Source organism: Dipodomys merriami, unplaced genomic scaffold (assembly GCF_024711535.1).
Source record: "Dipodomys merriami isolate MVZ:Mamm:240054 unplaced genomic scaffold, mDipMer1.0.p SCAF_19, whole genome shotgun sequence".
NCBI lineage: Eukaryota > Metazoa > Chordata > Mammalia > Rodentia > Heteromyidae > Dipodomys > Dipodomys merriami.
In genome coordinates this window covers 14,270,187-14,342,275 of record NW_027203270.1, presented here as the reverse complement: position 1 = coordinate 14,342,275, position 72,089 = coordinate 14,270,187, and the positions used below count along the sequence as shown (strand labels likewise).

At 41.3% G+C, this 72,089-nt stretch overlaps 2 protein-coding genes across 4 annotated transcripts in view; one reads left to right on the top strand and one right to left on the bottom strand.

The window, feature by feature from the left end:
• The window catches only part of Cpd (carboxypeptidase D), a 69,593-nt gene extending 56,260 nt beyond the window's left edge, over positions 1–13,333 (bottom strand). Inside the window, exons 1-2 of the mRNA XM_070027405.1 lie at positions 12,558–13,333; positions 6,065–6,312 (exon numbers count right to left, since the gene is read on the bottom strand). Coding sequence (XP_069883506.1) covers positions 6,065–6,312; positions 12,558–13,315 — 1,006 coding nt within the window. The 5' untranslated portion in view covers positions 13,316–13,333. The remainder of the gene's footprint in view (positions 1–6,064; positions 6,313–12,557) is intronic.
• A 20,477-nt stretch (positions 13,334–33,810) lies between these two features.
• On the top strand, positions 33,811–71,852 carry Tmigd1 (transmembrane and immunoglobulin domain containing 1). 3 transcript variants are annotated; one of them, XM_070027404.1, is made up of 7 exons: positions 33,811–33,826; positions 54,274–54,381; positions 57,849–58,127; positions 62,361–62,639; positions 68,400–68,503; positions 70,688–70,728; positions 71,195–71,852. In XM_070027404.1, the coding sequence occupies exons 2-7, from the start codon at positions 54,300–54,302 to the stop codon at positions 71,196–71,198; spliced, it is 789 nt and encodes a 262-aa protein (XP_069883505.1). In that variant the 5' UTR covers positions 33,811–33,826; positions 54,274–54,299; the 3' UTR covers positions 71,199–71,852. The 3 variants fall into 3 exon arrangements, with proteins under 3 accessions (XP_069883505.1, XP_069883502.1, XP_069883504.1); XM_070027401.1 differs by lacking the exon at positions 33,811–33,826 and adding an exon at positions 49,934–49,973; XM_070027403.1 differs by lacking the exon at positions 33,811–33,826 and adding an exon at positions 49,954–49,973 and having other exon boundaries at positions 54,271–54,381.
• Positions 71,853–72,089: the final 237 nt, after the last annotated feature.

The following is a 72,089-nucleotide window of genomic DNA, read 5'->3' as shown; positions in this document are numbered from 1 at the left end:
TGCCTTCCAATGCCTTTCTATCTGCAGGAAAGAAAATATAATGATACTTTGCCTAAGAAAACTTATAAAACTTATACACAACTGTGATTTTTGGCCCATTAATTTCAATTATATATTAACTTGGGTTGCTTGACCTTTCATAAACGTTGCAGAAGGCAGTTCTTAAAAATGAAAAGTCTAGCGGGGCGTCAGTGGCTTATACCTATAATCCTAGCTACTATTCTGGAGGCTGAGATCTGAGGATCACAGTTCAAAGCCAGTCCGGGCAGGAAACTTTGTAAGGCTCTTAACTCCAATAACCCACTCAGAAAGCAAGAAGTGGTGCTGTAGCTCAAAGTGGTACAGTGCTCACCTTGAGCTGAAGAGCTAAGGGATAGTGGTCAGGCCCACAGTTCAAGCCCCACAACCGACAGAAAAAAAAAAAAAAAAAGAAAAAAAAAAGAAAAAGAAAGAAAGAAAAAGAAAAGTCTATGCTAGGTATCAGTGGCTCATGCCTATGACTAGCTACTAGGGAGGCTGATATCTGAGAACTGCAGTTCGAAGCCAGCCTGGGCAAGAAATTCTGTGAGACTCTTCTCTCCTATTAATCACTAGAATAGCCAGAAGTGGAGCTGTGGCTCAAGTGGTAGAACACTAGCCTTGAGTAAAAAAGCTCAGGAATAACTCCCAGACCCTGAGTTCAAGTCTTAGACTGGAACAAAAAACAAAACAAAACAAGTGCTACTGAAACTTATAGTAACCAGTCTGTAGCTGATGAGCAAGGCTATTCACAGGCTTCACCAGGTTAGTTATTCCTTAAATGATCCTACAAATTTGGAAGACATGTTGAGAGAAGAAAGGCCACCTACACAGGCAGGTAAATGTCCTGAGTCAACTCTGGCAGAGAAGGTAGAGGTGGATCATGTGTGATCCTTATAAACAGGAACTCTTTTTTTTTTTTCTTACTGTGTCCCCATGACCTGATACAGAATATGGGATATGGCAGGTACTCACTAAATGTTTGCTAAATGAATAATTAAGTTGCATAAGTTAACCCTCTCTAGAGCCTTGAATTTCTATGAGAACAGAAGGATTGGATTCAATCTATGTCTAGTTTATATTCATTTTCAATTCTAAAAGTCTGTAGTTCTTAGAGCTAGCATTCCTAAACACATCATAAAGAGTATCAGTAAAATCAGTCCAGGACATCCAAGTCTGAATTCAAGCCAAGTCACAAGGTGTCATAATAGCTCACTGCAGTCTGCAGAAAGTAAACAAAATGACTTTGCTCTGTGGAAATAACTAAAATCCTCACAGCTTCCTTGTTAAGAAGAAACCTGTGATATTTTTAAGGTATGAAGAGAAACTAGCTATTACAGAAATAACATAAAACAGTCCTGACTCTCTAGCCTTAAACAAGAAAGTGGTCCTCATAAAAACAATAGAAACAGAAGTAACAAAATGGTTTCTTTATATGTCTGAAGAATCATAAAAATCTAATAACTGGTTTAAATATTTTGTGCCTTAGAGTACTTCTCATTTTCTGTGAAGGCAGGATATTTATTTTGAAAACAATAGATTTCTGGCCACGTGCTGGTGGCTCATGCCTGTAATCCTAGATACTCAGGAAGCTGAGATCTGAGGATCACCATTCAAAGCCAGCCTGGGCGGGAAAGTCTGTGACATTCTTATCTCCAATCAACCACCAGAAGACCAGAAGTGATATTGTAGCTCAAGTGGTAGAGCTCTCACCTTAAGCTGAAGAGCTCAAGGGACAGTGCCCAGGCCCAGAGTTCAAGTCCTACGACTTGATATATATATATATATATATATATATATATATATATATATATATCAGTAGATTTCTATTCTTCATTCAATGATCAATTAGGGATTATTTTCTAACCTTTTAGATTTTTTTTTCCAAAAATGTACCTTATTTGCCAACCTACTATCTAAATAATTTCATCTCAAATTAATGAAGTAACAACTGACTCACAAAACTATCAATTCAGATTGAAATGTAACATTTATATATTAAAGTATGTCCCTTATCTAGTTTATTATTTTTTAAGCAATGGTTTTCAAATTACCTCTGTATGGGGAAATTTGGCGTCTAAATATTCTAAATGAATGCTTGATTAGAGCAAAGAAACAAAGACAGAATCTAGAACAGGATCAGGAAATCTAGGAGTTACTAAATCCTCAAACTTGGAACTCTTTTATATACTTGACATAAGTCAAAAAGTAATTCAAAAGTTTAAATAAAGGCACAAATTGGTAGACATTTCTTAGGACAAGTCACAACAAGATAACATTACATTGCTAAAAATATGGTAAGGAAGACCAAAGGCATTTCGCTACAGAAAGACTCTAAGAGAAAATGTTTGTACTAATGACTTTTCCATAGGTTGACTTGCTTCTTCTGCTTATTGTGTGTGTGTGTGTGTGTGTGTGTGTGTGTGTGTGTGTGTGTGTGTGTGTATGTATATATATAAAATTGTAAAGATACTATACAGAGGGGGGCTGGGAAGTTGGCTCAGTGATAAAGTGCTTGCCTTGCATGCCTGAGGCCCTGGGTTCGATTCCTCAGCACCACATAAGCAAAAAGAAAAAAGCCTGAAGTGGTGCTGTGGCTCAAGTGGTAGAGCGCTAGCCTTGAGCTGAAGAGCTGAGGGACATCGCTCAGGCCCAGAGTTCAGGCCCCGCAACAGGACCCAAAAAAAAAATTAAAAAAAAAAAAAAGATACTATACAGAGGGGTTACAGTTACATGAGTAAGGTAATGAGTATATTTTGTGTTGAGCACTGTTACCCCCTCTGTTTTTCCTCTACCATTCCCTTCCCTCTCCCTCTCCTTCCCCCAGTTTGCAAAATTGTAAAGTTCGTTTTCAACATAGTGTCTTGTACATCTCATTGTTACAATGGGTCAACCTGTATCCTTGTTTTAGCATTTTATTATTTCCCTTCCCCTCCCCAAATTAGAAAAATGATCAGCTTTTATTTTAAGATTTTTTTTTTTAATTTTGAAAGTCCAGCTATATAGCCCAGTTGGCCTCAAACTATGATTCTCTTATCATGGGCTCTTGAATGCTAGAATTACAGGTGTGTGTCACTATGCATTGGAAACATTGGAGTTGATCAAAAATCTCATGCTTGCTAGGCATTTGCATTTTTGACTGGAGCTGGCCTCAGACAGCAATACCTGGTTCATTGGTTGAGATGAGATCTTGCTAACTTTTTGTCAGAGATGGCTTCAAACCTTGATCCTTCTGATTTGTCTCTATTTTTGTGTATATTTCAGTATTGAGTTTTAAATTAAGAGCCCTGCACTTCTGCTCAAGGCTGATGTTCTACCACATGAGCCACACTTCTAATCTGGCACTTTGCTGGTTAATTGGAGGTAAGAGTCTTACAGATTTTATATCCAGGCTGACTTTAAACTATGATCCTTAAATCTCAGCCTGCCTGACCTTCTTTTGTTTTATTCTTTTTTTTTTTTTGGTTGGTCGTGGGGCTTGAACTCTGGGGCTTGGGCGCTAACCCTGTGCTCTTCAGCTTAAGGCAAGTGCTCTACCACTTGAGCCACAGCACCACTTCTGGTTTTCTGGTGGTTTATTGGAGATAAGAGTCTCATGGACTTTTCTGCCCGGGCTGGCTTTGAACGGTGATCCTCAGATGTCAGCCTCCTTAGTAGCTACTATTATAGGCATGAGCCACCAGCGCCGGCTTTTGTTTTATTCTTAACAGTCTAAGTTTGTACTTTAAAAGAGTTATTATTTAAACTGAAAAGTTTAAAAGAACAATAGCTGTTTTCATAACATTTAAAAAGGAAAGATAAGTAATTCAAGATTACTTTAAGAATTCTTTTAAAAATAATATTTTAGCTAGATGCTGGTGGTTCATGTCTGTAATCCTAACTGTTTAGGAGGCTGAGATCTGAGTACTGCAGTTCAAAGTTAGCGCAGGCAAGAATGTCCATAAGACTCTTATCTCCAATTAGAAACACCAAAAAAGCTGAAAGAGCATTAGCCTTGAGCATAAAAATGCAGAGATAGTGCCTAGGCCCTGAGTTCAAGCCCAGGACAAGCACCAAAAAAATAAAAAATAAAATAAAATAATAAATAGTACTTTAGCCAGGCACTAGTGGCTCACACCTGAAAGCATAGCTATTCAGGAGGCTGAGATCTGAGGAACACACACACACACACACACACACACACACACACACACACACACACACACACACACACACACACACACACACACACACACACACACACACACACACACACACACACACACACACACACACACACACACACACACACACACACACACACACACACACACGAAATAGCTAAAATGGTTTAAGAATGCAGCTCAGTAATAAGAGTTCTTGTCTAGCTTTCAAGAACCCCTGAAGTGAGTTTGATCTACTCGGAGGGAGAACGACTAAAACAGCAAATGTTTTCTTAAAAAATATAAATACAAGCCAGGTGCCAGTAGCTCATGTCTGTAATCCTAGCTACTCAGGAGGCTGAGATCTGAGGATTGCAGTTCAAAGCCAGCCTGGGCAGGAAAAGTCCATGGGACTTTTATCTCCAATAAACCACTCAGAAAACTGGAAGTGGCACTGTGGCTCAAGTGGTAGAGTGCTTCCCTTGAGCTGAAAAGCTGAGGGACAGCACCCAGGCCCAGAGTTCAAGTCCTAGACCAACAACAACAACAACAACAATATTATGTGTATATATATATGTATGATTATGTATAATATACATAAATACATATAAAGGATTTATATAAATAATATTTATATATTGTATAGATATATAATACACACCTACACATATGCTGGACACCAATGACTTAATGCCAATAATCCTAGCTACTCAGGAGGCAGAAATCTGGCAGATCATAGTTCAAAGTGAGCCCAGGATGAAAAGTTCACTAGACTCTATATCCAAAATAATCACCAAAAAGCAAAGCATGACTCAACTGGTAAAGCACCAGTCTAATAGGCATGAGACCCTGAGTTCAACCCTAATACTGAAAAAAAATTTTTCCATGATCACTCCACAGACTAAAATATAAAGGGAAATGTGTCTTATATACAAAGGAGATATCTAGTTGGCAATCAACATATTAACCAAGCAGCCCAACCTAGCTACTTGTGTAGATGGCTTTATATCTTCTGATAAGATTGTGATGCAGTCTATGTAATGTTCTTACTAGAAAATTAGACCTGAATCTTAGCATATAAAAGTATCAAGCTGGGCATCGGTGGCTCACTCCTATAATTCTAGCTACTCAAGAAACTGAGACCTGAGGATCATGGTTTGAAGCCAGCCTAGGTAGGAAAGTCAATTATCTCCAATTAATCACAAAAAAAGCCAGAAATGGCACTGTGGCTCAAGTGGCAGAGTACTAGCCTTGAGCAAAAGGAGCCCAGGGACAGTGTCCAGGTCTAGAGTTCAAGCCCAGAATTAGAAATTAAAAATAAAGCATCAAATCCACAATATGGAATGTTTCTTAGGACAACTAGTCTGTACTCTTAACAGAGTCAAATTAGAATGCCTGGATCCTAGATTTGAAGAAAAGGAGTTACAAAGGATGTTTTGAGAAAAGAGGGAAAATGTGAGTTACAGCAGGCAGATAGCTAGCTAGCTATGACGAATGGATGGATGGAAGGATGGATGGATGGATGGATGGATGGATGGATGGATAGATGGATGGATGGATGATGGATGAATGGTAGTATTGAATTACTGTTGATTCCTCAGTTATGATATTAGTATATGGTTATACTGAAGAATGTCCTTGTACTTAGAAATATATGTTAAGGAACTTAAAGGTAAAGTGTCATGAAATCTCTACAGCCTATTTTGGACAATTTGGCAAAACATTTTGTGTATGGTTTAGGAGGGGGTATATATGTGTATGGATGTGAGGAGTATGTGGTACACTAACAATGAGGAAATTTAAATAATGGATACGTAAGTGTTTAATCTTTTTTCATTTTACTGTAGGCTTGAAATTTTCAAAAGATAAGGAGGAAAGTATAGCTAATTTAGTGCTTTGCATACCTTCCACATCATACCAATGTGCACCATTTGTGATCCCATCTTTGAAAGTTTCATCTTCATCTCCTGGGCAATGAGGCTCGCCAGTTTTCATTATGGGGTGGTTTGAAGCATAAGCTTTTGCTAAGTACTTAAAGACTTCATCATCTGAGGTTTTGCTGTAGACTCCAGTGGCCTTATGTTCTGGTGAATCATCAAAAGGATAGCTTGCTACCACGGAGCCACCATGCAGGTTTCCAGAAAGCACAAACCTTTGAAAACACAATCAAATGACATATTTTAATATCAAGTACTTAAAATTGGGTATTAAAAATTCTACACCACCTTTCATAAATGAGATCATTTTTATTTCTTTTTCTTTAGTGCTGGGGTAAAGCCCAGGGTCTGGCACATGGCTAGGCAAGTGCTCTACCACTGAGTTCAAGACTCTATTCCCATACATGAATTCAAATATCTCTCTTACAGACCTAGAAGACAATTCTATCGGCCGTTACAAGTTAACTAATACCAATAGCAACAAAAAAAGAAAACAAGCTCTTGGTTCAATTCCTAATAACGGAAAAAAATCAAGCATCTTAACCACATGGAATTTTAAGAACTTTTTAGCATTAAAGATGTAGCTAAGGCTGGCTCAAGTGGTAAAGTGACTGTCTAATAAGTGCAAGACCCAAGTTCAAATCAAAGTACCATCAAAATGATATTTACCTGACCACGTATGTGCATGCATATGTACTGGGAATCAGACTCAAAGCCTCTTGCATGCTACCCACACTAGCTATCACTGAGCTATACCCCAGATCTATACTTCTATTTTTTTTTGACACTCCTTGCTGTTCCTGAGCTACTGCTCTATAACTTGATCCCCAGCTCCACTTCCAGTTTTTTTGGTGGTTAATTGGAAATAAGAGTCTCATGGATTTTCATGCCTGGGCTGCCTTTGAACTATGATCTTCACTCAGTCTCCTGAGTAGCTAGAATTATAGATGTAGCCATTGTTGCTCAGCTGTTTCTACTTGTAAGTGAATTATTTATAATGTGATCAAATTTGTAAATGTAGATATATGGAAGGATTCCTTTTGTAGTAAAAATTTAAAGATAAAAACATACATTCTATTTATGCATCTTTCCTTTATATAACAGTTCAATGTATTACTGAAAGTAGAGATTAAATACTTTTCTCTTTATATTCTAGTTTTCCTTCCATCTGCCTAGCTTCTGTGGTTGAAAGTAACTCAAAAATTCTAAAGGGGATTGATAAGTAGTATTTCATTCTATATGTTTGAAAGAAAATTAAATCAATCATATGCTTAATTCAAAATGTTATTTTAAGCATCATCATCAGCACCAGCCCAAAGGAGATCAAACAATGAAAATTACTTATAATATAGACTTCATTCATCACAAGGAAGAATTAGCCAATGATGACTGTTGCTGAAAATTAAAACAATTATAGTTAACACCTTTCTGGACACCAGAGAATACCATTTGGTATAGTGGCAATAGTATGTGCTTGAAGCCTGGAAAATATGGGTGAGAACATTCAGTCTCCCAAAACTGTGGCTCAACAGTACCAAGATCAGAAGTTATTGCCTCCAAACTCAATAAACTCCAGTTCCTCTCCCCTCTGTAAAATGGGGATTAATGTTACTGTTTCCCAGCCTTGCTATAAAAACTAAGATAACATATATGAAACACCTTCGGGCACAATGACTACTTTATAGCTCCTTCTCAACAAATGTTCATTTCTCTAGCAGGATGCTAGGGAATCATGGCCATACCCACTGTCATCCTATCCTACACCTGCTGCCCATTCTTAGGCGATAGAACTACATGGATAGAATGACACAGAAATAATCACAACATACCCTTTCTAACTTCCTAACTCTACCCACCTCTCCCCCATAGTTCAGCTATTAACAATTTAGTGTCTGGTTTGTGTTTTAAAATAATTCAAGTACCTTTTGTGTCACTGACTTTGGGAAAGCTTCAAAAAGGCTGATCCAAGTTCAGGTATTCCATTTAGCAATATCTATTTTTTAATATCAACTATGTGCTGTTCACTGTTCTAGGCTCTAAGAATACATTATGAACAATGACAACAGCAACAAAAAAAAAAAGCCCTGAATATTCTAGATGAAGCAGACTTCTTTTCTATTTCTTTAAACTTCAAAATCCAAGATTTTCTACTAAATACTGTTTTTAATTTTGTTCAACATTTCTTATAATGCCTCCCTAGAAATATTAAAATGTCCTGAATAAATATTTTTCAGATTGGTGAATTATTTGCAGTCTACTATTGATTTGGTGGTAGAGTTCATTTAAATCTTTCTTATTTGCTGGGTACTGGTAGCTCATGCATGTAATTCTAACTACTCAAGAAGCTGAGATCCAAGGATCGTGGCTCAAAACCAGCCCAGGCAGGAAAGTTCATGAGACTCTTATCTCCAATTAACCACTAGGAAACTGGAGCTTTGGCTCAAAGTGGTCGAACCACTAGCCTTGAGCAGAAAGGCCTAGAGACAGTGCCCACTCCCTGAGTTCAAGACCCCTGACTGATTAAAAAAACAAAAACAAAAAAACAAAAAACAAAAAAACCTTCCTTAGTATAACTAATATTCCATATTCTTACTCAGGAGACAGGGGGTAGTACTGGGATTTACACTTGTTAGGCAGGTGCTCTACCACCTGAGCCATGCCTCTAGCCCAATATCTTCCTTACTCTATCATGTTTCCTAGAATACTCTGTAGATAACTTTAAAAATTAAGAATGGCGCCGGGCACTGGTGGCTCACGCCTGTAATCCTAGCTACTCAGGAGGCTGAGATCTGAGGATCGCGGTTCAAAGCCAGCCCGGGCAGGAAAGACCATGAGACTCCTATCTCCAATAAACCACCAGAAAACCGGAAGTGGCGCTGTAGCTCAAGTGGTAGAGTGCTCGCCTTGAGCTGAAGAGCTGAGGGACAACGCCCAGGCCCAGAGTTCAAGCCCCACGACCGACAAAAAAAAAAAAAAAAAAAAATTAAGAATGGCTAAAAATTACAAAGATTCAGAAAATTGTAGACATATACTAGATCTCAAAAAAAAAAATCTTACACACCTCCAACACTATAATACTCATCATAAATATACCAAAAGATTGGAAATAGGGGTGTAGGTTAGTGGTAGAGTGCCTGCCAGTTTGACTGGAAAAGTCAGGGGCTATAAATCTTAGAAGCGTACATATTTGAAGTAACAAAAATCTATTTTTTTCTTTTCAATGCTGGGGATGGAACACAGAGTCTGGTGCATACCTAGCAAAAATTCATTTTTAGTACATAGTCTGGTAAGATATTAAGAAATTATTGCCAGGTGCTGGCGGTTTACATCTGCAGCCGTAGCTACTCAAGGAGGCTAAGATCTGAGGATGTTGGAAGCCTCTTAATTGCCAATTTTACTATCAAAACAGCAGAAATAGAACTGTGGCGCAAGTGGTAGAGTACTAATTTTGTGCAAAATAAGCTCAGGGACAGGGTCCAGGCCCTCAGTTCACACACACACACATACACACACACACACACACACACACACACACACGCGCACGCACGCACGCACGCACGCACACACACACACACACACACACACACACTACTGAAGTTGAGTGTAGTGTTACACACCTATAATCTCAGCCCTTAGGAGACAGAGGCAGGAGAATGTTGTGTTTATAGCCAGCCTAAGCCTGGTAGCAAGTTCCAGGCCAACCATGGCTACAAAATGAGACCCTGTGTCAAAATACCCAAAATAAAAAGAACAATTTCTGTTTTTTGTTTGTTTTTTTTGGGGGGGTCCGGTTGTGGGTCTGAACTCTGGGCCTGGGCGCTGTCCCTCAGCTCTTCAGCTCAAGGCTAGTGCTCTACCACTTGAGCCACAACACCACTTCCAGCTTTTTTCTTTTTGCTTATGTGGTGCTGAGGAATTGAACCCAGGGCTTCGGGCATGCAAGGCAAGCGCTCTACCACTAAGCCACCTTCCCAGACCAAAAAGAACAATTTCAATAAGAAATTTACTCGGGGGGGGGGGGGGGGGGGAGGGAGGCTGGGAAGAGATGTGAAGGGTAAACAAAGGAGGAGGCTGCAATGCTTGATAAGAAATATACTCATTATCTTGCCCATGAAATTGTAACCCCTCTGTACAGTATGTTATGATTAAAAAAAATTTACTCAAATGATTTTCTTTACAGAATACACTATAAAATCAGTTTTCTCATTGGACTAAATATTTGGGAGTTTTGTTTTGTTTGTGTTGTTTTGTGTTATTTTGTGGGTTTTAGGATTTGAGCTCAGGGCCTAGGCACATTTCTTCAGCTCTTTTGCTCAAGGCAAGCACTTTACCACTTTGGGCCACAGCTCCACTTCCAGTTTTTTGGTGTTTAATTGGAGAAGAGTCTCACGGATTTTCCTGCCTGAGCTGGCTTTGACCTGTGATCCTCAGATCTCAGCTTCCTGAGTAGATTACAGGCAGGAGCTGCCAGTGCCCGACTTAGCCTTGTTTTTAATATCCCATCCATAATTATTACTTAGACATCAATCTCAAACTGTGTGTGTACTATGCACTTAATTTTATTTACAAAACAGTGTCCTTCGTTATTAATCACTAGAGAATCCATGTTTTAATTTTGAAGATTGAGGGTATGGATGGATGCACTCTTCACCTATATAAATTACCTGCTTTTTTTTTTTTATTAGAATGTACCTGAAAAAGTGCTTGGGTATTATTAGGTTACCCATTACCACAAAACAAAACAACTCTCTAGGCAATACCAACTGACCCACATGAACTTTGAAAATCTTCACAAGTTCCTATCACTGAATTAAGACCAGAGCATAATTCATCATTACTAAGTGATAGTGATATCAGGGAATAAAGCAGACAGTGAATTTTTGATTCCAGATTTAAATTTAAGGCCTCCCTTAAGTGATTTACACCAAAATTTTCTCCTTTTTTAGCCACAGCATAACTAATACTGAAGAGAAAACTTCCTGCAGAGGTTGCGATTGGCATTTTAAACACAAAAGGCAGGTCTGCAGGAGTGGTTCAAGTGGTAGAGCATCTACCTAGAAAACACAAAGCCCTAAGTTCAAACCCGAGTACACAGCCCCCCACCCCACCCCCACCCTGCAGCAAAAAAGAAAAACCAAACACAAGTTATGGAAACCATGTGGTTGATAGATCAGTTCAGAAAAGTCCTAAAGAGTAGTAAAATGGAAGGTAGAAGACAAAAACAATCTAGAAGTGTCACAATGGCCCATGGATTTTGTAGATCTTATATTTATGAATAAAATCTGATGGAAGAAATGATTCCATGTTCCTTAAAGAAACTTCTTTGTTCATTATTACCTTTATCTTCCCTGCTACTCAAAAAATCTTGAAGATGTTAAGATAACTACTGTTGCCAGGCGCCTGTGGCTCACACCTGTAATCCTAGCTACTCAGTAGGCAGAGATCTAAGGACCGAGGTTCAAAGCCAGCCCTGGTAAGAAAGTCCGTGAAACTCTTATCTCCAATAAACCACCAGAAAACTGGAAGTGGCGCTGTAGCCCAAGTGGTAGAGCACTAGCCTTGAGCTGAAGAGCTGAGGGGCAGCACTCAGGCCCAGAGTTCAAGCCCCAGGACCACCACCAACAAAAAGATCCTCATGCTTCTATTTTTTTTTTTCAATTTTTAGATCTCACACAATGCTTAATAACACTCTGGGTGTGGTTTATTTGTGGCAGTCACTTACTCTGCCCAAGCCTAATAATAAGATGCACAATTGATACCAGAAATGAAGTGACTCTCACGTCTGGGCAAGTTCTTGAGTTAAGTCCATATGCACCGTAACAGAGTCAAAGGCAAAGGCTGGAAGAGAACCAGTTCCTGTCAAACATCAAGAGGAACACGCTGGTGGGGTGTGTCATTGGCCATTTCTGGTTTGTAATCTTTCCCCCGTCTTTTAAGAACAGTTACAAGGAATTGGACTACCAAGTCAAGTGCTAGCTACTCTCCTCACCATATAAATTAGGTAACCAGTCTGAACCTCAATTTCCCCTATGCAAAACCAAGATGTGAATGTGATCCGTTTGTGGCCACCCTCAAAGGAGATAATGCAGTCACGGAAAGTGTTTAGCAGAGTGCCTCTGGTAATAACCATATTGACAGCTACCTATAAAATGAGTGAGCAAGACCTAACAGATCCTCAAAGTCCCATCCATCCCTCACATACTTGATACTTCAAAGATAGGGACAAGAATGCTAGAAAGATCTCCCCTCCGGCCATGTCCTGAACAAATGACAGCCCCTCTGGGCAATGCTTGTTGACTATTAGCCCGAGGAGAAGGCAACGCCACCCAGGCCATGGTCTCTGTTCGACCTTCACTCTGCCCATCCCTCAGACTGGCAGGCACGGCTTGAGCACCTACTGTGAGTCGGAGCCGGCCTCTTGCCCTTGCGGCGGCGGTACCGGGGACAAGGCGACACTCACTTGTTCCTGCCGATCCAGTCGATGAGGGCGCGCACCTCGGGTACGTCGTCCAGGGTTGGGGTTTCACCGGTGCTGAACTGATCGGGGAAGCTGCGGTTGAGGTCGCGGCCACGGCTGTTGTCGCGGCCGCTGACCCCGGTCTGGCTGCCGCCGTCGCTGAGGCCGCAGTCGCCTTCGCGAGCGCGCTCAAAACCATCGGGGTTGAGGCTGGGCAGCAAGTACACGTCGGTGGTGTTGAGCAGGCGGACGAGGCGCGGGTCTCCGCGGCTGTAGCCCGACGCCAGCTCCCGGGCCAGGTAGACCAGCACCTGGCGCGACACGGTCTCGTCGCCGTGCATGTTGCCCACCAGCTTCACCTGCGGCCGGCCGGGCAGCAGCGGCCCCGCGGCGTCCAGTCCCGCTGCGTCCGGCCCCGCGTCCTCGGCAGGGGCTGGCTGTCCCAGGCCCGCCGTCAGGCGCAGCACCCACAGCGGCCGGCCCTCCACCGAGCGGCCGATGCTGAAGAGGCGCGCCAGGCCGGGCGGCCCGGCGGCCGCCGCCTCCCTCAGCGCCTTGCCCAGCTCCTCATCGTGGTAGTAGCGGTCGAACTGGCCCTCGGCCGCCTCAGCGCCCGCGCCCGTCGTCGTCGTCGTCGCCTCTGCCTTCTTGATGTGCGCCCCGCGGGCCGTGCTTAGCAGCAGCAACGGCAGCAGCAGCAGCAGGCACAGAGACAGGCGCCCTGGCCGCCAGGGCGGCCGAGCGTCCCAGCAGCTCGCCATCTTCCAGCAGAGCCGCTTCCACGGCTCCGCGCTCCCGGCGGCGGGGCCCGCCGGATCCCCTCCGCTCCTAGCAACCCCATCCCGCCCACCAGCCGTAGCCAATCATGGATGGCCTTGATCCTACGTCACCACAAGGGGCGGGGCTATCCTTAATGCAGTCGATTTTTGTCCCCCCCCCCCCCCCCCGGGGCGTGCCTTTCCTTCTCTAGTCCTGGACTGGTTTGATCACTTTCCCTTCCTTTGCTGTGTGAGTTCCCTCCTTCCTCTCTTCCCCGAAAGAGACTCTCTTGGTCTCTTCCTTATGGCGTCTCTCCTTAAATTGTTCCCCCTTTTCTCTGAGCACTTCTTGCCTAGCCACCTCCCTATCTTTGTAGCAGCTTTTCTGCGTGGCGCTTTAAGGCTTAGAGCTGAGAACTGGAAGAATCAAAAGGTTCTAGAGAATGATTCAAAAAGAATCAATAGGTTCTAACGGTTCTACGTACGAAGAATCTAAGAACGCCTTAGTCCAATGGCCTTTGCCAGCTTGGAATGTGTCTCACCGCGGTTTGAGCCCAGCTGACTGTGTGCGATTGGAAAGGATAGGACTCCTGGAGTATTCCGAGCAGTGCGCTCCATTTTTGACTTCCCGTGGAGCTTATTAGAGTCTCTATGTGTTAATGTTACCATTTCTTTGGAGTCACTCCAGGGTGTAGCTAAGACCCAGTCCTTAAGCAGGTTTCCTTCCATCCACAAGTTCAGCTGTGTAGACACTTCTGAGTGTTTTATACATACACAGAGCTACATGCATATGTGTGAGAATATATATATATATATATATGGGTATATGTGTGTATATATATAATATCTACTATACATATAACATATACACATAACCATCGTGTTGGGATGACATGTTTTTAAGCAGCAAGTTTGACATTTCTGGAACTAACTTGCTTGCCAAATATAATTTCTCAAGTCACTGTTGGAACAAGCTGGAAACTGTAATGTTTCATCAGGTCTAGAAAAGAGGACTTTTAAAGTAACCTTTAAAGTAGCCTTTAATTGCTCTAGTTCTAAGAAACACCAGATATGACAGTTCTGTCGTCCAATGTGAAAGTACTCAGCTAGCAACATAATTGCAATGACTTGAATTTTCCTCTTTCAGAACCAGATATTTCAAGACCTCCTCCCTGAACTATAACTAAATCCTAATATTAAAAGGGTTCATTCATGATCAAATATTTATCCTGGAGCTTGAATTTAAGAGTCTGGCTGCTGTCCAGGAGCTTTTGTGCTCAAGGTTAGCATTCTACCACTTGAGCCACAGCTCTCCTTTTGGTCTTTTGGTGGTTAATTGAAGATAAGAGTCTCACAGATTTTCCTGCCCAGATTGTTTCAAACCGTAATCCGCAGTTCTCAGCCTCCTGAGTAGATAGGATTCCAAGCATGAGCCACTGGAATCCGGTTTTATCAAACATTTATTGAGCAATTACTATACATGAACGCCGGGTTCTGAGAAGCAATTCTCTCTGCTAAATTAGAGATTTAGTGTACTTTGTGACAATACAAACATGAGGGCATGGATGAAAGGAAACCCCATTCAATCTGAGGAGTAAGAAAGTTGAAAAGGAGCTAAAATTAGGGAAAGGAGGGATTGTAGGCGAAAGGAAGAGCAAGCACAGGTTATCAAGTTGTTTTTTGCTTAGGGTTTTTTTTTCTTTTTGTTTTTTAATTTGTCAGTAGTGGGGCTTGAACTCAGGGGCTGGGCATTGTCCCTGAGCTTTTACATTCAAGACTAGCATTCTACCACTTTGAGCCAACATCAGCACTTCTGGTTTTCTAGTGGTTGATTGGAGATAAGAGTGTCACAGACTTTCCTGCACCAACTGTCTTTCAACTGTGATCCTCAGATTTCAGCCTCCTGAATAGCTAGAATTACAGTCCCAGTTGAAGAGCATGCTCTGGAATTTCTTTTAGGTCAGGATTCCTGATGTGAAGGAAACCACAGATGTGGAGGTATCAAGATACCAGGCAAACATTTTAAGCTAGGATTTGGTGGGTATGCTTGATTCCACAAGCCATGGAGAGTCACAGGTAGATTCTAATCTAGTTTAGAGAAATCTTGTCAGTAGCTTGGAGGACGAATGGTAACCTAAGATGAGGCTGTGGATGACCTATCAGGAAGGTATTATCTAAGAAACCCTGACCAGGGCAGTGTCTGTGGAGATGAAAGATATGGATTCAGGTGATTTTTAGGAGGAATAGTGAACAGGACCTAATGACCAAGAGAGGATAGATAGTAGGCTAGCTCCACATCATAACCTAATGAGCCAGCAAGTGTTAGTTGAGGTATAGGCCAGGTTGTTAGGTAGTAATGATGAGCAGGAGCTCTGCTGTGAGAACAAACACAGTTCTCCAGTCAGGTGACAGGATCAGTGCTCCATTTGGTTGAGTCTGCATTACACACAGCAGCTGCAACTTACCAGTAACAAAGCCCCATTTCTGTGAAGAGCCATGGGCCCTCCCTCCCTCCACCCCCCAGTACTTAAACATTACACTGCAGTTTCACAATAATTCAAATCAAAGGAGCCTCAGGGGACATATTAACCTCCAATCAGTTATTTCCTTCTCTGCCATTTTCACTGTCCTTTGCATCCTTTTCCTGACCCTCACTCCCACAGTCTCTCCCAGTAAGACCAAGGCTGAAATATAAACAAACACGTAGCAGAGCTGTGGAATAATGGGAAGTAACTTAAGCCAGCACTCTCCCAGGAATTTAGGCCTCCCACAGTGCTTTTGAGTCCCCTTTTGGAATTGGAGCCTTCTTCCTTAGCAGGTACACTGTGCCTGTGTTTGGAAGTGAAACCCAAATCTCTAGACCAGGTCACTGCTCACCGGAGGGGAACAGCAGGACAGAGGGCTGCCTTTGTGTTTATCTACAGCTGAGTACCTTCATCTGTGTCCAAGAAGTCTGGGACCTTGTGACAGGTGCCCCCTTCCTGCTCCACACCCTCTGCCCCAGGAAAGTCTTGGCTCTAAAAGGAGAGATCTCGGGAAAGGCTTGAAGGTTAAAAGGCTTCCTGTTCCCAGAAGCAGAAAGGCAAAGACCTGTTTCGCTGTTTTTCAATTTAAAAGCGGGGGAGGGGGGAGGGGGGGAGGCGAGGGGGAGGGAGGCACAGAAGCTATTAGATGGCTAGCCTGATTGAATAACCACTTTCTTTTAAAAAGATTCATAGGTAATTAAAGCACAGCAAGGATCATATGCTTGTAAATGTCTCATTATATTGCACAAACACCCCCCCCCCAATTTATAAACTTAATTTGACAAATGTTTATGGAGCATAGAAGCCAGTGAAAGGTCTGGTATGCTGGGTGCCAGAGAATTGGAAGATGAATGAAGATCTTACCCTTCTCAGAAGCCAAAATTTAGCAAGGGTATACAGATACATAGACATAACAAAGACCATAGTGTTTCAGTGGGGCCAGGGCTACATAACATACACTTGGCTGAACTTGGTAGAACCCTTTAATCCTAAAAGACAGGCATAACTGTTGCCATTTCAAAGAGAAAGGGGGGGAGGAAGATAGAAAGAAAAAGAGGGGGGGAAAGGAAGAATGAGACAAAGAAAAAGAAAGTAAAATGATAGAGAAAAATTCACATAGGGGCTGGGAAGGTGGTTCAGTGGTAGAATGCTTGCCTTGCATGCATGAGGCCCTGGGTTCGATTCCTCAGCACCACATAAGCACACAAAAAAAGCTAGAAGTGGTGCTGTGGCTCAAGTGCTAGAGCGCTAGCCTTGAGCTGAAGAGCTGAGGGACAGCACCCAAGCCCAGAGTTCAAGCCCCACAACTGGCAAAAAAAAAAAAAAAAAAAAGAAAAGAAAAGAAAAGCTCACATAGCTGGCTAACTCCAGAAATCCAGCTTCAGAATCTGTTTCTTTAACCTCCATAATACAATAACTTCTATGTTGTGAACTTAAAAACAAAAGTCTGCTTTTGGAGCACAAAGAAAAATATTGTGAGGAGTCAGAGAAAACTTTCTCAATATTGTGAGATCATAAGCTTTGATGTCAGAGATAAGTTCAAATCCTGCATCAATTACTACTCTAGCTAATTTAACTTGGGCAAATTATTTTATTTTTCTGAGAATTAAATGATATTCTATATATTATATATAATATGTAACATTTGGTATATAACATCATGTTTTTAGGCTGCACTAGGGATCCAATACAAGGCCTAGTGCATGCCAGGCAAAGTACTGTATACCATTGTTTTATGCCCCAGCCCAGCCCTCTGTGTGTGTGTGTGTGTGTGTGTGTGTGTGTGTGTGTGTGTGTGTGTGTGTACGCATGCCAGTACTAGGACTTGAACTCAGAGCCTGAACACTGTCTCTGAAAATTATTTTGCTCAAAGCTAGCATTCTACTACTGAAGCCACAGCTCTACTTCTGTTCTATGAGGGGTTTTCTGGTAGTTAATTGGAGATAAGGGACTTAGGGACTTTCTGCCTAGGCTGTCTTTGAACTATGATCTTTAGATCTCAGCCTCCTGAGTAGCTAGGATTACAGGCATGAACCACCAGTGCCCAGCACCTATTTTTGTCTTTAATAGTAATTACAATTCTCAGAGAGAGAGAGAGAGAGAGAGAGAGAGAGAGAGAGAGAGAAGAACCAGTCAGGACAGAGGCCCAGGATGCACAGTGACTAGTGGCTGGAATATAAAATGTGTGAACATGTCGGGACTAGCTGCAGAAAGCAAAGCTGTAAAGATAGGACAGTGTCAGATGATGAAAGGCTCTGGAATGCCATGCCAAAGGGATTTTGCTTTATTCTATAGCAAACAGAAAACTTGCAGAGCTGTAAGTGAGGAGGTCACACCTGCATTTTAGCAAGAGAAATCCAGGGCTGTGTAGACAGGCTAAAAAGCCTACCTTGCAGATGAGAACTGATTCTGGCAATTTAGGAAGATCTGAGAGATGCCTAAATTGTTGGGTTGACAAAAATTGAACAACTGTTTGGGTAAAAAGGAAAAATAAGAAATAATAGTTGATTTTATTAGCTGATGAGGATGAACCTTGACATTATCCACAAAGGAAAGCAGGAGAAAAGAAGCTAAATTGGAGGGGCATGCGGTATGTGAGGAAAGGATTTATGTGTTACATTTGGATCATTTAGGTTTGAGATGCCTATACAAAATCTAGAAGTGAAACTGTCTAATAGCTGGTAGGAACTGTTTTTGAAGCAATGTCCCTGGATCCTGTCCTCAGATGATGTGAACAGGAAGGTGATGGGTAATTTCCATGGTTAACGTGATAAAGAGAAGAGGAAAGGCTCAGGTAATGCCAAATAGTTTTCCTCACAAGTAAGAATTTTTTTTTGATGGCTATGGAGCTTGAACTCAGGACCTGGGCACTGTCCCTGAGTACTTTTGTCCAAGGCTAGCACTCTACCATTTGAGCCACAGCACCACTTCCAGTTTTCTGGTGGTTAATTGGAGATACGAATCTCATGGACTTTCCTTCCTGGGCTGCCTTTGAACCATCCTCAGATCTCAGCCTCCTGAGTAGCTAGGAAATTACAGGCTTATATCAGAAATTTGACCACTGAAGAGTCTTCCTTTCTATTTAGGCTTGGCTTCTCTAAGAGCTCTCAAATGCAAATATGAGCCTTTAACTTCCATTTCCTACACTGGGAATAGAAAATATTTCTTTCTCTTCTGCATTTCTTTATATTTTAAGCTTGTTATAGTCAAATAAATCCTTGCCAAAACATAAATAAAATAAGGCAAATACAGTATATTCATGTATTCAGTAAATAAGACCCTGGTTCAATTCTCAGCAACACACACACACACACACACACACACACACACACACACACACACACACACACACACACACACACCTTCCTTCAGTAGAGTTATATTATTATGGAAAGAGATTGATGGAAAACAAATATTCAAAATAGGATAAGTGGTGATAAGTACTGCAGAGGAAAAAAAAAAAAACAGAAAGAATTAGAGTAGGATGTGGTATTTAAATAGAACATCCTAGAAAGGCTTGCTGAGAAGACAGTAAAGACCTTTATGAAGATTGAGCCACTTGGGAGATAAAAGTAAACCAAGTGTGAAGTCTTGACGCATGAATGTGACCAAAGCGTGAGACGGAGATGAAACCTACTGTCTGTTAAGGGAGGCCCTGGGCTAGACGTGCAAGATGGGGAGTGGTAAAAGGTGGATCAGAGGATCAATTAAGACCAAGGGTATTGCGACAGTGAGATGTACAAGATGCTAAGTCTAAAAATGAACTTTACAATTTAAGTGGGGGGGGGGGAGAGTGTAGTTGAAATGGGAGGGAAGGGAGGGTGGGGGAAAACAAAGGAGGAGGCAACAATGTTTGATAAGAAATGTACTCATCACCTTGCTCATGTAATTGTAACTCCTCTGTACAGTTTTTTCACAATAAAAACTTACTAAAAAAAAAAGACCAAGGGTGAGAGATGATACATCAGCTCATTCAGGTCTATAGACCACAGCTAGGAGCTTTGATTTTTGCAGAGATATGACCTGGTATTACAAGTTTTGAGAGGATCACTTGATCCTCTTTGATGAAAATAGAAAAGTTACTTAGGAAGGATTCTAGCCAAGAGACACACAACTTGGCCCAGAGTAATAATGGAGATGCTGGTGGTAAAAAGTCGATAGATTCTAGCTATATTTTGAAAATAGAATGGACAGAACTCGCTGATGAAATGGATGGGAGAAAAATAGAGTAAATTAAGGATTTATCCTGGATTTGACCTAATCAACTAATTGAAAGGAAAGAGGTATCCATTACTGGATAGGAAAGGAAAGCAGGTTTGCAGCTCTGTTTGGAAAATGCCCATCAGACGTCTAGGTGGTAAACTAGGCAACTGGATAGTTCCTTTATTTTTCCTTTAGGTCTTTTCTTTTTCAGTAGTGAAGATTAATTCCTGGGCCTGAGTGCTTAACCACTGAGTTACAACCCAGCCTGATACTTAGACATTTAAATGTGTAGTTTTAGGAGAGGTCTGGGCTGAAGATATCAGTGTGGATCCAATGCTACTGAGACGGGATTACCAAAGGACTAAGAAAGGAAGGGAGAGAGATAGAAATAGATGTGAAGACTGTGTGTATAGAGATGGGGACTGAAAGGACAAAATGAGCAAAAGACATTGAGGTGTGGTTAGAAAGTAGAAGAGTCAAGAAACCGTTAGCTCTTTGAAGTCATGTGAAGAATGTGTTAAGGAGAAAGGTGAAGGTGGAGAATGTGGCTTAGTGGTAGAATGCTTGCCTAGCATGCATGAGGAAGTCATGTGAAGAATGTGTTAAGGAGAAAGGTGAAGGTGGAGAATGTGGCTTAGTGGTAGAATGCTTGCCTAGCATGCATGAGGCCCCGGGTTCAATTCCTCAGCACCACATAAGCAGAAAAGGCTGGAAGTGGCTCTGTGGCTCAAGTGGTAGAATACTAGCCTTGAGCAAAAGAAGCTCAGGGACAGTGTTCAAGCCCTGAGTTCAAGCCCCAGGACTGGCAAAAAAAAAAAAAAAAAAAAAAAAGGAGAAAGGTGAAATTGTTATATTACCATGCTCTAACCAACTCATCTAACTAGCCACCTGATGAATTGTGTTAAATGCTACTCAGGCAGCAAGAAAAATGAGGACCAGGGCTGGGAAGGTGGCTCAGTGGTAGAGCGCTTGCCTTGCATGCATGAGGCCCTGGGTTCGATTCCCCAGCACCACATAAGCAAAAAAAAAAAGAAAAGAAAAGAAAAAAAAAGCCGGAAGTGGCACTGTGGCTCAAGCGGTAGAGCGCTAGCCTTGAGCTGAAGAGCTGAGGGACAGCGCCCAGGCCCAGAGTTCAGGCCCCACGACCGGATCTCCCCCCCCCAAAAAAAGAAAGAAAAATGAGGACCAAACTGAATGAATCATTGGGTTTTCCATGCAGAAATTACCGACAAACTTTCTAAAGGCTGATTTCAGGCAATAGTACAGGAGAAACCTTAGTGGAGTGTGTTCAGGAGAGAGTACAAGCCATGCATGTGGTGAGGCATGCCCAGCAATATGGGAGGCTAGCTCAGGCAAAAGAAGACTTTATGTCAAAGCAATCAAATGATCAAATACACAACAACAACAAAAGGACTGGGTGCATAGCTCAAATGTATAATCCTTCCCTAGCAAGACTGAGGTCCTGGATTCAAATCCCTCTACTGAGAGAGAAACAAACAGAGACAGACAGAGAGACAGAGACAGAGACAAAGAATAGAAGGTGAATTTTGTTTTGAGAAATCCTGCTAAAAACTTGGATAAAGCTAGATGGGGATACAAGGCCAAGAGAGTTGTTTCTTTAGGGTTCTGGGGGCACTGTTGAGTTTTTAACTCACGGCTTCATTCTTACTTGGCAGGTGCTTTACCACTTGAATACATTTCCAGCCCTTTTTGTTTTATTTTTCAGGTAGCATCTCACGTTTTTCTCCCAGGGCCAATCTCAGACTATGACCTAACCTATGCTTTCCACACAGCTGGGATGATAGGTGTGAACTACCATTCTAGCTTATTTGTTGAGATGAAGTGTTGTTAACCTTTTGCTCATCCTGGCCTCAAGCCATGATCCTCTGGATCTCTACCTCCTGACTATCTAGGATTACAGTTGTAAGCCACCATGTCTAGCTCCACTCTCCCTCCACTTTTTTTTTTCCAGTGGTAGGGCCTGAAGTCTGGGCCTGGGCGCTGTCCCTCAGCTCTTCAGTTGTCGACTAGCACTCTACCACTTGAGCCTCAGACCCACTTCCGGCTTTTTCTACTTATGTGGTGCTGAGGAATCAAACCTAGGGCCTCATACATGCAAGGCAAGCACTCTACCATTGAGCCACCTTCTCAGCCCTCTCTCCACTTTTAAAAGATATGCTTAGGTTTGTTTTTTTTAATGGCTGGCCATATGCTGATAAGAATAATGTAGTAAAGAGAGAAAATTTGAGGATGTATTAGGAGGGAGAATTGCTGGAGCTTTCCCTTTGAGTTCAAGTAGCTGAGAAGGGATGGGCTCTCCTAGACCAGCAGAGGGATTAGTTTTAGGTTGGCACACAGATAGTCAAATGTAGCAATAAATGGAAAGACAGAATCTCTAGCATAGGTACAATTAACTGGAGATGTGAGGTATTGAAAGCAGATAGGTATGCTCTACTGATTGGCTTTCTTTTTCTTTTCTCCTGTGTGTATGTGTGTGTGTGTGTGTGTGAGAGAGAGAGACAGAGACAGAGACAGAGACAGAGACAGAGAGACAGAGAGAGGGAAAGAGGGAGGGAGGGAGGGAGAGAGAGATACTAGAGCATTTTCACTTGCCAAGCAGTTGTACCACCAGTCCTGGTTTTATTTTCTTAATGATATGGTAAGTGTAGCCATCAGCTGAAGGTAAGAATGTTGGAGTAGGGGTGAGAGATTGGGGAAAAGAGAAAGGTATGAAATAAACCATTTCAAAGAGTGGAATTAAAAAATGGAAAGTATTAACAGTTTTTAGTCATTGACCCTTAATAGGGCCCAGCAGTTTTTTTTAATATGTCAATTATATTTGAAAGCTAATAGGACATGGAACAGATCTTACTTTGGTTAGGTTTCTGAAGAAACTGACAGCATAAAAAGTGTAGTTATAGCCCAATGAATTGTGTTCTAAAGATCCAGTAGCTTACCCCAAAGGAGTGGGAGCCTTGGAGACAATAAGTATTGAGAAGAGAGAGAAAAGACCAGTTGGTAATTAGCACCTCCAGTTCAATATTGCTCCATGTCTGGTCCTCTAGTGTGAAGGCTACAAGTGGCCTGGATCACATTGGATGAGCAAATCAAATCCTAGCAACTTGCTGCCACAAAATTAGTAGTGATGAAATTATCTCAAAACCAAAAGGTTGGACTGGAGAAGTGCTTCAGCAGTAGAGTGCTTGCCTAGCAAGCAAACTCTGGTACCATCACATACATATATGCGCGCACACGCGCGCGCGCACACACACACACACACACACACACACACACACACACTGCAAATATCTGAAGCATGTTTGAGATTTTAAAGACAAATATCACATCCATCACAATTTTGTTTTGTTCTTTATATTCATGTGTGCTTTTAAATGTGTTATCTTACTCAGTGCTCACAATTAGAGAGAGCTCAGAAAGGCAGTCTAGAAAGGCTCTAGTCTTAAGCTCTTACTGACTAGTTTAGGCAAGAAGCACATTATGACACAAAACAGAGCTGCAAATGTTTATCTCTCTTGGTAAATTATCTCTAGAGTTCCTGCCATCTAATTGTGGAGTTCATTGTAGCCAGTTATCTATACATTGTATGCACATCTGACAGTGAGAAGTATCAAGCAAGCCTAAAACAGACCTACATGTTGGGGGAAAACCAAACAAACACCTGTAAAAAGGATGTGAGGATGGGTGTAAAGGCTTACTTGTAATTAACAAAGAAATAAAAGGGAGCATGCAGGTGACTTGGCAGGTAGTTTATGCCTATGGTAGAAGAAATTGAAGAATTAACAAGGACCACTGCTGGAAGCCATGAACTTCAAAAGGAACTACAAAAACTGACCATAAGGATGATGGAAACACAGAGCAGCATTAGAGTTAGAATCTACATATGTTTGTGGGAATGTTGCAAGCAGAATAACAAAATGATTTTAATTCTGAAAGGGCAAAATGGGCAAACAAAGGAATTTTCAAGAGAAACATCAGCCACCTCAAATTCATGCCGGAGCTGTGCGTTTTGTGCCCAGCTTCCTTCTCTCTGCCAAGTCAGTGTATACTTCCTCAATCCAATAACACCCACACCCACACCCATTTTAGGAAGACTTCTCTTGGCTGATAATTGCAGCTTTGCTCAGAAACAACCCCCACCCCACCCCACCCCCACCTCAACACACATACACACACACTATCATATGCCAGGATATAATAGGCTCTTTTGCCTCTGGTTGGGACAAACTTTGGAGCAATTTATGCTCCAAAGCAAGGAGCTTTCTGTAGAATTAGGATGAGGTTTGAATTCTTTCATCCTTGATTATCTTCTTACCTTGCTTTCCTTTAATCCCAATTACTCATATAAACATTCCTGTCTCTGGTATGCTTCTAAGAAAAAACTACCTTGAGACAGCCAGGTAGGATGTAATGCCATAGTAATTTTCCTCTGTGGCCTATGTGGAATGGGCATTTGCTTCCTTTGCTTTACAGCCAATTTTTTTTAATGTTTTGTTGTTGTTTGTTCTTTTTTTCCTTTATTTTAACAGAGTATGCTCTTAATTCCTTAAAATCTTTGTCTTTCTAGAGCAATAGAGAAATAAAATACATTTATTGGACTTTCTTTTTAAATTTACCCTTAATTAGGCAAGCCTATTTTATTTATGTCTGTTTGTTGTGTTCTAGGAATTGAACCTAGGGCTTTGTAGACTCTAGGTAAATGTTCTACCAACACTAATGCTCTATTTCCTTGAGGCAGGGAGAGAACAAGGCAGGTATCAGATACTTTCGGTTATACGCGTAAGAAAAGCTAACTTATTCTAGCTTAAGTAATACATGAATTTACTGGCTCATGTATTTGAGAAGTCCAGTGAGAAGTCTGGATTTAGGCTTTATATAGCTTTTATCCTACAGCTAAATGGTCACTGGGCACCTGGTTTCTCTTGGTCCCTTGGCCCTGCCTTCCACAATGTTTACTTCATAATATGTCTGACTCCTCTTATTCCAAGAGACTGAGGGAGCTTCAGAAGTCATGCACTTTCTCATTCACACTCAACAAGAAAACAGAGGAGGCACTTGTCCAAGCAAAATTGCTTGGTTCACGCAAGTTGGAGCAGTGTAAGTCATAGGTGTACCCCCAGAATCAATCACTATGACTAGGGAAGTCGAATATGCTGATAAAGTAGGTTTGAGCTAGAGATTTTAAGGCCAAAGGCAGTCTGATTCTCACAAACTACTTATGTCCACAAGTGGAAAACAGGGCCTTTGGCAAAGGAATAGTGAAGAATGGAACCTGGGAGACAACCAATAAATAACACCCTGCTTGATCATACAAGCAAAAATAGAAGACCATCTTATTCACTGTACATATACACCTATCACAAAGTGTTACATTTTTTGTCTTTTGTTTTGTTTTTGCTGGTGGTAGGCCTTGAATTCAGGGCCTGGATGCTGTCCTTGACTGCTTGAGCCACAACTCCACTTCTGGCTTTTTTTGGGGTGGTTTAATTGGAGATAATATTGTCATGGATTTTACTGCCTTGGCTGGCTTTGAACCACACTCCTCAGATCTCAGAGTTACTAGGATTACAGGCATGAACCACCAGCACCCAACTCTATCATAAAGTTTAATTTGTAAATTAGGCACAGCAAGAGATTTTGTTATTAGTTTTTTGTTGTTGTTGTTGTTGTTTTGGGTCCAGTCATAGGGCCTGAACTCTGGGCCTGGGCGCTGTCCCTCAGCTCTTCAGCTCAAGGCTAGCACTCTACCACTTGAGCCACAGCACCACTTCCGGCTTTTTTCTTATGTGGTGCTGAGGAATTGAACTCAGGGCCTCGAGCATGCAAGGCAAAGTGCTCTACCACTGAGCCACCTTCCCAGCCCCTGTTATTAGTTTTTGTAACTAGTAACTAATAATAAAACAAAACAATTATAATAATGTACTTATGTGTCCTTTGTAAAAATATGAGTCAATTTTTTGGACTCTAGCACAATTTCTTTTTTCTTTTTAATAATTTCACAGGTTAAAAAGATTTTTTTCTTTTCTTTCCTCTCCTCTTTTTGCTTTTTGTGTACCCTGCTAGAGATTGAACTTGTTATTTTATACATGTTATATATGTATCTTAGCAACGTCAGCATACAAATGTTTTTCTTTTTTTCCCCTCACTTGATTTTGACTTTTTTCTTTTTCTTTTTCACTTCTTTTTATTATCTTTAAGTATAGCTATACTAAGGAGTTGATATTTAACAAAGCAGTCCATGAATACCATGCATCTTGATCTGTGTCACCCTTTCCAACATTCTCAGCCAGGTCTTTTTCTGTCCTCATTAAGTAGAGTACTTTCACCTTCTCATCTATTTTATTTTCTTTTTTAACAAGCCCTAGAACTGGCACAAAAAAAGAAAGCGGGACATAAGGAAGGGAGGAAGAGAGGGATGAAGGAAGGAAAGAGGGAAGAAAGGAAGGAAGGAAGGAAAAAAGGAAGGAAGAAAAGATTGATTTACCAGCATCCCTACTCTTAGTCTTTGGTGTCAATGTTAAGCAAAATAAGGGTTAATTGAGTTCAAGCACTGAGATACTTGACAATGGATTTGATAGCCCAGATGCTTACTAAGTGACTGACAAGCAGGTAGTAGATCCAGTGTGGATTCACTGGATAAGGATGACCCATGTCAGTGGGATGTTTAGGCATTCCATAATGCTTCTCTGAAAATTCTATTTCTGGGATTTTCCATTTAGTATTTTTGGATCTTGGATGACGTGGCAGCTAGAACTGTAGAAAGTGAAATCACAGATAAAGGGGGGTCTACTGTGCAGGGATTCCTTTTAGGGTGATGAAAATGTTACAGAGCAGATGGCTGTCCAACATTGTGAGTGCAAATGCCACTGAAATGTGCGTTATGAAAATGTTACTTTTTTTTTTTGGTATTAAGGAGTAGACCAGTTTTTGGTATAAATACATAACCTATCACTAGAATATACCCACATCCTATAAAATGGTTAACTTTATGTCATATGAATTTTACCTCATAATGGAAAAAAAAAAAACTTAGCCCCTGCATTCCTTTAGAGAAGAAAGGATAATACAGAACGTAGATGAAGGTGGAAAACTTTTTTAAAAGGAAGGGAAGAATGAAGTTGACTGTCGGTGGCTCATGCTGTAATTCTTCTAGCTACTCAAGAGGTTGAGATCCAAAGGATTGAGGTTCAAAGTCAGCCAGAGTTCAAGAGACTGCATCTTCAGAATAACCAGCAAAAAGCCAGGCAGAGGTGTGGCTCAAGTGGTAGAGCATCCACTGAAGAATTTTTTTTTAAAAACCTCTAAGTTCTATTCTAATTACTGGCTTAAAAAAAAGGAAGGAAGACTTTTGGAAAAAGAAAAAAGGAAGGAAGAGTGGAGGCAGCTCTTGAGAAATGTAAGACTTTAAAGGAGAGATGACACACTCTGCAGTGGGCTCAGTGCGTCCTCCTTCCTGCCCTCAAAATAACTTCAGTGAAGATTTACTATACTTTCCTTTCTAAGGCTTTTTATAGGAGTTGGCTTTTGATTTCTTCTGGTGTGCTAAGAAACAGATAAATATAGCTTAGCTTTTCTTGGGTATACCTTACACCTATTTCACAGGTTTCCCCAAGGACAATCTTAGATTCTAGCAACAAATTTAAATGGGAGTGAATGCTTGGCTCTTTTCCCCAGATACAGTCAGGTACATCCAGATAGGTTCAAAGACATCTTCCAGTAAAAAAAATATAGCAAAAAAGTAGGACTGTGTGCTATTGCATAATGTGCTGAGACCATAACTCACACCATGAGCTCTGATATCAATGATGCCCTAGCATCCAGCCATCTCAGCCTCCAATTTCGATGAAAATACTTGCTGATGCTGAATTGACATAAACAAAGCCCTTTTGCAGCCAGCCAGCTGGACTCTATCTGGAGAGCAGAAGGTGAAGAGATGGATGCTATTTCTGGCAACAACCTGAAGCCATCTCTTGTTATAGGTATGGGTGGAAAATCATGCAAAGGTAATTAGAGAAAGCAGGGCTTTCCTGAGCTCCCTAGGAGACCTTGAGAATCAGGGACACAGAACAAGGCAGTGTGTTTGCACAATGAGCTGAGTCAGCAGAGAAAAGAAACACAGAAGGGAAAGCACAGATAATGAAGCCAGATAAAGTTGGGTGGATCAGTGCAGACAGGACTGGTAGCTATTACAGCAAAATGTCTCTGTGTAGCAGAGCAGATGTCCCCATCAAGTTTTCTAATGTGACAAGCCAACTGCTTCTCCCACCTCCATCTTTATGACCTCAATACTTGGTTCTGCTCAGCGAGGTCTTCTCTCCAGGTATTAGTTCATCCAACAGATCTTGATTAAGCATGGTCTCCATGCTGGGCCCAGTCAAGGCTCTGGGCATACAGAAATGAAGAGAACAAAATTAAGGTCAAATTCAGAAGAGCTTCAGAGCCTTTCAGAACTAAAAAGATGCCCCCTTTCTCAAATGAAAACTCAAAAGAGAATGTTATTTTTAAAGCAGCATCCACCTTATATGCTTACCTGTAATGCTAAAATTAAATCACTTCTTTTAATATTGGGAAAATTAAAGCCATTCAGATTTCATTTTATAGGATGAATGTTCCTTTACTCTCCCTTCTCCTCTATCCCTTCAGGGATGACCTGGCTAAGTATATTTCTCCTTCCCTTAAAAAGCTCGTAGGAGGCATGGCTTAGTGGTAGAGTGCTTGCCTAGCATGCATGAGTGCCTGGGTAGTATTCCTGGCAAAACACACACACACACACACACACACACACACACACACACACACACACACACACAAAGTTCGTGAGACTCATATTTTTCTGGCCACTACTCTTTCCTTCACCTGTTCAGTTTCTGGTAGCCACCATGGTGGTTAATAACTGGAAGGAGGTCGAGATGGCCATAGAATGCAGAATTGGTATTCTTTATTATTCTTATTATTTTTTAATTTTAATTTTAATTTTTTTGTAGGTTCTGGGGCTTGAACTCAGGGCCTGGGCACTGTCCCTGAGCCTCTTTGTGCTCAAGGCTAGCACTCTACCACTTCTGGCTTTTTCTGAATAATTTTTATTGGAGATAAAAGTCTCATGGGACTTTTCTGCCCAGGCTGGCTTTAAACCATGATCTTCAGATCTCAGCTTCCTGAATAGCTAGAATTACAGGCATGAGCCACCAGTGCTCAGCCTGTATTTATTTTTATTATTTTAAAATAGTTATGCAAAGAGGTTTTAATTCAACATGTCAATTTATGTGTACTCTGTATCTTGGACAATGTCACCCTTTCCTCTTTTATTTTTTTTTAAACAGGATCTTACTATATAACTCAGGCTAGACTTGAATTTATTATGGAGCTAAGGCTGGACTATATCTAGTAATTGGTCTCTACCCTAAAAGCTGTGGTTCAGAAATGACACTTGTCCCAAGCTAGTATCATCAGAGTTTTCCTGGTGTTTTCTTCTCCACTCCGGTGAAAGGCTCTGTGGAGGGCTGAACACCTAGGCTTGCCTGAAAACAGGGTTCCAGCTCATTGGGAACCACTAACTATGAAGATGAAGCCATGTGCAGAGAAAATCAGAAGAGGGAGAAATAGCATATGGAGAGCAATCTGAAGGTGGTTTCAGTCATTCTGGGAGCAGCACCATCTTTACCCTTCCCCTGTTAAATTGTAAAAGGCAACAAGGTCTGTCTTCTACTTAAATAATTAATGTAACTTCTATCCAAAGAGTTCTGTCCAAGGAAATCCACCCAGAAACATTCCCTAAAATTCACTGGGATTGTTTATAAAAAGTTGAACAGGTACTCCCTCACCTTGGAAAACAGTTAAAATTCTAAAAACTGATGATACCAATTTATATAAATGTGAGATATCTAGTACTCTCCCTCTATCACTAGGCTGTTAGAAGTAAACTTACATATACAATTCTCAGTAAAATGTAAGGCTGTTAGAAATAAGCTTACAAACTTACAAATACAATTCTCAGATGAGAGAAATTCCACTCCTAGGCAAATAATTTGCCCAAGAGAAATGAAAAAAATATATCCATGAGAATGTTCATGAAACTGGGGAGGGGGGTGGCAGTGTACTTGCCTATGTACAAGGTCCAGAGTCCAATCACCAGCATCACTCTCTCTCTCTCTTTCTCTCTCTCTCTCTCTCACACACACACACACACTTACACCAATTATATCACCTTTATTCTTAATATCCTCTAGTTGGAAGCAAACCAAATGAGATTGGATTTTTTAAATTATGTATTTCATCACTTAGTGAGAAAAAGAAATAAATTATAACCACATGGCTGAGTCTAAAAGAGATTATATTGAGCCAAAGAAACCAAACACAAAGGAGAACACACACACACACACACACACACACACACACACACACACACACACTGTCTAATTTCATTTATATTGTGAACAGGCAAAATGAATCTCTGGTGATAAAAATCTGAAGAGGGGTTGTTCTGGAGGAAAGATTGACTACTAAAAGGGGACCCAAGGGAATGGCCTGGGGTAATAGAAACCGTGTATATTTTAATGAGTGCAGCACTTATGTGGATCAATATATCTGCCAAAACTCATCAAACTGATCACTTAAATGAGTGCATTTTATTGCATGCAAATTGTCCTTCAATTTAAAAAAAAAGTCTTTGTGCACCCACAATTACAGCAGCATTCTTTTTCAATGTTCAAAAAGTAGAAGCAGCACTAATGTCTAGAACTAATGTTTAGCACAGATGGCTAAACAAAATGCACTAGAAACACACAAGGGATAGTGTTTAGCCTTAAAAAAGAAAGAAAATTCGAATATATGCTACAAAAGGGATGACCCTTGAGACTGTTAAGCTAATATAACTGTTAAGTTAAATAACCCTGTCACACACAAAGGATATTATTATATGAATCCACTAATGGCAGGTCACTGGAGGGCTTAAACTGGTAGAGATGGAAAGTAGAATGCTGACATCCAGTTGGGGGAAGGTGCTGAGAGGAAGGAGGATCAAGCAATCATTGTTTAATGAGTACAGACTTGCAGTTTTACAAGATGACCAGACTTCTAGAAATGGGTGATAGGGAAGACTGTACCACAGTGTAAATGTACTTCATCCCACTGAACTATCTAATAACTGAAAGTGATTAAAGCTAGGCCCTGGTAGCTCATGTCTCTAATTCTTGTTACTCAGGTAGAGTAGAGCTCAAGTAGTAGTAGAGCACTAGTCTTGAGCAAAAACAAAACAACAAAAACCGTCAGGGACAGTGCCAAAGCCCTGAGTTCAAGCCCCAGAATAAACACGCGCGCACGCGCGCGCGCACACACACACACACACACAGAGAATGGTTAATATGATCACCTTTAGGTTATATGGACTTTCTCTTAATTGCAGAGGGGATTGATATGAGGTTGTCTAGTATGTATTTTGCTAAGTAAGGATACTGAAAACAACAAACTATATACCACCTATGTTTCATAAATAAGGGATTTTTTTGAAACTAAAAAAATGTTTGAAAGATACAATCTCTGGGTAAATAGACTTGTTCCTCCATATTAATCTTTTAAAAAATGAATTGAAAACAACTTATTCCTCTCAGCACCAACTCGGAAAGCAAAGTTTAGAATCACTACCAGCACAAAGTGGATTGATGAAAACATTTTCATCCCAGTGACTAAAAACTATGGGACTGGGTTGGGGATTTAGCTCAGTGGAAGCGCATTTTCCTGGCAAGTGCAAGGCCCTGAGTCCCATCCTCAGCTCTGCAAAAAAAAAAACAAAAACAAAAGAGTTATGGGACTGTTGACTCATTGTTCTGGCCCAATATGGCATTTCCTGTGTCTGTAAAATCCTCTTTCATTCAGATATAGAAGAAAATCATGCAAAAATGTCCCACAGATGACTTTTGGAAAAGGAAAGGATTAGAGAGTCCACCCTATGACAGGATGAGCGTTGGGGAAACAGGAAACAAAAATTGTTCACTTTGACATATTCAGATAGTGCCCTGTGGCTTTCTGGTACCTAGATTCTTTTTTTTTTGGGGTCCAGTCGTGGGGCCTGAACTCTGGGCCTGGGCGCTGTCCCTCAGCTCTTCAGCTCAAGGCTAGCGCTCTACCACTTGAGCCACAGCACCACTTCCGGCTTTTTTCCTTTTGCTTATGTGGTGCTGAGGAATCGAACCCAGGGCCTCAGGCTTGCAAGGCAAGCGCTTCTACCACTGAGCCAACTTCCCAGCCCATGGTACCTAGATTCTTAATCATTAGAATCTAATTTGGCACAGCTTCCCCTGCCACCATGCTTGCAAGCATGGCTTCCAAGAAGGCAGGAAATAAAGCAACTCAGGCCCGATTGCAGTCCTGAGGCAGCATCTGTGTGGCCACAGGGAACATGAAAAGGAAGCAAGGAGGTTGTGGTTATACCTTAGTGGTAGAGTGCTTGCTTAGATGTGCAAGACTCTGAATTCATGTGATGCTGAGTGCTGATTGTCTTGGATAACCAGGAAGTCAAGTCCTGAGAATCATTGCAGCTGGAGCTGGAGCTTGCCTAGCCTGGGCAAGGCCCTGGGCTCAACCTCTAGCATCTGGGGGAAGAAAAAAAGTAGAAAATGTGGAAACACAAGGTATTTCAAAGTTCTTTGCTAAAGAGTCCCAGAAAATTCTGGAAATCTGCAGTGACTAACTGCCTTGAGATAGTCATTGGTGAAGAAAGTGGTGAATAGATATTGTAAGGTGAGGTAGTCTGGAAGTTTGCAGTTTACTCATTTCATATATTCTTTAAGTAGTAATAAAATTATATTTATTTGCTTACTTATTTACTCATTTATTTAGTGCTGGCACTAGGGCTTGAACTTAGAGCCTGGGTATTGTCCTTCAGCTTTTTCACACTAGGCTGATGTTCTGTCACTTGAGCCACAACTCCATATTCACCTTTTTGGCAATTAATTGGACATAAAAGTCTCAGGGACTTTTTTGCCCAGGCTGCTGTTGAATTGGATCCTCAGATTTCAGCCTCTTAAGTAGCTAGAATTACAGGTGAGCCACCAGCACTCTGCTCTTTTCCTTATTATTATTCTTATTATTTTAACATGACAAATCCCTTCAAGGTACATCCAAACTTATATATTAGAAAAACAATGCATAGTAGAAGTAATCAGTGTTGTATGATTAATTTGGTGTCTAGCATTCGTGCAGATGTATATCAGGTAATATCTTACAAATATAGTCTTGTTGATGTTAACTTAATTGCACAAAGGCAATTCATTGTGATATTTCCATATATGTATATGACACATTTTCATCAAGTTTACCTTAACCCTTAAACATATTTTGTATGTTTCCCCCTGGGCATTTGTCTGTACTATGAAGGAGAAAAATTTGATACTGTTACTGTTAAGGTATATTTTTTGAAAAATCACATTCTTTCAGAAAAATGACATAAACAAATTCGTGTGTGTGTGTGTGTGTGTATTTCTTTAGTGCTGTAGACTGAAGTCAAAGTTTCATATGTACCACTGAACTACAATCCCAGCCCATAAAAAACTATTTTAGGCCCATGCATGGTGATTTCCTTGGTGCTCCCACATCAAGGCCCAAATTACCCTGCCTGGACTCTGACACTGTCACATGATCACCAGGCATAGACCCCTTCCTTGTCTGGCTTAGACTCCCACACTCTGCACCAAGCCATCACCTCATATTAACACTCTGCACCCTGCTCTGTGCACTGAAGCAGCCCTCCAACACAGTTCCTGATCAGACTCAGGTACCCCATTGATGAACTGCTTAGGTAATGGCCTACTTTTCTCTCTTTAGGTTCTGACAGCTGAAGGTGAGTCACACAACCACACAGCAGCCCTTCTTCCTTGTTCAAATGTGTGGATCCTAATTTGTAATATCTCTAACTGTTTTGCCTAACTCTTAGACTCATGGATTTAGACTTCCTGACTGAATGTTATTTTTCCATCTCCTACTTTTTTGTTTTGAAATGTCTTGCTTGGATGTGTGTGTGTGTGTGTGTGTGTGTGTGTGTGTGTGTGTGTGTGTGTGTGTGTGTGTGTGTGTGTGTGTGTGTGTGTGTGTGTGTGTGTGCATCCTGGGGCTTGAACTCAAGGGCCTAGATGCTGTTCCAGGGCTTTTTTGGTCAAGGCTAGTATGCTACCATTTGAGCCATAGCTCTACTTTCAGCATTTTTGGTAATTAATTGGAGATAAAAGTTTCACTGAGGGTCTGGGAAGGTGGCTCAGTGGTAGAGCGCTTGCCTTGCATGCATGAGGCCCTGGGTTTGATTCCTCAGCAACACATAAGCAGAAAAAACAGGAAGTGGTGCTGTGGCTCAAGTGGTAGAGCGCTAGCCTTGAGCTGAATAGCTGAGGGATAGCACCCAGGCCCAGAGTTCATGCCTCACGACTGACAAAAAAAAAAAAAAAAGAAAAAGAAAAAAAGAAAACAATGGAGAGTTAACAAGAAATGTGTTTTCTCCTAAGACCTCTTGGTGATTCCATTCTGGTCCTGCTCTTTGATCGTATCCGTTAGCAAGTTCATAAAAATATAACAAATTGCTGGGCACCGTGGCTCATTCCTGTAATCCTAGCTACTCAGGAGGCTGAGATCTATGAAAATTGTGGTTCAAAGAAAAAAAAATTTCACTGACTTTTCTGCCCAGGCTGACTTTGACTCTCAATCCTCAGATCTCAGCCTCTTGAGTAGCTAGGATTATAGGCATGAACTACAGACACCCAGCAAGCAAATAAATTTTTAACTTAATTTCTTACAGGTCAAACATTTTCATTCTTCATACAATTGAAAAAGCACAGATTTCACCATTTAAAAAAGTATTGGCTTAACAATTTGTGATGCAGTGAGTCATAAGTATGTTTCCAATTTCAGATTATTTTTAAAATCACTTTTAATTGCCATCACAGCTGACAAAGATATTTTCAGTTATAAGTACTAAATGCATAAAAAATGCATTACTAACTGCTAGCATTTTTTCCATCCACAATTATGCAAGGCTTTATTGAAACCCCAGCACTCAGGAGGCAGAGGCAAGAGGACTGAGAGTTTGAACAACAGATAAGTTCAAGGTCATCCTGGGCTACATAGCAAAACACATCTTGAAAAGGTATCAGCCAATGAATTTACTGATGTCTTAAGAGTAGCCCTTTCAAGTTAATAGAAAAGCATCATATATCTATATCTGGATATTAATAGGTCAAAAGATTGTCTAAAGTTTTTTTGTTTGTTTTCTTGAGAAGGGTCTCATTATTGGATCCTAAGCTAGCCTCAAATTTGTAATTCTCCTTGTCTCAGATTCCTGAATGCTGGGATTACAGGCATGCATGCAACACCACACTAGGTTTGCAAGATTTTTCTTAAGCATGTAAATATAAATAATTCATAAGTAATGCTACAGCTATAGATGTGACTACCACACCTGTTTTTGGTTTTGGTCAGTTTTTTGTTTTTGGTCAGTCATAGGGCTTAAACTCAGGGCCTGAGCGCTGTCCCTGAGCTCTCTTCTCAAGGCTAGCACTCTACCACTCTGAGCCACAGCACCACTTCCACTTTTTTTTTTGTTTTTGTTTTGTAGTTTTATAGTTTATTGAAGATAAGAGTCTCATGAACTTTCCTGTCTGGGTTGGCTTCGAACCTTGATCCTCACATCTCAGCCTCCCGGAGTAGCTAGGATTACAGGTGTGAGCTACCATGCCTGGCTAAACTGATACATTTTAATGTCAAGAAAAAGACCAAAATCACAGCAACATCACTGAAATGAAGCAAAAATGAAGCAGTAAGCACCCTGTGGCTTACAAGGGACACATTTGGTTACAAAGCTGACACAATTCATGCTTGAAGAGAAAGCAAACAAAAACCCTTTAGTAACATTCTGGACTGATGCAAAAATTCAACAGCACACAATCTGATAGAGTCTTAGAAAATGCAGAAAAAATTCAATTTCTTCTGCATAAAAACAGATGTTTTATCCTCCCAAGCACAAGCAAACAAGCAAGCCAGCAAGCAATTCTTCAATGGATGCCATTTAGGTGTCTTCTCATTGAGTTCTGGTACTACTTTGTTGTGAGCACAGTTTGTCAGAACTTAGCCTGTGTCTTTCTATCATGTCAGAATTTATTGGGCAACAATTAATTCACAAGTTATATCCATTTAATGGACATTAATTTACCAAGTTCTACTGATGTCATTTGAGAGCTGTGAACTAATGGCAAGCAGGTTCTCTTGTTTTAATCTTTGATTACTAATATTAACACTTAGATCACTAGTTATACTTCACAATAATACACAGGCTATAGAATGGCCACAGAAAAGTTGTAGGGTTCAAAGGTCCTTATTGCTAGGCACTGGTGGCTCATGCCTATAATCCTAGTTTCTCAGGAAGCTGAAATCTGAGGATTAAGATTTGGAGTCAGGGGGCTGGGAAGGTGGCTCAGTGGTAGAGCGCTTGCCTTGCATGCCTGAGGCCCTGGGTTCGATTCCTCAGCACCACATAAGCAAAAAGAAAAAAGCCGGAAGTGGTGCTGTGACTCAAGTGGTAGAGCGCTAGCCTTGAGCTGAAGAGCTGAGGGACAGCGCCCAGGCCCAGAGTTCAGGCCCCACGACCGGACCCCCCCCCCAAAAAAAAAAAAAAGATTTGGAGTCAGCCTAGGCAAACAAATCTGAGAGACTCTTACCTCTGGCTAACTAGTAAAAAGCCAGAAGTGGAGGGGTAGCTCAAATGGTAGAGCACCATCCTTGAGTGAAGAAGGTGAGCAAGAGTGCAAGGTATGTGGAGTTCAAGCCTCAGTACAAGCATAAACAAACAAACAGATACATACATACATATATACATACATACAATTTAAAAGGTCTTGCTATAGGCAAGAGCATAGAACTGATACAGATGGAGGGATTACTGTGGCTGGTTAGGTAAAACATAAACATAACACAGTCACAGAACTGTTGAGGTACACAGGTTTCCAAAAGCAGAGCCAGGTCCAGGTGTGATTACGGTTCAAAGCACAGAGCTACTTCCAAGCTTGCTGGATCCAGTGTCAAGCAAGGAATCATGGGTAGCTGAAATCCAGGAAACAGAGTCAGGGTTTATTGCCTGGCAATCTGTAATATATGCTCCTGCTGATCTGTTGATAGATGAGTGAGTGCCACTGTACCCCAGTGTTAGGTGTCCCTCCATTTATATGATCCAGGGGAGGGGGCTGCATCATCCCTTGATCTAGTGTATTGGATAAGCTCATGGGCCTGGTTTGTAAGATATGGGTTTGAAACACCCACAGGTCCATGTGTTCTTGTTTTAATTTGATAAGTTCATCATAGATAGTAATCTTGTGTGGAACAGATGGTGGTTGTTTACATGCACAAACAAAATGTAGAGTCATTCTGCCTCAGCATTTGACTCAAAATGGGAGCAAACTGCTGTTTTATAAATGGAGTCACTGCCAGTCACTCACTATAGACGTGAGCTACATGTACAATCTTAACTACTCAGGAGGCTGAGATCTGAGGAACACAGTTCAAAGCCAACCCCAGGCAGGAAAGTCCATGAAACTCTTAATGACCAAAAAGCCAGAAAATAGTGCTGTGGCTGGAGTGGTAAAGCACTAGCCTTGAGCAAAAGAGCTCAGGGACTGGCACACACACATGAGTGCATACACATATACCCACACACAAAGCAGATGATAGCTGTATGACAGGTTAATCAAAATTTATTGACTCAAAACTTCAAACCTCAGTACCACCAGTAAGTAAAAGAATAAGCAAATAAACAGTCCTAGCTACAGGGTGACCTGTTTATCATAATCTCTGTTCTGGTTCTGCCAGGCATTCAGAGAAGTTATTGTCTTTGTCATCACTTGAGGAGGGCAATCTGGCTCCCATGAGATGGTTAGCCTGCTCAGAAGTACAATCTCACTATAATTGTCCTCATTGGGGGTTCTCTGTCCTGCCAGATTCTTCTATTCCTTTCCTTAGGGGTAGTTTGATTTCATCTCCTGTCATAAAGATGTTATCTATCAGCCCTGTTCTTTCTGGAACCCAAGGTGTTTGCAAAACAGAGATACTCAGAGTAAAGGAAATAAATGCAAAATGGAAGCAGGGATGTCAAACTTTTATTCTGTTTTTAATTAACCCATGGGCCCAAATAAGATTTGGGGGTTGATTGTGTTGTTTGTTTTTTGCAAAAGCAGTTTCTATGTACTTATTACAGAACTTACATTCATGCTGGGCATTGAAGATGGGTTCAAGGTCTAAGTAAGCTTGGTCCTGAGTAAGCCTGGTGTCCTTTATTACAAAGCTGGTGTTTCTTTCATCTCCTTCAGCTGACCAGCATGGGAAATTGTTTTTTTCTTCCTATGGCAGGGACAAAGGTTGCCACACTAGTCCTAGACTAATTTTGGACTTTTTAAATATGAGACAAAGCCGGGTGCCTATAGCTCACACCTTAACCCTAGCTGCTCAGGAGGCTGATATCTAAGGATTCGAAGCCAGGCTGAGCAGAAAAGTCTGTAAGACTTTTATCTCCACATAAGCACTCCACCAAAAAAAAACAAACAAACAAACTCAAAACACCAAACACCAAAAGTGGGGCTGTGGCTCAAGTGGTAGAGTACCAGCCTTGAGCACAAAAGCTCAGGGACAGTGCCCAGGCCCTGAGTTTGATCCTCAGGACTAGCATTAAAAGAGAGAGAGAGAAACAAATTTGCATCTTTAAAGCCATTCTAGATTTCCCTGTTACTCTTGACTAACTGTAATAATGAATTAATGGTGCTCAAGTCTAAATCATACATTTATGCAATTCAAATCTATGGATGACAAGGAATACTTCCTATCATGCTGCTCTAGCAGGAGGAATTGTCTCTAAGTATAGAGCAACACAGAAAACACTGCTAGGTTCCCCCTGCTGATGAGTAAGGACCAGGATGTGCAGACTGACTGCTCTGCCCATAATATGGGTCATCTATCAAGAGATAGATGCCTATCTTGAACCACAAGGCTGGGTCTGGGGCCAAGGCAGAGCAGAGACTAGTTGTTGGGGTTCTGGCAGGTGGCAAGATTACAGAAAACTGTAGAGTCCTGAACTAAGTTCTGCCATCTGTTCTGGGTGCTGCCCAAATCCACAAGTCTGATTATTACAAGACCTGTAAATTTAATCCCTCAGAGCCACACAGCCCGCAAGAACCTTTCAAAACAAACAGTGGGAGTGGCCAGAGACAAGGAAGTATAGATAAACAACAAGCAAAGCTTGTCTACTTCGGGAACTAGGCAGAAATGGACACAAACAAGAGATCTGCAGAAAGCACCAACGTACACAGAGCTTGTGTTGTGTACACAGTGCCAGCCAGCAGCTTTTGGAAAACAAAGGCCCTCCCTGTGTTTCTTTCACAGCCTCTGACCTAAGACACTATCAGTGACTTTCTTTAGTGTAACCCACACCCGGACTTACGCCAGGACTGTGTTCAGCAACCACTGTGCTTGCTTCTGGGTATACACAGGGGACACTTGGGCTGTTTTAATCCCAAAATAGTAGCTGAAAACCAGATCATCTTTTTGTTTCTTAAGCCCAAAGCATCCCTATTGTGGAGAAGGAGAGGGCAGGAATTCACCTAAGGGAGGGACAGATGGCCAATCTAAAGCTGGACTGTGGGTAGGGTTTTTTTGTTTTTTGTTTTTCTAATGCCTCTGAACTATACTACTCAAAGCAATGCAAGAGATGGAACTCAGTGCCTCCTATGTACAAAGCAAACAGCACAACTGAGCCACACCCCCCAGTTGTACCTTTTAAACTTAATTTAATAAACCAGCTGAGTCTCACTGTGTTAGAGAGCCAGTAAAATTCCAAGGAATTCTCCCAGGACCCTGGGTTTTGTGACTGTATACTCCCTCCTCTAAAGAATTTTAGGGTGTATTGAGGTAGAGACCAAGGAAATTAATTAGTAAGGCAAGGCCAGAAAAGACATAGGTGCAGGCTTCGGATGAGAGGAACACTGAGGGTTTTAGCATCATTTCCCTTCATCTATCCTGCCTCTGAGTCTGTTGTATCTTAGAAGGTGTTGGCCCAAGATGGCCTCTAGTTTAAAATCCATTTCTCAGTGCTTATTATTATTATTATTATTTTAAAGTGAGGCAGAAGGACCCTCTGTTCTGAAAGTGCTCAGTGCAAAACCCCTGAGTGTGCAGTGAAAGTATGGGTCCTCAACTCAGACAAATCTGCTCCAAAATCAAGATTCAATCTACAACCTGAACATGACTGGAGTCAGGGAACCAGAAATAAGACATATCTGTATTATGAAGGAACTACAAATCTTTTTTTTTTTATTGTAAAGATACTATACAGAGGGTTACAGTTACATGAGTGAGGTAATGAGTACACTTCCTCTTGAACATTGTTACCCCCTCCATTGTTTTCCCCCTACCATCCCTTCCCTCCCTACCTTCCCTGAGGTTCTTTTTTTTTTTTTTGATTGTGATTAAGTGATTACATAATTTCTGGAATTTCACAGTATTGTGGAATAATGATGCTCATTTAAAGTCACAAGTTCATTCTAACTTTCCTGGAGCAAATTGTCTATCACAGTCTATAACATATAACGGTGTTCACATGTTATACACCATACATGGGAACTACAAATCTTGACAAAACCTTACTGGGAAACAGTTCAGGAGGTGAAAGGGGAAGTATGATTAGTACATTAAATCCTCATCTCTCATAACAGGAAGTCTGTTAATAAGGTGAGAAACAATCAGGGCTGGAGATCTGGGTTCAATCCTCAGCACAGAAGAAAGAAAGGTGTTAAGTTTTATGTTTGCTTGGTTTTTAACCCTCTCAAAATATTACCATCTGGGGGCTGGGAAGGTGGTTCAGTGGTAGAGCGCTTGCCTTGCATGCATGAGACCCTGGGTTCGATTCTTCAGCACCACATAAGCAAAAAGAAAAAAGCCGGAAGTGGTGCTGTGGCTCAAGTGGTGGAGTGCTAGCCTTGAGCTGAAGAGCTGAGGGACAGCGCCCAGGCCCAGAGTTCAGGCCCCACGACTGGCACCCCCCCCCCAAAAAAAATTACCATCTGTCAAGCATTAAAAGGCATTGAGGATCCAGGTATAAAACAAATGGCTGTGCTCATTATTATAGTAAGCTCATTATTATAGTAAGCAATCTAAAAGGTAAAGCCATTAAAGAAAGAGTTAAAAATCTTAAACAAAGTCAACCATCGATGGCTTATGTCCATAATCCTAGCTACTCAGAAGGCTGAGATCTGAGGATCACTGTTCAAAGCCAGCCCAGGCAGAAAAGTCTGTGAGACTCTTATCTCCAATAACCCACCAGAAAATTGGAAGTGGCGCTGTGGCTCAAATGGTAGAGTGCTAGCGTTGAGCTGAAGAGCTGAGGCATGGTGCCCAGGCCTAGAATTCAAGCCCCATAACTGACAAAAAATAAATAAAACAAGTTGCCTGGAGGGGCACAGGCTTAGATGAGGGAAGGAGGAGAGGGATTGCTTCTCCTGGGAAGTTCAGCCATGTCATTTAATTAAAATTTCTTTAAATTATTAACAAAATATTTCATTACTTAACTCTCCTCTCTCTCCCACCCTCTCTGTCTCCCTCTGTCTCTCTCTGTCTCTCCTCTCTGTCTCTGTCTCTGTCTCTGTCTCTGTCTCTCTCTCTCTCTCCAATCAATACTGGGAATTGAACTACGGGCATGTTTGCTAGGAAAGCAATTTCCTTTCTTCCTTCATCCCTCTCTTCCTTCCTCCTTCCTTTGCCTTTTCTCTATCTCCTCAATACTGGGGATTGAACTCAGGGCATGTTTGCTAGGAAAACACTATCACTTGAGCCACACACCAGTCTAATTTCCTTCCTTCCTTCCTTCCCTTCTTCTTTCCTCTTTCCCTCTGTTCCTTCCTCCCTCTTCCTTCCTTTTTTCTCTCTCTTCCTTTCTCTTCTCTCCTCTCCCTTCTTTCTCATTCTGGGCCTTGTATACATTAAAACAAGATTTTCTTTGCCTAACAAATATTACTACTTGTCAAGCACTTTTGGAGACATTGAGTATCAACTATAAAGAAATCTATTGTGCTTATTATTATAATAAGAAAGCACTCTACAGCTACACTGCCAAACCCCCTCCAAAAAATATTTTCCATTGGACGAACTAATGTGCAGTTGGTACACAAATATCAGTCCCCTCCCTCTTCTCTCCCATGTAATATATTGCAACTTAGAGTATTCAGGCTGAGCTATATCATTCATTGTTGAGTCTAGCCTGAGCAGTATGGTATGCCAGAGGAACAGAATGGACATTTGTGAGAACTCAGGAAAGCCTTTGAGTTTCTTGAAAGAACATTGGTGAGGACTGGGGGTAGAGCTCAGTGGTAGAGTACTTGCTTATCATAACCAAGGCTGTGGGATTGTTCCCTAACACTATAAAGAGACAAAAAAAATAGATTTCACTCAAATCTTAACATGATTTCCTTTTAGACAATACTGCCATTCTGGTAGAAAGATGGATGAATCAGCTACCCTCGCTATATTCTTGCTTCAGAAACTCTCACAATTGGCTACTTAATTCCCGAGACACTGAGAGCCTCTTGGTGCTGGGTCAAGAACAATAGAGAATTTGAGAAAGAGAGAGGTCACTGTCTGTGACCAGGATGTCATTAGTAGAAAAACACTAAAGATGTCCATATGACCAAACAAAGAGGACAGCTAGCTCTAAAGGGCAAGTGTGCATTTGTGCTCTTTTGTGGAGGAGTGCTTGCCAGCTCTGTTGGAGGGTGGGGGGTTGAGGTGAGATGCAGGTGATGACATATTGATGTTATGGAAAGGAGAACCCTGACTTTTAGTGGTTACAAGTTACAACCATGTAAATATTGTCACTTAAGATTATTTCAAGCTATAAAGTGGAAGTGATCAAATGCTGAGTTAGGATGAGATTTGTACCCAGTCCTTACCAGTGTGTGCAAGCTGGGTCCAGCACAAGGTTGCTGGAAGGTTTCTATCCATGGAAACATACTGTCCTTCAAAAATCAAAAGTCTTCTAGCTCCATTAAGTCACCTGCTTCTAAATTTGTGTGCATTGCTTTAGCTTTTATTCCAGAATGCACCCAGAACCCACACACAAGATTGTTCATTTGCCCACCGCTCAGTATGCCAAATCACTGAAATGAGTTTTTCCAGACAGAATTTATTCACAGAGCAGCTAAGCACAAACACAGGACAGCAGATTTCAAGTCTCTCTCTCTCTCTCTCTCTCTCTCTCTCTCTCTCTCTCTCTCTCTCTCTCTCTCTCTCTCTCTCTCTCTCTCTCTCTCTCTCTCTGTGTGTGTGTGTGTGTGTGTGTGTGTGTGTGTGTGTGTGTGTGTTACTGGTGTTTAAACTCAGGGCCTTGCATTCTTGCTTATCTTTTTTCTTCTCTCTACTACTTAAACCACACCTTCATTTCTGGCTTTTTGATGGCTAACTGATGATCAGAGTTTCAAGATTTTTCCTGCCAAGACTGGCTTTAAACCACAGTCCTCAGATTTCAGCCTTTTGAGTAGCTAGTATCACAGGTATAAACCACTGGTTTACAGCTTCATATCTGTCTTTCTGATGCTGGGGTTTTGTGCTATTCATAGATTAAGACATGAAGAAAGACAAGAGGAGGTTCTCTAAAAACAAGTTAAGTCTCTAAGTCACTCAGAGCAGGTTGTTTGTTCAGGTTCAGTTCTAGCTAACCATTTATTCCTTTGTAAAGTTCACAGCTCATCATAGCTCATAGCAGCTCCAGAACTGTAGTTGAGATTTTGGTGTTTTTTTTTTTTTCCCTACACAATGGTTGGCAAGATAATTTGTTTATTCAGAAAGCAGCCAACAGGATGGTACAGGCGGTTCTCTATGAACCACCTTCCCTCTAAAGATTTGGCAAACTCCTGCTGGCCACAGAATGCTTTGAGCAGTCAGGAGGAGGGGGCTCCCCACTTCAGGTTGTTTAGAAATTAGGTGGCTGCCAGGTTCTTTGGCTGCTGTATAAATCCTTCCTCATCCCACAGGAAACCTCTTAGCAATCTCCAGGAGACTTTCCTTTGAAACTCATCACCCTTTATTTCCTCTCTTCTGAAAATCTGTATCCTGGCCAGTCAGAGCTAGATTCAGGCTCTTGGGGGTCTGATGTTTCCATGGGCATGGGTGAGTCTTTAAGGAAAAGAATACCAAAAAAAAATACAAGCATACAGTGACTAGGGTCAGGCCCTTTAGAAGGAACCAAGGCAAATGAGGTTTCCTGAAGCTAAAGCCTCATTAGCTTTCAGTCTCGGAAACCAAACTATACACAAAAGGAAATTGCATGTTTGCCTGATTAGGTAGTGGAATGTCCTGTGGGTTTTTCCCTTGGGATAAGGAAGAAGTTTGAGTACCCTGGCACTTGTTTGAAAATTCTTTCTTCAAGACTGATGCTGAGAATGTGGCTTAGTGGTAGAGTGCTTGCCTAGCATGCATGATACCTTGGGTTTGATTCCTCAGTACCACATACACTGAAAAAAGCCAGAAGTGATACTGTAGCTCAAGTGGTAGAGTGCTAGCCTTGAGCAAATAAAGCTCAGGGACAGTGCCCAAGCCCTGAGTTCAAGCCCAGAAGTAGCAAAAATACATACATACATACATACATACATACATACATACATACATACATACATACATACATACATACATGCATGCATATTAAATAAAAGACTGATATTGGAGGGCCTCACTCCCCTCTTCTGAGGAAGCCCTTTTATTCTGGTTTCCTCAGGCTGTATCTGCTCCTCAGCCCCTCCCTTACTGCTTGGTACAGAATAAGCCAGTCATGACCGTGACTGGCAAAGATGTGTTCCAAGAAGTACCTGCTCTAACACTAGCTCCAGGAGCACTGTGGGTGAGAAGGGACCTCTAGTGGTCATCAGAAAGGTCACATCACGGCTACCTTTTCAGACCTATGTGCTGGCTGGTCAACTTGGGTCTATAGTTGGTTGGAAGAGGAAGCTGGGGAAATAAAGGCCTACCAATCTAATTTCCAAGGGCTGGGAAGGTGGCTCAGTGGTAGAGTGCTTGCCTCGCATGCATGAGGCCCTGGGTTCGATTCCTCAGCACCACATAAGCAGAAAAAGCCAGAAGTGGTGTTGTGGCTCAAGTGGTAGAGTGCTAGCCTTGAGCTGAAGAGCTGAGGGACAGTGCACAGGCCCAGAGTTCAGGCCCCATGACTGACCAAAAAAAAAAAAAAAACAATCTAATTTCTAGCTTTTTATCAGTGTGGAGGCAGACAGCTTTAGAGAAAAGGTCAAAGGTTCTAGGAGCCTTTACCTCTGAGTTACTGTCAGGTTTTGTTTTGCCCTTTCTTAAAGCTAGAGATGGAGGCCCTGGCCTCCTGAATGCTAGTCAGGCTCCCTACTGCAAGGTTATACCCTTAGTTCTTTTGGTTTGTTTTGTATCTGCAATTTAACAGTTTCACAGTTTCCTTTTTTGTTGTTGTTGTCAATCATGGGGCTTGAACTTGAACTCAGGCCCTGGGAACGGTCCCTGAGCTCTTTTACTCCAAGCTAGAACTCAGTCACTTTGAGCCACAGCTCCATCTCCAGTTTTTGAGTGGTTAATTGGGGATAAGAGTCTCACAGAACTTTCCTCCCCAGGCTGGCTTTGACCTGTGATCCTCAGATCTTAGACTCCTGAGTGGCTAGGATTATAGGCCTGAGCCACTGGCATCCAGCTGTTGTATTTTTATTTGCTAAATCTGGTAGTCCTCGTGGATTGTAGGTGATGGGAATCTGCTTTGTTCTCATAACTCCGAGTTGCTCCCCTCTCAGCCCATTCTTTCTATGTATACCAAGACCCTATATGAAGGACTTGCCTCTCCCCTCTTGGCCTATTCTTTCTAGGTATCCAAAGATGGAATATGAAGGATTGACCACCACCCCCCCACCATTTTCTCGGGTGAATACAGATGCCAAGCAAGCCACCAAAGATAGCGTGCAGACTGCCTGATCCTAGCAGGACAATCTATCTAAGCCTGACTGTAAATATTCCATTGTGGACCCAACTGAAAAGCCCTCCACTTCCTTTGACCTAGTGGCTTTTTCATTAACCTCTGCCTTCCTGCTAGACCCCATTAAATCCCATTCCTGAGCCCATCTCTTTGCACAGTCTCCAAGCTCATGGGAAATCTCTGCCCCTTATATCTCAATAAATAACCCTCCCCTGTGGAAGATCAAGTCAGGCCTGTTTCCTTCCTTTCTCCTTCATTTTTCTAACAGTGGGATTGTTGGGGCCTCAAAGTGATCAACCAGAACCACCTGGGGGCTTGTTAAAGGTGAGATTCCTGATTCCCATCAGAGCTAATAAAAGAAAGGTTCTGAGAGACGCTTCCAGGTGATTTGCGCCCATGTTCATATGCGTGTGTGTGTATGTGTGTGTGTGTGTGTTGGTGGGTTGGTGGGTTGAACCCAGAACCTTATGTGTGTGTGTGTGTGTGTGTGTGTGTGTGTGTAAAGTGTTTGCTCTGTTTTTGAGCACGACTCCCAGCCCTCTGTAATTCTTACATTCATATGAATCAGAAAGTTATGACTGCTAGTCCTAGATACCCCTTTCTGGTCGTTTTTCAAAAGTGCAGAAGTGTGGAACATATGGGTCTCTCTATTTCTTGAATTTTCAAACTCCAGGATGGTCCTCCTCTCCCACTCTGGGCCTAAACTACTTGTGGAAGCTGTGGAGTATTGAACCCTTGCTTGACTTATATAGTGCTGGGGAAGAACCAATGTCTTGCATGTGCTAGACAAGTGCTCTACACTGAGCTACACCCCAAGCTCTGAATTCAATTAATATTCCAACTAGTTAAATGACAGGTTTAAAGGTTAACTACTAGGTTTAACTACTTTTGAAAAGAAGAAACATTCATCTTTCCCCCTCTGTCTGTTATGGGAAAGAAGAGCGCTCTAGGTGGGGATTGCTATCACCTTTGATATTCACATCAGTTCCCTAACTCTCCAGAAGGGGCACCATGCTATCATTTTTCTTGCTGAAATCCCTCCTCAGCACCAGAGAAGGCTCTCAGGGCTCCTGACCATCACAATGAATGTTGTACTCTAGAATTTAAGGCTGGTGAAGGAGCCTTGTTTCACACATCTCAGTGTCTCCCATGGCATCCACTTAATGTTGTGGAGAGTAGGGAGCATCATTCATCTTGCAGACATCTTAGCTTTGTAGAGTTATTATAACAATTTTCCACAGGTGGCAGTCGAGGGACCTGAGAAGCCAATTTTCCCTAGTTCGAGACATAGCCACCATATTGGCTTAGATCTAGCATTCCTGATACTTAGAATACTTGGCACATAGTAAATACTCAATAAATATTTGCTAAATACATTTCTTCAACAGGTTTTTTTAAAAATAAAATCTACCCCTATCTGGGTTCAGTAAATGTTCATTAATATTTGCTATGTTTACTGTATTTCACTTTTTCGTGATACTGGAAATCAAATGCATAGACTGCTGAGCATACATTGTACCATTGAGCTAGATCCCCAGCACTATTTTTGCTGAATCATTTGATAATTATAATCCTCATAATATATAACCCCTATGTATTTCATCAGGCATCTCCTGAAAATTAGGGGAATTCTAATGAATGTTAATATCATTATCACACCTATGAATAATTAACCATTATTCCTAATGTAATCTAATACTCAGTTGTAAAAGTTGTTGGGACCTTACCCATACCCCTCCTTGACCTACATAAAGGTTTCCTGCATATACTTCCCATATAGCAGGTGACTTTTTGCATGTTTTTTTTTCTCTAAACATTCTTTTCTGGATCACAAGACAGACCAGTTCACAAGTCAGAATGAAATGCTGGAGATGCAACAACCCAAAAGTGTTCCTCAACCAAATATGGATAGAAGATGGTGGATAACTACACTAACTTCCTTCCCCATTATGAGTTGATCTTGAGGAATTTTTCACAGGCCTTGTTAAAGACTTCCATGAGATTTATCTCTAATTAACCACCAAAAAGCTGGAAGTAGATCTGTGGTTCAAATGGTAGAGTGCTAGCTTTGCACACAAAAATTCAGATAGCACCCATCCAGGTCCAGAGTTAAAGTCCCCAAACTGCCCCCCCCCAAAAAAAAGAAAGAAAAATCCAGTGGAGCCATAGAGAATAGAAAGTACAAAGCTCTGAGTTCAATCCTCAATACTAGAAAGGGGAAACAGAAAGGAAGAAAGAAAAGAAAGGAAGGAAGGAAGGAAGAGAGAGAGAAAGAAGGACAAAAAAGAAAGAAAGAAAAAGAAGAAATGAAGGAAGGGAGAGAAGAAGAGAAGGAAGAAAAAAAGGAAGGAAGGAAGAAAGGACCTCCATATTTATTTGGCAGGAAAGAGGCTTGCATTCAGATAACAAGAGCTTCACTTACTGGTGATCCTTACTATAAAGATGGTTGTGATTATTCATAATGCCTTGTCCAACTTACCTTAATAATAATAATAAAATAATAATAGCTACTTCTATACAGCCATTTTATATGCTCCTCTTCACTGAGTCTCACATTGACTATGTGGGAAGGGTATTATGATTTCTATTGTACTGATACAACAGAAATAAGCTCAAATGAAGTCACACAACCAGTAAGAGACAGATCTCTGAGATCTGTGTATGTGTTCAAATGTATGGATAGGCTTGGGGATGGAGCTCTGTGATCAATCTCTTGCCAAGATCTCCATGCAACAGAAATTGAAAAAAACATGGGGCTGGGAAGGTGGCTCAGTGGTAGAGTGCTTGCCTTGCATGCATGAGGCCCTGGGTTCGATTCCTCAGCACCACATAAGCAAAAAGAAAAAAGCCAGAGTGGTGCTTTGGCTCAAGTGGTGGAGCTCTAGCCTTGAGCTGAAGAGCTGAGGGAGAGCGCCCAGGCCCAGAATTCAGGCCCCACAATTGCACCCAAAAACAAAAACAAACAAACAAAAAAACCACCAAAAAACAGAAATTGAAAAAACAAAAACCTATGGATCATTATCAATATATTCTTCTATTTGTTGTATAAATGGAAACAACTGTACTTGGCAGATAAAATTATTTCCGGTTGCCAATTGTGAAAGTTTAATGCAATCATTCTTCACTCTGGTGAGATCCTCAGGGAACTATGTCTGGCATGACACAACTTACGTACTGAATCAGAACTACTTTACTAGCACTAAGCTGTTTAGAACCTTCCAGTGTTTGTTTTTATTTATTTATTTTTGCTGGTTGTGGGGCTTGAGCTCTGGGCCTGGGCACTGTCCCTGAGTTCTTCAGCTCAAGGTGAGTACTGTACACTTGAGCCACAGCACCACTTCTGGTTTTCTGGTGGTAAATTGAAGATGAGTCTCATGGACTTTCCTGCCCAGGCTGGCTTTGAACCATGATCCTCAGACCCCAGCTTCCCAAGTAGCTAGGATTATAGGCGTGAGCCAATGGCATCTGGCTCTTCCAGTGTTTTGACTATTGTGAAAGTCAAATCTCTATTCAGACTTTTCCCATCACAATCCCTAAGTTATCAGATTGTCAAAGCATAGTCATCTCATTTGAGTATGACAGTGTTTGGTAAGATGTGCTACAGATTTTTTTTTTTTTGCACAAGTTCTGGCTTCCTTGAAATAATACACCCCTGTTAGTAATATCCGGCCCCACCTAGTAACCTGAGAACAGAGAAAAACTTAGATCTTAAGATGTCTTTCCCAATTACTGTCTTCTCCAAGAATCCATAAAGAGAAATAGACTTTGCACCCAATTTATCTTATTTATTTGACCCTACTGTCATAAAGTGTTCAAATTCAAGCATTATAAAGGAGAGTAACAGAGAAATAATTCAGGGTTCCAGGCATTAGAACACCCAAGGAAGAGTCAGCTTTTTGCAGCCCAGCGGGTAAGTGACAAGTCTGTCTTGGATAGAATTAGAGTGTTGAATGAGGAAAATTCATGTGGAAAATTAGGAGTCTTGGTGCAGTGAAGGAATGAGAAGATGTCTGTGGGGTAGGAGAGGTCTGCCAAGAAGTCCACATTCCCAGTCTTTATTGAATACTTACCTACTGTGGAGAGTGCTGGAGAAGACTCTTATAATAACCAATTTCTAAAAAAATCATCACTGGTAGAACAAAGTGAAATATCCCAGGCAGAAATTAAAAACTACAAAAGAGTTCATGTTAGTGCTAATTGCATCTTATTAAAGGATTGATTCAGGCTTGCTAGCCAAAACAGGTGAGCCCGGCAGGAGTGAGACTAGCTCCTGTCAGAGCAGGTTGGAACAGGGGAGGAGGCCTAAAGTAGTCACCCCTAAATTCTAACTCTTGATGGTTAATACTCAATGTCAGGTTGCTAAGGTCAATGGAATGGCAGTAACCAGAAGGGATTAACAGCAGCTTTTATTTATTTATTTATTTATTTATTTTTTGGGTCCAGTTGTGGGGCCTGAACTCTGGGTCTGGGTGCTATCCCTCAGCTCTTCAGCTCAAGGCTAGCTCTCTACCACTTGAGCCACAGCGCCACTTCTGGCTTTTTTTCTTTTTGCTTATGTGGTGCTGAGGAATCGAACCCAGGACTTCAGGCATGCAAGTCAAGCGCTCTACCACTGAGTCACCTTCCCAGCACCTAATAGCAACTTTTAAAGGAAGGAAAATATTCATCTGGGCAAGAAGGCAGTTATGAGTGTTGCCCTGTGAGTCCTGGTTTGAATCTTGACCTTCACAGTTACTGCCTTTGGGATCTTGGGCACGTTATAGCATCTCTGTAAACTTTTAAAAACTTCCTTGAGTAAAAGAGAGAGAGAGAGAGACAGAGAGAGAGAGAAAGAGAGAGGGGGGGAAGAAGAAAATTGAAGCTTTAACTGGATGTATAGTAATAGTGTAGTATTCCCAGAAATACCATAATCAAATATTTTTTATCAAAATTTATTTTCTGCTGGGCACAGGTAGTTTACACTTGTAATCTTAGCTACTTGGGAGGCTGAGATCCTTGTATCTGAGCAGGAAAGTCCATGAGACACTTACCTCCAAATAACTACCAAAAAACCTGGAAGTGCAACTGTGGCTCCAGTGGTAGAGCACTAGCCTTGAGCAAAAGAAGTTCAGGGACAGCACCAAGGCCCTGAGTTCATGACATCCTCTACCCAAAATCCATTATTATTATTTATTTTTATTTTTATCTGGGTGCCAGATCTGAAAGCTGAGATCTGAGGACCATGGTTCTAAGCCAACTGGGGAAACAACTTCTTTGAGACTCTTCTCTCCAGTTACCCAGAAAAATGCTAGACTGGAGATATGGTTCTAGTGGTAGAGCACCATTGATGACTGAAAAAGTATATGAAGTCCTGGGTTCAAATATCAGTAATGGTACAAAAACTCACTGTGTATTTTCATGCAATTTGTGATAGATAAGTGTTATCTTTATTTTGGAAAAAGAAAGCAAAGAGAAAGGGCCTAAGGAGGAACTACCTCAAGAGAATTGTTATGAGGCTTGAGATCAAAAGAACGTATGCAAAGAATTTAACACTGTGTCTTTTTTTAAAATTTTTTATTGTAAAGATACTATACAGAGGGTTACAGTTACATGAGTAAGGTAATGAGTACACTTCTTATTGAACATTGTTACCCCCTCCATTGTTTTCCTCCTACCATCTCTTCCCTCCCTACCTTCCCCGAGGTTCTTTTTATTAAAATTGTGATTAAGTGATTACATAATTTCCCAAATTTCACAGTATTGTGGAATAATGATGCTCATTTAAAGTCACAAGTTCATTCTAACTTTCCTGGAGCAAATTGTCTATCGCGGTCTATAACCTATAACGGTGTACACATATACACCATACATGTGATCAGCAGCATGGGGATATTTAGTAGTGGTTCGACCAGATGAGTGGGAGTTTTTTGTTTCTTAAGTCCTTTTAGTTTTGTTGTATCACCTAACGTTTTGGATTTAGCATCCACTTATCAGGGAGACCATGTACCATTTGTCTCTTTGCTCTTGGCTTACCTCGCTCAACATGATTCTTTCTAGCTCCATCCATTTCCCTGCAAATGCCATTATTTTGTCCTTTCTAATGGCTGCATAATATTCCATTGTGTATAGATACCACAATTTTTGGATCTATTCATCTGTGGTGGGGCATCTGGGTTGTTTCCATATCCTAGCTATTGTGAACAGTGATGCATTAAACATGGAGGTGTATGTGTCCTTGTATATTGGTTCCTGTTGTTCAGGGTAGATGCCTAGAAGTGGTATGACTGGGTCATAAGGGAGGTCAATCTTTAGCTTTCTAAGGACCCTACAGACTGCTTTCCAAAGTGGTTGTATAAGTGTACATTCCCACCAGCAGTGTAATAGGGTTCCTCTTTCTCCACATCCCCTCCAGTGACACTGTGTCTTTTGCATGTGTGTTTCTACTATATTTATAGGAGTAGTCCCTTTTTTTCTTTTTTCTTTTCTTTTATGGTGTTGGGGGACCCAACCCAGGACTTTGAAAATACTAGGTAAGGGCTGGGAAGGTGGCTCAATGGTAGAGCGCTTGCCTTGCATGCTCGAGGCCCTGGGTTCGATTCCTCAGCACCACATAAGCAAAAAGAAAAAAGCTGGAAGTGGCACTGTGGCTTAAGTGGTAGAGTGCTAGCCTTGAGCTGAAGAGCTGAGGGACAGCGCCCAGGCCCAGAGTTCAGGCCCCACAACCGAACCCCCCCAAAAAAAAAGGAAAAAAGAAAATACTAGGTAAGACTTCTACCACCGAGCCATACCCTGAGCCCCAGGGCAGAAGTAATAGAACATTGCTTTCCCCAGATGGAAATAGAGAGGCATGTATCAGCAAAGCACAGAAACCCTGATTATTTATTATTTAAACAAGTTCCTATTTGGTCAAGGGGAAGGAGTTTTAAGATGGGAAACTTCAAAGTCATTTAACCTGGTTCAAAATTAGAGCCACTTTTCCATTGAGCCCTTTCCATGTACACACGTGGAATCTAGGGGATTTGGAATTGTCTCAAATCATTCTCTACAATCAAAGAGCAGGTTTCTAAAAAATGATCTAAGTGAGTCTTTCAAAAAGGAATGAGTCTGCTGGGTGCTGAAGAGTCATACCAGTAATCCTAGCTTCTCAGGAGGCTGAGATTTGAGGATCTGAGTACAAAACTAGCGAGACAGGAAAGTCAGTAAGACTCCTAACTCCAATGAACTACCATAAAGCCAGAAGTGGAGGTATGAATCAAGTGATAGAGCTCCAGCCTTGAGGGAAAAAAATAGTAAGGGACAGCACCCAGGTCCTGAGTTTAAGCCAAAGTAACAGTGTATATGTGCACACACAGAGAGAGGAAGGGGGAGAGGGAAAGGGAGAGGGAGAGGGAGAGGGAGAAGAGAGGGAGAGGGAGAGAGAGAACGAGAGGGAGAGAACAGAATAGAAAAGAAGGCTGGGAAGGTGGCTCAGAGTGCTTGCCTTGCATGCATGAGGCCCTGGGTTTGATTCCTTAGCACCACATAAGCAGAAGTGGTGCTATGGCTCAAGTGGTAGAGCTCTAACCTTGAGCTGAAGAGCTGAGGGACAGTGCCCAGGCCCAGAGTTCAAGGCCTCACAACTGACAAAACAGAAAAGAAGAATGAGTTTATTTAGTTAGGACCACCTGAGAATGAAACAAGTTTTACTTTTCTTTCTGTTGGGTGCCAGTGGCTCACTCCTGTAATCCTAGCTACTAAGGAAGCTGAGATTTGAGGATTGCAGTTTGAAGCCAGTACATGTAGAAGTTTGTGACTCTCATCTCCAATAAATTACTCAAAAAAAGCCAGAAGTGGTGCTGTGGCTCAAGTGGTAGAGTGTTAGCCTTGAGCAAAAGAAGCTCAGGGATACCATCCAGGCCCACAGTTCAAGCCCAGGACCAGAAAAAAAATATTTTTAATGACATGCTATTTCTCTAGAGAAGATTGGTGTTATTTTCCCACAGCTGTCCTATATCTTAATGCCCAATTCCTTTCATTTTTCTTTTTGCTATCTTAAAAAAATACTAGCATTACTAAACGTACTTTGAACTTAATCAGAACAGAGCTGTTTAATTTGAAACTAGAGGTAGAACCGTTAAGCTAGAGTGATTCATATGTGGCTCCTTTTTAAAATGCATAATGCACAGGAAGCAAGTTCATGAACTCGTTGGAGACCAAAGTACAGATCCAATTGCATTCTTCTCTCCCAGCAGCTCCATCACCTTTGGATCCTTTAACGATGTCATGGAAGAGCAGCTATCTACTGCAAGTGTGCAGGCTTCTGCTTTTAGTGATCTTATTTTTGCCATGTGAAGTGACAAGTAAGTTAATATTATCATTACCTCTTTTTTGGAGAAATAAAATTTCAGATTACAAAAAAAAAAGTTCAATGGGTTCAGGCGCAGTGGTTTATTCTTGTAATTTTAGCTACTACTCAAGAGGCCAAGGTCTGAGGAAGATGTCAATTTGCAGCCAGGTCAGACAGACAGATCCGTAAGACTCTTATCTCCAATTAACCAGCAAAAAGCCAAAAGTGGAGCTATGGCTCAGGCAGTAGAGTACTAGCCCTGAGGGGAGGAAAAGAGAGCTGGAGGAGGGGGAAGGAGAAAGAAGGAGAAGGAGGGGAGGAGAAGAGGAAGGGAAAGACAGGGAGGGTGGAAGAGAGAGAGAATGCCCTGGTTTTTAGTTCAAGTCCCAGTACTGGCACACAAAAGAAAAGGTCAGCTGGGCTTCCAGTGGCTCACGCTTGTAATCCTAGCTACTCAGAAGGCTGAGATATGAGGATCACAGTTCAAAGCCAGCCTGGGCAGAAAAGTCCATGAGACTCTTATCTCTAATAAACTACTTAGAAAAAGTTAGAAGTGGTGCTGTGGCTCAAGTGGTAGAGCACTAACCTTGAGCACAAAGAAGCTCAGGCCCTGTGTTCAGCTCCATGACCAGCAAAAGAAAAGAAATGGCTAATGGACACAACCTTAAATTCCAATTTGGCTATGCAAATTAGTATGGCTCAAAATACAGGAGTCAGGTAACATAATTCAGTGGAACAAATATTGTTTTACGGTTCTGGTAGTACAAGACAGCTATTAACTCCATAGCTGCAGCCAGAATTTTCCTTTTTTTTTTTCCCGTTATTGCTGCTGTTGTTGGTTGGTCATGGGGCTTGAACTCAGGGTATGGGCACTGTCCCTGAGTTTTTTCCTCTCAAGGCTAGTGTTCTATTACTTTGAGTCACAGCAACATTTCCAATTTTCTGGTGGTTAATTGGAAATAAGAATTTCAGGACTTTCCTGCCCAAGCTGGCTTTGAACTGGCATCCTCATATCACACCCTCCTGAGTCACTAAGATTTACAGGTGTGAACCCCCAGTGCCCAGCAGATTTTTCCTATATTATAATGCATCTTGATACTAACCTTACCTTAAATAATCTATTGAAATATACCACTTACAGTAAAATATTAATTGTGTATTCTCCCCTCTTCCTCACACTCAGATTTTAATTATGTAGTCATGGTAAAATAAATTAGACAAGACACTGGGAGATGTAGCTTAGTAGTAGAGTACATGCCTATTTAGCATGTGCAGGAACCTGAGTTAAATTCTCAACTCCAAAAAAAAATTTTTTTTAAGTAGGCAGTGGCCAGGCATCGTGGCTCATGCCTGTAATCCTAGCTATTCAGGAGGCTGAGATCTGAGGATCGAGGCTCAAAAGCCAGCTCAGGCAGGAAAGACCATTAGACTCTTATCTCCAATAAATCACTCAGAAAACTGAAAGTGACTCTGTGGCTCAAGTGGTAGAGCACTCACCTTGAGCTGAATAGCTGAGGGATAGTGCTCAGGGCCAGAGTTTGAGCCCCACGATGGACAAAAAAAAAGGCAGTATAGAAAAGAATAAAGAAGAGCAGGACACATGCCTCAGCAGTAAAGCACTTGCTGGCAATGTGATCAGTCCCGGATTCCCAGTACCACCTGCACACACATGCACACATATACATGCACACAACACACACACACACACACACACACACACACACACACACACACACACACAGAGGCATGCATGCACATATGCAAAAATACCCTGCCCCCAAATCCCATCATTCAGAGAAAACTACCTAACATTTTGGTTATACAGTCTTCCAAATTGTTATCAAATAGTAAGGAACAAAACATTTTCTTTACCAATAGCCAAAGTATTTAAAGACAAGGGAAAATTATGAGATTAGCTCAGAGATAGAGCATTACCTAGCATACATGAGACCCTGGGTTCCATCCTCAGCACCAAAAAGGGGGGGGGGGGGAGAAGGAAAACAAACAAGTTAACAGAATATACTGATGAATATTTTCTGGGAGAATAGGTGTGTGACAGTGAATATTTTAATTTTTGTTACTTCTGAACCAGGAAAATAAAAAGAAAAGGAAATTCAGTAGGGGAATTTCTAAAACATGGAACAGAAAAAAATAATCCCTCTATATATCCTGATTCTCAACCCCACAAAAACTTGTCTATTCCACAATCCATATTTATTTAAACATCTTTTAATTTTTCTACACTGCCAAAATGGTATTAAAACATTGAAAATGCAACATAAAATGTATCCATAATCTTGGCATTTAATCAGAAAAGGACTTTCAAATCAGATTTTGGCCAAGATGCATATTCAATTTTGATACATTTATAGTAATTATGAGAGATATGCTTTCTATCCTGCCTGTTTACCTAATGCTATATCTTAGACTACTTTTCTACTCTGCTTGTTGTGTTTCCTTTTTATTTCCTCATTCCTACTCCCTTGTTTTCCTACTTCTAATCCCTTGAAAGAAACAAATTAAGTCTGGTATTTCATAACTTTTGTCTTTATTTTTACCAATCCACATCAATATAGATAGGAATTTTTCCCAAATTATTTTCTCCGTGAATATATGCTATAAGTCTTGTTGTTGTTGTTGTTGTTATATATGTTGTTTCTATGTTCATTCTGATTATTTTCAAACTCCAGTAGTTCACAAGAGCCTTTGTTTAGCATTTGCAAGAACCTGGGTTAGATCCCAACGCCACAAAAATGCCTGTTGCCCAAGTTGTATTTATGTCAATCATTTAGGTATATGTGAATGAGAGCCTGGCATCTTTTAAAAAGATCTCCAAGTGTTGCTAATGGGTAGTAAAAATGAGGGACCATCACACTTAATCTTCCTTTTTAAAAGTTAATACATTGTGTTACTATTTCCTTGTAAAATCATGTCACTCATCCAGGCACTAGTGGCTTGTACCTGTAATCCTAGCTACTCAGGAGGTTGAGATCTGAGGATCACGGTTCAAGCCAGCCCAGGCAAGAAATCCCATAAGACTCTTACCTTCAATTAACCATCAGAAAACAAGTGGTGCTATGGCTCAAAGTGATAGAGTGCTAACAGTGTCCAGGCCCAGAGTTCAAGCTCCATGACTGACCAAAAAAAAAAAAAAAATGTCACTCAGTATGACTGTTTTTTGTAGTTAGGTTTCATTTGTACATTTTGTTTTGGTGCCTGTAGTACAGACCCAGGTGTTGAATCACAGCACCATTTCTAGCTTTTGGGTGGCTAATTGGAGATAAGAGTCAGATTTTCCTTTCTGGGCTAGCTTCAAACCTCTATCCTCAGACCTTAGCCTCCTGAGTAACTAGGACTGACAGTGCCTAGCTAGTATGACTATTTTTAACTATTGAGAATACATTTGGTCACATTGTAACAGAGTTCATTTAACCAATCTCCCATTTATGGGCATCTAATAGTTTCACCTTTACCCCTCAGGTTCTGTTCTAACTGTGAATGGTAAAACAGAGAACTCTATTCTGGACACTCAACGTGGCCTCCACGCATCTCTGGAATGTGCTGTTCGAAATCACACCAGGGATGAAGAATTGCTCTGGTTCCGAGAAAATGGGAGAGTAGATTTGAAACCTGGAAACAAAATCAACATCAGCTCGGTCTGTGTCTCTCCCATTAGTGAAAAGGACAACGGAGTCAACTTTACCTGCAAGCTGCAGAGGAATCAGACCATGTCTGTCTCAGTGGTGCTGAATGTCATTTGTGAGTAAAGAGAAAAGAAAGGCCAGTCTGCCATATCTGCACCACAGTAAGTGGTGGTTGACATCTAGGTGTTGATTTTGCCTAATTGCCCAGTGAAGCAGGAGAGAGCCTATTTCCCCCATACCCTTGCAAGCACTGAGTATCTGCAGTCCCCATTACAATTGCATTTCTTCTTTTCCTTTCCTTTTATCTCTCTCTCTGTATCTCTGTCTCTGTGTCTCTCTCTCTGTCTCTGTCTCTCTCTCTGTGCTGGTAATGGAGCTTAAACTCAGGGTATAGGTACTAACCCTTATTACCTTTTCCCATTCAACACTGATGTTTTATACTCTGAGCCTCAGCTCCACTTCTGGCTTTTTGCTGGTGAGTTGGAGATAAGAGTCTCATGGGCTTTCTTGCCCAGGCTGGCTTCTAACTGCAATCCTCAGATCTCAGCCTCCTGAGTAGTTAGGATTATAGGCATGAGCCACTGGCAACTGGCTCTTTTTTTTTTTTTTTTCTTTCCTTATAGTCTAGCATTTTTCCAGCTAGATGTTAATGTTGGAGAAATACTGGCACAAAAGAGACATGTGCAAAGATATTTAATGTGGCACTGTTTAACATGTTTTTTAAAAATGAAAATAATGTAATACCTGTCAAACTAAGAGTCATATATCATACTGGGAGTGCTCTAAAAGCATTGAGCTAAATCATTGTGAATCAGTGTGGATAGATCTCAGAAACATGCAAGTTATCAAGAGAACAAGATCTTTTATGTGAACTTTTCCTATGTTCCTGAAATGATAGATTATTTTCCCTACATATAGAGAAGTCTTTTAAAAAATCTGAATTTTCCCTAAATTCATAGCGGTGGGTCCCTCTGGGGAGTCAGAAGGTAACCAGGATAGAGTCAAAAAGAATCTTAGCTTTATCTGAAAATCACTGATTTTCATAAAAGGATATCCACATACAGCTGACATCCTTAACCATTAATTTTTTTTTGGGGGGGGTCTGGTCGTGGGGCCTGAACTCTGGGCCTGGGCACTGTCCCTCAGCTCTTCAGCTCAAGGCTAGCACTCTACCACTTGAGCCACAACGCCACTTTCAGCTTTTTTCTTTTTGCTTATGTGGTGCTGAGGAATCGAGCTCAAGACCTCAGGCATGCAAGGCAATCACTTTACCACTGAGCCACTTTCCCAGCCCTTAACCATTACTTTTTTTTTTAAGATTGGAAAAAGTCTTTAATCTCATTGTGCCATCTGTATATGTACATATGTAGGATAATATTTTATTCTACTCACTTGACTGGAAAATCAGTCTTCTACTTAAGCAAAGGTTTAAAGATTTTTTCACATTACTGAAGCTTAATTCTTTGCTGTGTAACACACACATATACACACACACAGACATTTAACCATTAATTTTTATAGCAATTTTTATTGTGATTAAGTGATTACATAAATTTCACAAATTTCACAGTATTGTGAGATGGTGATAGTTAAGGTCACAAAACACATGGGGCAAATTGTCTTTTCATGGTCTATGAAATTTATGAATTCTATGACTTTGACAATACAGTTATTTCTTCCACATTGGGTGATATGTACATTTCTTTCTTTTTGTTTAGTGTCAGACATTCCCTTTCTCCTGGTCATTTCCTCCCTCCCATTGCTCTCATTGAGTTGCTTAGTTCATTTTGATCAATGTCCAGTGCAGCTGATGGTCCTGCTGTTGTATGTTTTCCTCTGTTTCTGTGTCCTCCTCCTAGTTTCCTTGTGATGTGTACATATATCCTATATATGTGGTCAGCAGCATGGGGTCATTTGATTCTACCAGCTGAGTGGAGGTCCTTTGTTTCTTGAGTCTTGTTTACTTTGTCATATCTCCTTACGTTTTGGATTTAACACCAACTTATCAGAGAGACCATGTGCCATTTGTCTCTTTATTCTTGGTTTACCTCACTCAACATGATTTTTTTCTAGTTCCACCCATTTCCCTGAAAATGCCATTATTTTGTCCTTTCTAATGGCTACATAATATTCCATTGTATGTAGGTACCATACTTTTTGGATCCATTCATCAGTAGTGGGGCATCTGGGTTGTTTCCATATCCTGGCTATTGTAAACATGCTGCAATGAACATGGAGGTGCATGTGTCCTTGTATCCTGGTTCCTGTTGCTCAGGATAGATGCCTAAGAGTGGTATGACTGGGTCATAAGGGAGGTCAATCTTTAGCTTTCTGAGGACCCTCCAGACTGCTTTCCAAAGTGGTTGTATAAGTGTACATTCCCACCAGCAGTATAATAGGATTCCTCTTTTTCCACATCCCCTCCAGCATTTGTTGTTGACTGTTAAACATTAATTTTAAATGGTTAAGTCAATAGGAACAAACTGGGGAGTAAAGTGCATGCTTATAATCCCTGCACTCTGGAAGATAGAGGCAGGAGCATTATGAGTTTGAGGCCAGTCTAAACTACATACTTAATGTCTTAATAAAACCAAGAAGAAAAGAAAAGAGTGGGGTGGAAAGGGGGAGGAGGGAAGCAAACTAATAGGATCTGTCCACAAACTGAACTGTTAGATTTGGCAATTGTGTTCTGGATTCCAGCAGCTTCTTCCATATTTGAGTAGAATAAAACATCCTTGTTGGATATTGATACAGAATTCAAGCTCATTCCAAAGAGCAACAAAATGTCATTTTTCTGAGAAAGTTATTAATAGCACAGCCTACTCAGGGTCTAATTATTCAGTGTGCAGATTATACAAGCTCCTTCTTTTCCTCCTTTTCCACATCTACCTCCTTCCTACTGCCCACTCCTCATCCATTTTGATGATCTTTTGCACCTTTGCCAGGAAATGCAAGGGGCATAGACAAGAAGGGAAAGTCAGGGTAGCCATTTCTCCCTAGATGTGGGTAAGCCATGGTGAAAGGTGAGAGTTGAGGTTATTTGCAGAGACAAGAGGATCAAGAGTTTGAGGCCAGCCTGGGCTACATAGTGAAACTTTGACATGAAAAACAAATAACAGGCCAGGCACCAAGGGCTCATGCCTGTAATCCTAGCTACTCAGAAGGCTGAGATATGAGGATCATGGCAGACTGGGCATAACTGATATACATTCTGAGAAGAGAACATTATTTCTAGAGGATCACTAGGGAAATGCAAATATGCATTGGCAAAAATGTGGTTAGATAAAATGCAAATATTCATGGGCATAAATGTGGTTGGATAAAATGCAAAACCAGAGGGTGTAAGTAGTCTTTAAAACAACTACCACCGCCGCAAGAATAACATAATAATAACAATAACAACAGCAACAACCAGTACTGTAGGATGTGTGTGTGTGTGTGTGTGTGTGTACATGTGTGCATGTACACATGTGCATGCCAGTACCATAGGCTTTGTGTTCCTATTCAGCTTTTTTGCTCAAGTCTGGATCTCTGCCACTTGAGCCACACCTCCACTTTTGGCTCTTTTTTTTTTTTCTGGTTAATTGTAGAGAAGAGTCTTATGAATTTTTCTGCCTGGACTGGCTTCAAAACAATTCTCACCTCAGCCTTCTGGGTAGCTAGGATTATAGGTATGAGCTACTAGTCCCCAACCATAACAAATTCTGTACAGGGATTATTTTATTCAATTTTTATAGTCACCCATGAGGAAGTTCTTATTAGTCCATTTTTGTTGAGATGAGAAAACTGAGACTGTAACAGTGAAGTAACTGTCTCAAAGTCACAGGAAGTGATATAGATGGACTTAGGATGAACTACTGTGTCTGCCTTTTTGGTATTATATATATAGCGCTTGCTAGGCAGATGCCCAATCTATAAATCATGCCTCCAGACTATATTGTACTGTTTTATCTATCTGTAGCCTGGGTCAGTTTGTTACAATAACACTCAGAAAGGAAAGACCCCAGGCCAATACTCTTGGTTAGTGTTACAAATTGTCTACTTGATATAGATTTATTATCATATATTACATTCATTACCATATATTATTTTATGATTTGTCTTCACTACATTAAAATTTCTGAGATTTGGAATGGAATGTACAGTTGGAAGTGTACATTGGAATGTATATATTTGGAATTGAATATCCTCAGTTCCTAGCCCATTGCTTGGTAAACAATAATTACTCAATAAGATTTTTGTCAAAATGGATGAATGACTGCATGTGATAGACTACAAGAAGACCTTAAATGCTGACAATGAACTACTGCTTGCCATCTAATCAAACCTCAATGCTTGAGTCTTACAGTTCCTCCTCTCCTGAGCGGAAACAACTTTCAAACAGTTGAGGAAGGCAAAGATGTCAAGTTGGTTTGCGAGGTGAAATCTAATCCCCAGGCTCAAATGATGTGGTACAAAAACAATAATGTCCTGACTTTAGAGGACAACCGTCACCAAATCCAACAGACAAGTGAGTCTTTCCAGCTGTCCATCACCAAAGTCAAGAAATCAGACAATGGAACCTACAACTGTGTTGCAAACTCATCCATGAAAATGGAGACCCTGGACTTTCACCTGGTTGTTGAAGGTAACTCCCCCCACCCCCCCACCCCACCCCCCCCCAGTTCTGGAGCTTGAACTCAGGGTCTGGGCACTGTTCCTGAGCTTCTTTTGCTCAAGGCTAGCACTCTACCACTTGAGCTACAGTGGCACTTCTGGCTTTTTCTGTGTATGTGGTACTGAGGACTGGAACCCAGGATTTCATGTTTGCTAGGCAAAGCACTCTACCTCTAAACCATGTTCCCAGACCCATAACTCTTTTTTTTTTTTTTTTTTTTTTTTTGCCAGTCATGGTGCCTGAACTCTGGGCCTGGACACTGTCCCTTAGCTCTTCAGCTCAAGGCTAGTGCTCTACCACTTGAGCCACAGCACCACTTCTAGCTTTTTCTGCTTATGTGGTGCTGAGGAATCGAACCCAGGGCCTTATGCATGCAAGGCAAGCACTCTACCACTGAGCCACCTTCCCAGCCCACCCATAACTCTTTTAAGTGGTTCCCAGGGCAAAATTTAGAAGAGAGGCCCAATAAATACTTGATGCTGACAATTGTGACTATGGCTAGAGGTTTCTTTGGAAAATCCAGGGAATTTTGCATTAAGAATTCTAGTTGGTTTTTTTTTTTTCTTTTTGCTTATGTGGTGCTGAGGAACTGAACCCAGGGTCTCGGGCATGCAAGGCAAGCGCTCTACCACTGAGCCACCTTCCCAGCCCTTCTAGTTGGTTCTTTTGGGAGAATTATACCCATTCCACACAAATATTGCCTTTAGAAAAAAAAAAAAAAGATCCTTTCCTAGAACCAAGTATAGAAAGAGATTCTGGTTGGTTTTTAGGGAGTGTTTCCATGAATTCTGGGGGCCACCAAGGAATGTAGAGACTGGTCTTTTGAGTTCACAGCATAATTACAAACAAAAGAGAATCTAGGGGAAAACAAAACAAAACAAAATAACAACAACAACAACAACAACAACAAAAACCAGGGAAGAAGGGCACTGATTAAATATTTCTAAATGGATCTTTAAAGTCACACCTACTTCTCAAAATCTAATTTACAAGCCAGGCACTGGTGGCTCATTTTTGTAATCCTAGCTACAAAGGAAGCTGAAATTTGAGGATTATAGGTCAAATTTAACCCTGGAAGATAATCTGAGAGGTTCTTATCTCCAATGAATTAGCAAAAAGCTGGAGGTTGAACTATGGCTCAAGTGATAGAGTGCCAATCTTAAGTGAAAAAGCCAAGGGATAGTACCCAGATCCTGACTTCAAGCCTTACCACTGGCACATATCCAACACCCTCCCCCCCCCACACACACACATAAAATCAAAGTTTAAAAATCTAACTTATAGGCTTATCAGGAAAGGGAGTGAGGAAAGCTTTTTTTTCAAAAAGCTCTTTCTTTTCACTTTGTGCTTCATCTACTCAGGTTATCACCTCTGCAATAATAGAGAACAAATGAAGCTCTGAGTGTTTGTTTTTTTTCCCTTCCTCAGCTTTCCTTGCTCAAACAAAAAAAGAAAGGTGAGGTACGGGTATAGCAGCTGTGTAGAATTGTCTGCACTGCACTTCCTGGTGGAGGGCCAGTGTGCTCAAAGCAGCCAAACAAGCTGAGGCATCTCTGTTTTGTTAGAACATCATTCCCTTTTTAATCATTTGACTCCCTGTACCCACTCATTGCCTCTCTTGCCAGTCCCCAGGAAGTCGATGGAACTCCTGCCAGAAATGATGGACTGAAGTTACCATAGGATTTCTTATTTCCTCCCTGTAGTTGGCATGGGAAAGGGGGGTGGGGGGAGTGCTGAGCAGAGTAACTGATGGGGAGAAAGAACTGTTGATGGTTGAATGCCCATCACTGGGACTGCTGCTTGTCCTGCAGAGCAGGGACCATATGCTTAGGAGACAATTGCTTTAAAAAGCAATCCTACAAATAACCTAAGTACCCACAGGATAAAAGTAAGCAAGCTGAGGAAGGGACATCCACCTCGATGTTTGGGGCGTGTGTGTGTGTGTGTGTGTGTGTGTGTACCAGTTCTAGGGCTTGAACAGTGTCCCTTAGTTGTTTTTTTCTTTGTTCAAGGCTTGCACTCTACTACTTGAGTCACACCTCTAGCTTCTGACTCTTTGCTGTTTAACTTGAGTAAGAGTCTCACAGACTTTCCTAGGTTGGATTCAAATCATGATCCTCAGATCTCAGCTTCCTGAGTAACTAGAATTGCAGGCATGAGCTGCTGGTGTCTGGCAAGCTTGTGCTTTTTACTTCCCCCAAGACCACCAAAGCGGGATAGGATGGGCCTTATCAAGCCAGGCCCTCCTTACTGCCCCTAGGACCACACTTGAAGACTGGGGAGTTATATCATCCCTCTTGCCTAAGAAAAAATTGTAATTGCTATATGGCATATTAAAAAAATATAAAGCATCCAGCTTGCGTGGCTATCCATAAATTGCCTTTCAGGTGGACAGAAACTTGTTTTGGATGGAGCTCTTCCAAATTGCCTTGTTTTTTCTGATTTCTCCTTGCTTTGTTATTTCCTTGGCTGTTGGCTGTCTTCAGAACATAAGCTTTCTGTTATTGGTGCTCAGGCTCACTGCCAAATCTTCCATGAGGCTCTCCGACTTCCCTGCCCAGTGGGGTAGTGCCTAAATGAGTTCCATGCAAAGCTAAAAATGACATCATGGAGATTTTCTGCAGCTTATGATTTAGCCATGTGTTGAAATTATTTTACCATAATGAATATTGGGGGAGGGGATGTCAAGTGTGATACAGATGACAGCAAAAACTAGAGCAAGGAGAGAGGTAAGGTGGCTGGGTGTCACTGTCATTTGCAACAGAACTTGGGATTTAAAGGGAGCCAGTGGCTCACACAGTCTGTTTCAGCCCCTTTGGGGGAATGAAAGTTTTCACATATAGTTTTCTTTTATTCCATTTTCTTAAAAAAATCAAATCTATGACTGCTTTCCGATTTCTTTTCCTAAGAACCTCATATTTACTTCCTCTTTGTTCTGGCGTATTTCGTTGGCATGCAAATGAAAGCCCTTAGTGTGCCCCTGAGCTGGCTCTTATAGAACCAGGGCTTTCTGGAAGAAGGTCCATCTCACAAAGTTCTTCCAGAGGGTTGATTAGACCTCTACCTCTCTAACAAAAATGCTTGGAGGCTAGGTGTGTTGCTCCGTGGTAGTGTATGTTCAGCATGCACTAGATCCTGGGTTCAATCCCCAGCACCGCCACTAAAAAAGTGAAAGATAGTTAATTCATGTATTTCCTAAAATCATTCTGAGCAGGAACTGGAAAAGTAATGGAAGAAAATGACAAAAAGGTGATGGATTGGGTGTTGGTGGCAAACACCTGTAATCCTAGCTTCTTAGGAGGCTGAGATCTGAGAATCATGATCAATCTGAGAGACTCATATCTCCGATTAACCAACAAAAAGACCAGAAGTGGAGCTGTGGCTCAAGTAGTAGAACACTAGCCATCACACAAACACACACACACACACACACACACACACACACACACACACACACACACAGAGCTTAGGGGCAGGCATCCAGACCCTGAGTTCAAGACCCAGGATCAGCACACACACAAAACACAAGGTAATTGGGCTGGACACTGGTGGCTCACACATGTAATATAGCTACTCACAAAACTGAGATCAGAAAAGATCACAGTTCTAAGTCAACCCATGTAGAAAAGTCCATGAGATTGTTATTACCAGAAGTGGCGCTGTGGCTCAAGTGGTAGAGTTCTACCCTTGAGCTGAAGAGCTGAGGGACAGTGCCCAGGCCCAGAGTTCAGGCCCCATGACTGGACCCCCCCCACAAAAAAAAAAAAGCTAAGGGACAGTGCCCAGGCACACACACACACACACACACTCACATACACACACGCACACACACACACACACACACACACACACACACACACACACAGAGTAATCGGTTAGTGTAGGATTGGAGGTGTGGTTCAAATGGTAGAATGCCTTCCTGCAAGTGGAAGGCTCTGAGTTCAAACCGTAGTATTGCCAAAAGTAAAAACAAGCAAACCATTACAGAGTTACACAGTTATGGAGGGATACACTCTATTTTATAATCCCAATTCCTTTCAATTTAGATCTAATTGACCTCTTCCTCTCTTCCTTTTTGCCCTTCACACTCTTATGTTTGACCCAATTTCCTTTATAAAAACTTATCTCAATCTGTAGTTTGTTTGTTTTTGTTTTGTTTTGTATGTCAGTTGTGGGACTTGAACTCTGGGCCTGGGCATTGTCCCTGAACTTCTTTTGCTCAAGGCAAGTGCTCTACCACTTGAGCCACAAGTGCCACTTCCAGTTTTCTGGTGGTTAATTGGAGATAAGAGTCTCATAGACTTTCCTGCCAGGGCTGGCTCTGAACTGAGATCCTCAGACTTCAGCTTCTAGAGTAACTGGGATTACAGGCATAAGCCACCAGCACCCAGCACAATCTGTATTTTGTTTGTTTACATTTCTTTCCCTATTGGGATGAAGCTCTGTGAAGGCAGGCACCTCCTATTATATTCTTTTGCAGGGTCAACCTAGGTTTAACTAGTTAGTCACTCAGTACATATTTGCTGACTATATATTAATCACAAATCCAACAACCTGATAAGCAGTTAGATAATTGGCTATTTCCTTTAAATTCCTAACCTCTTATCTAATGATTAGATCCTGTTCCCTACCTTGAGTGACATCGGAATCCAAGGTTTAAATGAGGTCATTAAGCATATGGAAACAAAATACATTCAGTTTATTTTTGCTATACACATTTATTTTATGTGTGCTAGTCCTGGAGCTTGAACTCAGGACTTAGGCACTATCTCTTAGCTTTTTCTTTCAAGACTGGTGATTGAACCACAGCTTTACTTCTTGGAGATGAGTCTTATGGTCTTTCTTGCCCTGTTGTCTTTGAACTCTGATGCCCTTTTGAGTAGCTAGTACTCAGCTGCTATAAACATTTTAAATGAAGTTTTCCAGTTTTCCAGATTTTAAAATTTGTTAGACAATAAGTTACTAGCTTTATTCTTGAAGTGAAACTATTACTTCAAAGTTGGGTTCTAGTTGAAATCAGGTTACATTTCATAAATATCCAAACATTTATTAACTTTTATTAATTTTATCACTTTTTTATTCTTTGGATTCAACACATTGTCCTCAGATCTCAAACCTTTTAATTCTTTTAAGGGCTTCATGCAGCAACCTTAAAACAAACAAACAAACAAACAAAAAACCCTTTCCACCTGCCTGAGATACTTACACAGTAGAGGTAAATTGTCCCTCTGTTCCTTGGGCCCATAGATCTCTCTCTCAGTCCAGTGGACTCTCCCCACCTTATCTTCTGGTGCTCACAGCCTGCCTTCCTCTTTTTGGGCATCTGGAATCCCTCTTAATATGTTTTGGGCTTTTCAAAAAGCAAGAAATACAACTGACCTCAGCCTTACTTCTACTCTGTGTATAGCAAGAATTTTGGATGAAAGAAATACAAAAATGGTTTGACTACTTACATTGGGGGAAATTATTCATATTATGATAGCATATTCTTTCACAAAGAGATAGATTCAAAACTTGCTTCTGCTAACTACTAGTTTTGAGGTTTTGGACAATTAACCTCTAAAGACTCTGGCTTGTCATCTGTAAGAAGGGACAATATTGTCTACCTGAATTAAGAGGATGATACACACAAACTACAAGGTGTCATAGCTGGGACCTATATACTAGAGGCATATAAATCAGAAACATATAAATATTTCTTATTTTTCCCTGTATTTGCATTTCCAACAGATAAAAAAGTGGCCTTTCCAGCAGAACCCATTATTGCTGCATGTGTGGTGGTCTTTCTGACATTGTGCTTTGCAGTACTTGCTAGAAGGAAAAAAATAATGAAGGTAACTAAGTATTTTGAACTGAGATAAAAATGATCTCAAGGGGGGTGTGTAGTAGGGTGTGTGCTTTGCATACTTGAGGTCTTAGGTTTGATCCCCAGTACCACGAGGAAGGGGCAGGGAGGAGGGAAATAAGACAAACCAGGTACTGGTGTCTCACACCTATAATCCTGGTTTATAATCCTAGCTACTTAGGAAGGCAGCCTGGACAAAGATGTTCATGAGACCCTATCTCAATCTATAGCTGGTTGTGGTATTACACAGCCATTATCCTAACTATGTGGGGAGCTGAGATAAGGAGGATCACAGTTCTAGGTCAGTTGGGGTAGAAAGAGAGGCAAAGAAAGAAGGAAAGAAAAGGAAGGAAGGGAGGAAGGAAGGAAGGAAGGAAGGAAGGAAGGAAGGAAGGAAGGAAGGAAGAAAGGAAGGAGAAAGAAAGAGAGAAGGAGGAAAGAAATAGAAGGAAGGAAGGAGAAAGAAAGAGAGAAGGAAGAAAAGGAAGGAGAAGAAGGAAGGAAGGAAGCAAATAAATATTGGGCATGGTAGTGTACTAGCTGTCACCCCAGCTTCAACAGAAAGTGTAAATAGGCCAGGCACTAGTAGATCAAGCCTGTAGCCATAGCTACTCAGAAGACTGAGGATTGCAATTTAAAGCCAGCCCTGGCAGGAAAGTCTATGAGATACATCTCCAGTTAACTACCAAAAAGCTAGAAGTGGCGTATGACTCACTTAAGTGGTATAGCATTAGCCTTGAGCAAAAGAAGCTCAGGGATGGCTCCCAGGCCCAGAGTTCAAGCCATAGGACTGTCACCAAAAAAATACGGAAAGAAAGAAAATGGGAAGATCTTAGTCCAGGCAAAAAGCAAGATCCTATCTCAAAAATAATCAAAGCCAGAAGGGTTAAAAATGCGTTCAAGGAGCAGACCACTTGCCTAACAGATAAAAACCTTGAGTTCAGGGCTGAGAAGGTGGCTCAGTGGTAGAGCGCTTGCCTTGCACACATGAGGCCCTGGGTTCAATCCTCAGCACCATATAAGCAAAAAGAAAAAAGCCGGAAGTGGCACTATGGCTCATGTGGTAGAACGCTAGTCTTGAGCTGAAGAGCTGAGGGACAGCACCCAGGCCCAGAGTTCAGGCCCCACGACAGGACCCAAACAAACAAACAAAAAAAAACACACACACACAAAAAAAAACAACCCTGAGTTCAAAGTAGCACCAAAACAATAAACTTAAAATGTTAAAGTTGTGGGATGGAAGAAAAGCTGTACATAGGGTATTAATGTAACTTTATAAAGAACAAAAGTGTATATGGACAAACAGTTGTGGTGTTAGGAGTAGATTTGGGATTCATTTTTCTTGTTTTTGAGTTTTCCCTGATGGGTATGGGGCCCACAGCTGTCACCCAGCACTCAGGAAGCTGAGGCAAGAGGATTCCAAGTTTGAGGTCAAAGGGCTACAAAGAGAGACCCTGATTCCTCCCCCCCAAAAAAAAACCAAATAAATATATTTTTTAAAGCCCCTTTATTGTTGTTATGGTGCCTGTGGTATGATAAATAAACACAAAGTAATATCTGCTCTGGATTCAAATTTGCACCTCAAATACAACACATAGCCTGGGGGGGGGGGGATGGACTGGGTTTGAATTGCCCACTGGTTTACCTCATTGTTTTATATGACTCAGAGAACATGCATGCACAGGTTAATGCCATGCATTTGACTCTACCAGTAATTCATGCCAAAAAGGGCAGAGATGGCAAAAAGCCTCTAAGGAAAAGCCAACCTGTACTAGTCAGCAAGGGGCATTCTACTTGCAACACTTAACTGAGTGTTATTTAGGGCAACAATGTTTCCAGAGAAACAGTTCAAAGAGTTCATCCCTTCCCCTGCCCACCCGAGCCCTCCCCCATTGCAATCCAATGTAGTTCTTTCTACCATTAAAAAAAGAGAAGAAAAGAAAATGAAAGAATGACCAGCCATTTGGAACCCTGGAAGCATCCTGAATGAGTTACATCTTCTCAAATTTCAATAAATAGTATTCTAAAATGAGACTTGATCCAGTGTAGAGGAAAGCCATATTTCTATAGCCTCTATCCCCAAGCCACTGTTACTTTGTTGCATTCAAAATGTTTCTCTACAAGCTTTTAGAAAAGCAAGCAAACTGATGACTCTCTTTGTGTTTGCTTTCAGCTCTGCATAAAGAAGAGAGACCCTCACACAGACACAGCTTTGTAAGTGCTCTGGGATGGGGCCATTTAAAAAAAAAAAAAAAGCAGTGGGCAGTAGTGGTTACATCAGGCAAACTCCTCCAGAGATGGAAGGAGCTGGAAGGTGATGGGGTTCAGAAGGAAATAGGAGGCAGAGGAAGACAGGTAGAAAGGTTGCTTAGAACTGAGAACACCCACTCTCTGAGCAAGTTTAACCTGTGCTTGTGCAATTGCATTCATTGCCAACAAAGCAAGTTAAGAAGGCCTGCCCTGGGTGGGGGAGCTTAGTTTTTCCCAAGGCCAGGCCATGGCCCTCTTCAATACTGTCTTCTCTTTGGGACTTCCCTTTAGTGTGTTGCTTCAACACACATAAAGTGAGCAGGGGTGACAAGAACAAAGGCAAGCTGTCAGAGAGGATGGATTTTGTTTTGATTGTTTCTTTGCTTCTTGCTATGATCATTGTTATAATTAATTTCTTGCTTCATTTCAGATGAGAAAGCTGGGATGCCAGCTAATCTAGGAAGAGTTTTGGAGCAGGACAGCTTCAATTTATGTAGTCCCATCTGTATTTATTGCTATTATTACATTCCTCCTCCTCCCCCACCCCTGTTAAATTGTCAGAGCTTGTAAAGAAATGTTTCTTTAATCACCAAGCAGTAGTTCTTATGACTCATTTGATATGCTTATGGAACCATTTTAGAGACGGAGTTGTTTAGAACAAAAGTGAGATTTCTGTTAAATCTTCTCCTAGAAGTATAGGTTAGTTAATTGACATTTGTTCCAAATAGATTGGTAACCATTTGTTATTTGATTTTTTTTTTCCTCCCTGAGAAAGAGATTAGCAGACATTTGGGTCTCATAAATCAATGTGTTAAATGAATGAATGAAAAAAAAAATAAATAAGAAACAACACATAGAGGTCAATTTTTTTAAGTTGCCAAGAAAAACACATAAAAATACCAATTAACATCTGCTTTCAGCATCATTTGATTAAAAAAAAATAAAGACGGAAGGATATAGTCTCAGAACATGAGACACTGTTTTAAATGAAATAAATTTAGTAGCACAAACATTTCAGTATGTCTTTATTTTTCTCAGCTTACCAGGGTTGGCATGGTCACAAACTCTGGGACTTCTATGTGGTGATGACTGTGTGAGGAGCAGGGAAGGGTGCCAGGGTGGGCGCAGGTGGCAGGGTCCAAAAGAACTGGTATTCTTTGCCTCTTTTTCCATAGTCATTTGCATAGAGCTCTGTATTAATTATGACTCAGCCTATATTCATCTCAATTACATCTTGATGATCGCACCTCCATTCTTTTTTGTTTTTCTTCATGTTTTCTCCTATAAGAATCTGTGTTTTAGGAAGTGGCGCAGTGGCTCAAGTG

Excerpts from the sequence above, each read along its gene's own strand:
- Tmigd1 (XM_070027404.1), top strand. The coding sequence starts at position 54,300 with ATGTCATGGAAGAGCAGCTATCTACTGCAAGTGTGCAGGCTTCTGCTT. Across the intron at positions 54,382-57,848 it reads TTTGCCATGTGAAGTGACAA|GTTCTGTTCTAACTGTGAAT; the intron begins GTAAGTTAATAT and ends TTTACCCCTCAG. Across the intron at positions 68,504-70,687 it reads GAAGGAAAAAAATAATGAAG|CTCTGCATAAAGAAGAGAGA; the intron begins GTAACTAAGTAT and ends GTTTGCTTTCAG.